This window comes from Zosterops lateralis, assembly GCF_965231275.1.
Source record: "Zosterops lateralis genome assembly, chromosome: 23".
NCBI classification, from domain to species: domain Eukaryota; kingdom Metazoa; phylum Chordata; class Aves; order Passeriformes; family Zosteropidae; genus Zosterops; species Zosterops lateralis.
Genome location: NC_139783.1, coordinates 594,837 through 663,928, shown reverse-complemented (window position 1 = coordinate 663,928; position 69,092 = coordinate 594,837). Strand labels below are relative to the sequence as shown.

General features: G+C 54.5%; 5 protein-coding genes across 5 annotated transcripts in view; 3 read left to right on the top strand and 2 right to left on the bottom strand.

Annotated features, from left to right (window-relative positions):
• The window catches only part of PPP1R37 (protein phosphatase 1 regulatory subunit 37), a gene marked incomplete at its 5' end in the record, with an annotated part of 27,531 nt that extends 25,168 nt beyond the window's left edge, over positions 1-2,363 (top strand). Inside the window, 2 exons of the mRNA XM_083877157.1 lie at positions 1-260; positions 2,130-2,363. The exon at positions 1-260 is cut by the window's left edge and continues 620 nt beyond it. Of these exons, the coding sequence (XP_083733283.1) occupies positions 1-260; positions 2,130-2,218 (349 nt within the window). The 3' untranslated portion in view covers positions 2,219-2,363. The remainder of the gene's footprint in view (positions 261-2,129) is intronic.
• A 6,618-nt stretch (positions 2,364-8,981) lies between these two features.
• Positions 8,982-12,425, bottom strand: NKPD1 (NTPase KAP family P-loop domain containing 1; the record flags this gene model as incomplete). Its single annotated transcript, XM_083877156.1, has 3 exons — positions 8,982-10,648; positions 11,810-11,941; positions 12,278-12,425. The coding sequence occupies 3 exons, from the start codon at positions 12,423-12,425 to the stop codon at positions 8,982-8,984; spliced, it is 1,947 nt and encodes a 648-aa protein (XP_083733282.1).
• An 8,063-nt stretch (positions 12,426-20,488) lies between these two features.
• On the top strand, positions 20,489-48,850 carry LTBP4 (latent transforming growth factor beta binding protein 4; the record flags this gene model as incomplete). The annotated part of the gene is made up of 26 exons (XM_083877155.1): positions 20,489-20,835; positions 22,914-23,149; positions 24,019-24,118; positions 24,886-24,933; positions 25,527-25,649; positions 26,893-27,060; positions 28,290-28,424; positions 29,974-30,096; positions 30,674-30,799; positions 32,518-32,590; positions 33,413-33,425; positions 33,527-33,569; positions 34,139-34,264; positions 34,339-34,464; positions 35,597-35,719; positions 36,219-36,350; positions 37,267-37,398; positions 37,881-38,006; positions 38,752-39,405; positions 39,898-39,966; positions 40,664-40,792; positions 42,928-43,074; positions 44,637-44,789; positions 45,814-46,170; positions 47,376-47,498; positions 48,684-48,850. Exons 2-26 carry the CDS (start codon positions 22,925-22,927, stop codon positions 48,848-48,850), a joined length of 3,741 nt encoding a protein of 1,246 aa, XP_083733281.1. The 5' UTR covers positions 20,489-20,835; positions 22,914-22,924.
• Positions 48,851-55,519: 6,669 nt separating this feature from the next.
• On the top strand, positions 55,520-61,160 carry YIF1B (Yip1 interacting factor homolog B, membrane trafficking protein). Its single transcript, XM_083877256.1, has 8 exons — positions 55,520-55,553; positions 55,631-55,866; positions 56,363-56,467; positions 57,250-57,328; positions 58,083-58,140; positions 58,696-58,851; positions 59,553-59,646; positions 60,908-61,160. Exons 1-8 carry the CDS (start codon positions 55,535-55,537, stop codon positions 61,061-61,063), a joined length of 903 nt encoding a protein of 300 aa, XP_083733382.1. The 5' UTR covers positions 55,520-55,534; the 3' UTR covers positions 61,064-61,160.
• Positions 61,161-64,966: 3,806 nt separating this feature from the next.
• LOC310918299 (leucine-rich repeat and fibronectin type III domain-containing protein 1-like protein) lies at positions 64,967-68,505 on the bottom strand (the record flags this gene model as incomplete). The annotated part of the gene is made up of 2 exons (XM_083877153.1): positions 64,967-65,441; positions 67,094-68,505. The coding sequence occupies 2 exons, from the start codon at positions 68,503-68,505 to the stop codon at positions 64,967-64,969; spliced, it is 1,887 nt and encodes a 628-aa protein (XP_083733279.1).
• Positions 68,506-69,092: the final 587 nt, after the last annotated feature.

Here is a 69,092-nt window from a genome sequence, read left to right as displayed (position 1 = left end):
TGGATCCGGGGCTGTTCCCCATGGATTTGGAGCAATTCCTGCTGGATCCAGCCCCGTTCCCGATGGATCCGGGGCTGTTCCCCATGGATTTGGAGCCCCAATCCCTGAACTGCCGGGCTCTGAGGGGATTCCTGCCCCCCAGGGGGGGATTTCCCGGGATCCCCCCCTGCCCAACGGGCTCAAGGCGGGTTTTGTTCGGGCGCTGCCGGAGCCGGGCCCGGAGGGCGACGGGAAACGGGGAAGCTGCGCCGCCGAGCACGGTGAGAGACGGGGAAATCTGCCCCAAAACAGGCCCTGAATCGGCCCAAAATCAGCCCCAGATCAGCCTGAAATCAGCCCAAAATAGGCCCTAAATCAGCCCCAAAATCAGCCCAAAATAGGCCCTAAATCAGCCCAAAATTGGCCCCAGATCAACCCAAAGTCAGCCCAAAATTGGCCCCAGGTCGGCCCAAAATAATCTTCAAATCAGCCCCAAAGTCAGCCCAAAATCAGCCCCCAAATCAGCCCAAAATAGGCCCTAAATCAGCCCCAAACTGGCCCAAAATAGGCCCTAAATCAGCCCCAAACTGGCCCAAAATTAGCCCCAAAATAGGCCCTAAATCGGCCCAAAATTGGCCCCAGATCAGGCCAAAATCAGCCCCAAATAATCCCTGAATTACAGAGGTGAGAGCCCCCCAAATAATCCCCAGATCAGCCCCAGATCAGCCCAAAATCGGCCCAAAGTCAGCCCCAAATCAGCCCAAAATCGGCCCCAAAATTAGCCCAAAGTGGTCCCCAAATTGTCCCAAAATTATCCCCAAATTCCAGAGGTGAGAGCCACAAAAAATACCCCAAATTGGCCCAAAATCAGCCCCAAATCAGCCTGAAATTGGCTCCCAAATCAGTCCCAGAATCAGCCCCAAATTGTCCTCAAATGATCCCCAAATTCCAGAGGTGAGAGCCACAAAAAATACCCAAATAATCCCCAAATTCCCCAAATTCCAGAGGAGGTTCCTGGCCTCGGGGACTTCCTGGGAGTTTGGGGATCCCAAATTCCCAAAATCCCAAATTGAGGTGGTTCCAAGCCCCAAGGTGAAATTCCTGGGATTTTCCTGGGGGAATTTCAATCCCAGGAAAAAGCTCCAGGTGCTCCTGGATCTTATTCCGACGGATCCGAGCTGGAAAACTGGGAAAAAGGGGCTGGGAGTGTGGCCAGAGGGTGGAAAACTGGGAATACAGCAGGAATTGGGGTAGAAAACCAGGAAAAGAGCTGGAATTGGGGTGGAAAACTGGGAAAAAAAGGATCTGGAAATGTGTCCAGGGGGTGGAAAACTGGGAATGCAGCTGGAATTGGGGTGAATAAATAAGAAGGGAGCAGGACTTGGGGTGGAAAACTGGGAATACAGCAGGAAAAACTGGGAACACGGGAGAAATTGGGGTGAAAAACTGGGAATACAGTGGGAATTTGGGTGGAAAACTGGGAAGAAAGCAGGAAAAAAGTGGGAAAAAAAGCCAGAAAAACTAGGGAAAAAAAAAGCAGAAAAAAACCTGGAAAAACAGCAGGTGGGGAATTTTTGGGGGATTTTTGGGAATTTTTGGGAATCCTGGACCATTCCTTTCTCCCTCCCTGCAGAGCTGAGCTGCTCCAGGAACGAGCAGGGGGTGGAAAACCGGGAAAAGGAGCTAAAATTGGGGTGGAAAACTGGGAAAAAAGCAGGAAAAACTGGGAAAAAATTGGGAAAAAGTGGGAAAAGCATCATTTGGGAATCCTGGACCATTCTGTGCTCCCTCCCTGCAGAGCTGAGCTGCTCCAGGAACGAGCAGGGGGTGGAAAACCGGGAAAAGGAGCTAAAATTGGGGTGGAAAACTGGGAAAAAAGCAGGAAAAACTGGGAAAAAATTGGGAAAAAGTGGGAAAAGCATCATTTGGGAATCCTGGACCATTCTGTGCTCCCTCCCTGCAGAGCTGAGCTGCTCCAGGAACGAGCAGGGGGGTGGAAAACTGGGAAAAGGAGCTGGAATTGGGCTGGAAAACTGGGAAAAAAACAGGAAAAACTGGGAAAAAAGCAGGAAAAAGTGGGAAAAGCATCAGTTGGGGAATATTTGGGAATTTTTGGGAATCCAGGACCATTCCTTTCCCCCTCCCCGCAGAGCTGAGCTGCTCCAGGAACGAGCAGGAGCTGCAGGAGCTGCTGCTGGAGGCCAGTCAGGACACGGGCCCCGAGCCCGGCCCGCTATGAGAACAGGTGAGACTGGATGGGAATAAAATACGGGAATAAAATACGGGAAAAAAATACGGGAAAATGTGGGAAAAAATACGGGAAAATACGGGAAAATGTGGGGAAAAAATCCGGGAAAATACAGGGAAAAAATCTGGGAAAATACAGGAATAAAATACGCGAAAATACAGGAAAATCTGGGAATAAAATCTGGGAAAATCCGAGAAAATGTGGGAAAAAGATCCAGGAAAATCTGGGAAAATGTGGGAAAAAAATCCAGGGAAAATGTGGGAAAATCCAGGAAAAAAATCCGGGAAAATGTGGAAAAAAATCCGGGAAAATTCAGGAATAAAATCCGGGAAAATATGGGAAAATCCAGGAAAATCTGGGGAAAAAAAAAAACTGGGAAAAAAAATCCAGGAAAATCCGGGAAAATGTGGGAAAAAAATATGGGAAAATACGGGAAAATGTGGGAAAAAAAATACAGGAAAATACGGGGAAATACAGGAAAAAAATCCAGGAAAATCTGGGGAAAAAAAATCTGGGAAAATACAGGAAGAAAATCCTGGAAAATGTGGGAAAAAAATCCGGAAAAATGTGGGAAAATCCAGGAAAAAAAATCCGGGAAAATGTGGGGAAAAAATACAGGAAAATCTGGGAAAAAAATACGGGAAAATATGGGAAAATCCAGGAAAAAAAAAATCCAGGAAAATCTGGGGAAAAAATACGGGAAAATACGGGAAAATACAGGAAGAAAATCCGGGAAAATGTGGGGAAAAAAATACAGGAAAATATGGGAAAATCCAGGAAAAAAATCCAGGAAAATCTGGGAAAAAAAAATACGGGAAAATTCGGGAAAAAAATCTGGGAAAATATGGGAAAATACGTGAATAAAATCCAGGAAAATCTGGGAAAATGTGGTAAAAAAAATCCCGGAAAATGTGGGAATAAAATGTGGGAATAAAATCTGGGAAAATCCTGGAAAAAAATCCAGGAAAATCCAGGAAAATATGGGAAAAAGATCCAGGAAAATTCGGGAAAAAATCCGTGAAAATCTGGGAGGAAAATCCGGGAAAAAAAAACCTGGGAAAACCCAGGAATAAAATATGGGAAAATCCTGGAATTAAATCTGGGAAAATCTGGGAAGAAAATCTGGGAAAATCCAGGAAAATGTGGGAAAAAAATCCGGGAAAATTCGGGAAGAAAATCCGGGAAAATTCGGGAAGAAAATCCAAGAAAATCTGGGAAAAAAATACGGGAAAATATGGGAAAATACAGGAAAAAAATCCAGGAAAATCTGGGGAAAAAAATACGGGAAAATACGGGAAAATACAGGAAGAAAATCCGGAAAAATGTGGGAAAAAAATCTGGGAAAATACAGGAATAAAATCCAGGAAAATCTGGGAAAATCCTGGGAAAAAATCCAGGAAAACCCGGGAATAAAATCCAGGAAAAAAACAGGAAAATGTGGGGAAAAAATCCGGGAAAAAAATCTGGGAAAATACGGGAAAAAAGTCCAGGAAAATCTGGGAAAAAAATCTGGGAAAATACAGGAAGAAAATCCCGGAAAAATGTGGGAAAAAAATCCAGGAAAATGTGGGAATAAAATCCGGGAAAATATGGGAAAATGTGGGAATAAAATCCAGGAAAAGCTGGGAATAAAATCCAGGAAAAGCTGAGAATAAAATCCGGGAAAATCTGGGAAAAAAATCCAGGAAAATCCGGGAATAAAATCCAGGAAAATCTGGGAATAAAATCCGGGAAAAAATCCAGGAAAACCCAGGAAAATCCGGGAAAATTCTGGAATAAGATCCAGGAAAATCTGGGAATAAAATCCAGGAAAATCTGGGAAATTCCAGGAATAAAATCCAGGAAAATCCAGGAATTCCAGCCTCGCTCTCTCCCCACAGGTCCTGGAAAATCTGGGAAGAAAATCCGGGAAGAAAATCCAGGAAAATCCAGGAAAATCCGGGAATAAAATCCAGGAAAATCCGGGAATTCCAGCCCCGCCTTCCCCACAAATCCTGGATGAGGAGAGAGAGGGGGAAAAAAAAAAAACCTCCAAAACTTTATTTTTTCCTCCTTTTTCTCTTCCCACTCCGCACAAGATTCCAAACCAAACTCGGGAATATTTTTTTTTTTTCTGGGACTTTTCTCGGACATAAAAAAAAAAAAGAGAAAAAAAAAGAAAAAAAAAAAAAAAACCGAATTTTTTTTTTTTTCACGATTTTTTTTTTTCCTTTTTTTCCCGAATTTTATTTTTTTTTCCCTTCTCCTCTCTCTGTGTTCGAGGGGTGGGGAAGGAGGGAGGGGCTGGATTATGACACTAAAAAAACCGGGAATTTTTTGGGAATTTGGGAATTCCCTCCTCAAAAAAAACCACAAAAAAAAAAAAAAAAAAAAAAAATCCGGGGATCCTCCTCCGCGCTTTATTTATTTTTAATTTCCTTCCCTTTTTTTTTTTTTTCTTGTTGGGGTTTTTTTTGGGTTTCCTTGGGAATTTTTTCCTCTTTTTTTTTTTCCCTTTTTTTTCCTCTTTTTTCCCCTTTTTTTCCTCTTTTTTTCCCCTTTTTTTCCTCTTTTTTTCCCCTTTTTTTCCTCTTTTTTTCCCCTTTTTTTCCCCTTTTTTCCCCTTTTTTTCCTCTTTTTTTCCCCTTTTTTTCCCTTTTTTTTCCTCTTTTTTTCCGCTTTTTTTCCCCTTTTTTTCTGTTTTTTTTCCCTGTTTTTTCCTCTTTTTTTCCCTCTATTTATCACCAGCCGCAGAATTCCCAGGAAAACGGGCAGAGGTGGAAAAAGGGGAAGAGGGAAAAGGGGCTGGAATTCCTCACTCATCCCAAAAAAATCCCAAAATTCCTTGAAATGAGGGAAAAAAAAAAATTATAAAAAAAAAAAATCCGGGATGAGCCGTGAATTCCTAAAATTCCCAAAATTCCCGAGGAATTCCCAAAGGGGGTTTGGGGGTCGCTTTTCTTTTCCTAAAGTGCAATAAATAAATAAATAAAATCTTTTCAGGGAGCTGCAGGGGGGGGGTGGGGTGGGAATATTCCTGATTTTCCAACCGGGAATTTTCGCTGGTGGATTTTATTTTTTTTTTTTTTTTTTCTTGGGAAAATTTGATTTTTTTGGGGCTTTTTTTTTTTTTTTTTTTTTCTTTTTTTTTTTTTTCTTTTTTTTTCTTTGTTTTTCTTATTTTTTTCTTCTTTTTTTCTTCTTTTTTTTTCTTTGTTTTTCTTCTTTTTTTCTTTGTTTTTCTTATTTTTTTCTTTTTTTCTTTTTTTTCTTTGTTTTTCTTTTTTTTTTCTTTTTTTTCTTTTTTTTTCTTTTTTTTCTTCTTTTTTTTGTCTTTTTTCTTCTTTTTTTCTTATTTTTTCTTTTTTTTTTCTTTTTTTTTCTTCTTTTTTTTTCTTCTTTTTCTTTTTCTTTTTTTTTTTTTAATTTTATTTTATTTTTTATTTTTAATTTTTTTTTTTCTCCCCCTTTCGTCTTCCCCATGATGGAATTTTTTTGTTAAAACGGCTGTTTTTTCTAATTAAAAGGAATTCTGCATATTCGTCACCCGCCCTCTTCTTGGAATTTCAGCCCAGAAATTCCAGGATTTTTGGGAAATTTATGGATTTGGGGGGGTGGGAAAGGGCTGAAAACCCAAAAAAAATAAAACCCAGAACAGGGAGGGGAGAAAATCCCAGAAATCCCAAAAAAAATTCCCAAACCACAGAGCAGGGGGTGGAATTTCATTTATTGGGGGATGATCCCGGGGGGTTTTCCCAGGAATTTTGGCCCGGGGGGGTTTGGGAATTACTGGAATTTTGGAGGAATTTTTTCCCCATTTTCCTTCCCAATTTTCCCTCCCAAAAAGACCCAAATTTTGGGATAAAATCCCAAAAAATATCTCGGGTGGGATTAAAATTCCCCTGGATTTGAGGAGCTTTGGGATCTTCCTGGTTCCTTCCAGCATCTCCCAGGAGAAAAATTCTGGGAATTAAATCCAGGAATTCCCTCTGGATCATCCCAAACCCTTCCAGTGACAAAATCTTGGGAATAAAATCCCAGAATTCCCCACATCAGACTCTTCCCAGCATCTCCCAGCAGCAAAATTTTGGGAATTAAATCCAGAAATTCCCTTTGGATCATCCCAAACCCTTCCAGCGTCTCCAAAATCCGGAATAAAACACTGAAATTCCCTCTGGATCATCCCAAACCCCTCCAGCATCTCCCAGTGACAAAAAACAGGATGAAAATCCTGGGAATAAACTCCAGGAATTCCCTTTGGATCATCCCAAACCCTTCCAGCATCTCCAAAATCCGGGAATAAAACACTGAAATTCCCTCTGGATCATCCCAGGCCCCTTCAGCATCTCCCAGTGATAAAAACTGGGGATAAAACCCAGGAATTCCCTCTGGATCATCCCAAACCCCTCCAAAGTGTCCAAAAAACAGGAATAAAACCCAAGAATTCCCTCTGGATCTTCCCAGGCCCCTCCCAGGGACAAAATTCTGGGAATAAAACCCAGGAATTCCCTCTGGATCATCCCAGGCCCCTCCAGCATCTCCCAGTGACAAAATCCCGGGAATAAAACCCTGGAATTCCCTCTGGATCTTTCCAGTCCCAAAATCCAGGGATAAAACCAAAGAATTCCCTCTGGATCTTCTCAAATATTTCCAAGGTGTCCAAAAAACAGGAATAAAACCCAGGAATTCCCTCTGGATCTTCCCAGGCCCCTCCCAGGGACAAAATTCTGGGAATAAAACCCAGGAATTCCCTCTGGATCATCCCAGGCCCCTCCAGCATCTCCCCGTGACAAAAACCGGGGATAAATCCAAAGAATTCCCTCTGGATCATTCCAGGCCCCTCCAAAATCTCCAAAAAACAGGAATAAAACCCAGGAATTCCCTCTGGATCATCCCAAACCCCTCCCAGGGCCAAAATCCAGGAATAAAATCCCCGGAATTCCCAATCCCCATTCCCAAAAATCCTCCAGGATCCCATTCCTGCCAGGAATCACCGAGGGCAGGGGCACTGCACCCCCCGGGACACCGAGATGGCCAAAATCCAGGAATAAAACCCCTCTGGATCATCCCAAACCACTCCCAGGTGTCCAAAAATCCTGGGAATAAACCCCAGGAATTCCCTCTGGATCTTCCCAGTCCCCTCCAGAGTCTCCTGGTGACAAAAACCGGGGATAAATCCAAGGAATTCCCTCTGGATCATTCCAGATCCCCCCAAAATCTCCAAAAAACAGGAATAAAACCCCTGGAATTCCCAATCCCCATTCCCAAAAATCCTCCAGGAGTTCCTGCTGCCCTCAGGGCTGTCAGATCCCAATTCCAATCCCAATCCTGGAGTCACCCGGGACAGGGGCACGGCCAAAATCCAGGAATAAAACCCAGGAATTCCCTCTGGATCTTCTCAAACCTCTCTAAGGTGTCCAAAAAACAGGAATAAAACCCAGGAATTCCTTTTAGATGTTCCCAGTCTCTCCAGGATCACAATTCTGAGATAAACCCCCTGGAATTGCCAATCCCCATTCCCAAAAATCCTCCAGGAGTTTTCCACTGCTCTCAGGGCTGTCAGATCCCAGTTCCGATCCCAATTCCAATCCCAAAATCACCGTGGGCAGGGGCACTGCACCCCCCGGGACACCGGCACCGCCAAAATCCAGGAATAAAACCCCTCTGGATCATCCCAAACCACTCCCAGATGTCCAAAAAATCCAGGAATAAACCCCAGGAATTCCCTCTGGATCTTCCCAGTCCCCTCCAGAGTCTCCCGGTGACAAAAACCAGAGATAAATCCAAAGAATTCCCTCTGGATCATTCCAGATCCCTCCAAAATCTGCAAAAAACAGGAATAAAACCCCCGGAATTCCCAGTCCCCGTTCCCAAAAATCCTCCAGGAGTTCCTGCTGCTCTTGGAGCTCTCAGATCCCAATCCTGATCCCAATCCTGGAGTCACCCGGGACAGGGGCACGGCCAAAATCCAGGAATAAAACCCAGGAATTCCCTCTGGATCTTCCCAAACCTCTCCAAGGTGTCCAAAAAACAGGAATAAACCCCAGGAATTCCTTTCAGATCTTCCCAAAGTGTCCAAAAAACCAAGAATAAAACCCAGGAATTCCCTCTGGAACTTCCCAAACCCCTCTCAGGACCAAAATCCAGGAATAAACCCCCTAGAATTCCCAATCCCCATTCCCAAAAATCCTCCAGGATCCCATTCCTGGCAGGAATCACCGTGGGCAGGGGCACTGCACCCCCCGGGACACCGGCACCGCCAAAATCCAGGAATAAAACCCCTCTGGATCATCCCAAACCACTCCCAGGTGTCCAAAAAATCCAGGAATAAACCCCAGGAATTCCCTCTGGATCATCCCAGTCCCCTCCAGAGTCTCCCGGTGACAAAAACCAGAGATAAATCCAAAGAATTCCCTCTGGATCATTCCAGATCCCTCCAAAATCTCCAAAATCCAGGAATAAAATCCAGGAATTCCCTCTGGATCTTCCCAAACCTCTCCCAGGTGTCCAAAAATCAGGAATAAAACCCAGGAATTCCCTGTGGATCATCCCAGGCCCCTCCCAGGGACAAAATCCAGGAATAAAACCCTTGGAATTCCCAATCCCCTTTCCCAAAAATCCTCCTGGAGTTCCTGCTGCTCTCAGGGTTGTCAGATCCCAATTCCAATCCCAAAATCACCGTGGGCAGGGGCACTGCACCCCCCGGGACACCGGCACCGCCAAAATCCAGGAATTCCCCAATCCCCATTCCCAAAAATCCTCCAGGATCCCGAAATCACCGTGGGCAGGGGCACTGCACCCCGCGGGACACCGGCACCGCCGCGGCCTTGCCGAGCCTGGCCATGGCCCGGAGCAGCCCCATCTGGTGCCGGATGGAATGATCCAAGTTCACCGTCACCCCCAACAATTCCCTGGCCTCGGTGGCTCCGAAGGGAAAATCCCGAGCCAGGAAGGCCTGGAAAAGCTCCGGATCCCCGTCCAGGCTCAACACCTTTCCCAACGCCTGCCTCAACGCGCTCAACTCTCCAACGTGCTCCTGGAAGATGCTCCAGAGGGGTTTGCCGGGGTTTCCCGGTGTCGTCGGCGTCGCCGCGCCGTGGCCGGAGTCCTCGAGGCACTGCAGCGTCCAGCTGAGGCGGCAGGGCCAGCGGTCGGCCAGCACCACCCAGGCGGCCGCGGCGCGGGGCGACACCGCCGGCCCGACGCCGGCCCCGCGGTGCAGCAGCAGCCGCAGCGTGATGGGGATGGTGTTGACGATGCGCCGCACGTTGGCGCCGTTCTCGGGGAGGTAACGGGATAAAACATCGGATCCGTCGTGGAGACACCGGAACGCCTCGTGGATCCACGTCACGGCCTCGGAATCCGCCTCTTTCCAACCGGGAAACGCCGGAGGTGGAACGGCGGCGCCGCCGCGACAACCGCAGCGCGTTTTGGCGACGTTGTCGGCGATGATGCGGTACATGAGGTCCTCCCGCGTTTGGATGGCGGCCTCGACGCTGCGCAGCCGCGAGCGGGAGCCCATCTCGGGGATGGAGAAGGGCAGCGTGACGGCGCGGTTCAGGTAGAGATAACCGTTATCAGCCAGGCCCTTCATGCAGCCCGTCTGCTCCAGGCACGGCACGATCACGCTGGGGTCCACGGCCAGCAGGAAGATAAACGGCGCGTTGGCGTCCGACAGCAGCGTGGCCATGGCGTTGAAGACTCCGGCCACTTTCTCGGGGTAGCAGAGGTCCAGGCTGGTGATCTCCATCACCACGCGCAGCCGCCGCCGCTCAAACACCTCCATGAAGGCCAAAAAATCCACCAGCACCTCCACCTCGCTGCGGATCTTGCTCATGAAGCCCAACTGCCCCGCGAAGCGATCGCTGTCCATCAGACGCTCGATCTTCTTCTTCTCGCTCACCAGGAAGTTCTTGAGGATGGACAGAGCCCCCAAGACCAGCGAGGAGCCCGAGAGCGAGGCCACGGCGCTGCCCACCACCTTGAGGGCGTGGTGGTCCTTGATGCCGGGCACCAGCAGAGCCACCAGCAGGATGGCGACGCCCACGCCCAGCACCAGCAGCAGCCCCCAGAGCCTCAGGCACGTCCCTTTCTTCAGGATCCACTCCCGCTGCGAGAAGCCGGAGGCGAAGCGCGGCCTCGACCCCATCACGTGGAAGACGCTCAAGGGCAGAGCCCCGAAGTGCTGCCGGATGTGGTGGCACAGGGTGGTCACCAAACCCGCCCACAGCTTGTCGCAGCCCGCGAACTCCCAGGCGCTGAAGCGGATGAAGATGAACTCCAGGTTCTTGCGCCGCAGGTGGCCCTCGGTGACCACGGGCTCGTAGAAGGCCAGGAGCCACAGGGCCACCAGCAGGCCCCAGCCGTGGGGGCTGCGAGGCTTCCGGTGGCCCCGCTGCAGCTCGGCCGCCTCGCGACGGGACATCTCCTCACGCATGAAGGCTGGAGGGGGACGAGGGGTTTGGAGTTTGGAGTTGAGATGGGTTGGGTTGGATGAGTTGAGTTGGGTTGGGTGGATGGATTGGATTGGGTTGGGTGGATTGGATTGGGTTGAGTTGGGTTGGATGAGTTGAGTTGTGTTGGGTTGGATGGGTTGAGTTGGGTTGGGTTGGATGGGTTGAGTTGGGTTGAGTTGGATGGGTTGAGTTGAGTTGGGTTGAGTCATGTTGGGTTGGATGGGTTGGGTTGGGTTGAGTTTAGTTGAGTTGAGTTGAGTTGGGTTGGGTTGGATGGGTTGGGTTGGATGAGTTGTAATGGATTGGATGGGTTGGGTTGAGTTGTGTTGGGTTGGATGGGTTGGGTTGAGTTGGGTTGAGTCATGTTGGGTTGGATGGGTTGGGTTGAGTTTAGTTGAGTTGAGTTGGGTTGGGTTAAGTTGGGTTGGATGGGTTGAGTTGGGTTGGCTTGGATGGGTTGAGTTGGGTTGAGTTGGATGGGTTGAGTTGAGTTGGGTTGAGTCATGTTGGGTTGGATGGGTTGGGTTGGGTTGAGTTTAGTTGAGTTGAGTTGAGTTGGGTTGGGTTGGATGGGTTGGGTTGAGTTTAGTTGAGTTGGGTTGGGTTGGGTTAAGTTGGGTTGGATGGGTTGAGTTGGGTTGGTTGGGTTGGATGGTTTGGGTTGGATGAGTTGGAATGGATTGGATGGGTTGGGTTGAGTTTAGTTGAGTTGGGTTGAGTTGGGTTGGGTGGGTTGAGTTGGGTTGGGTTGGGTTGGATAGGTTGGGTTGAGTTGGATTGGGTTGGGTTGGATGGGTTGGATGGGTTGGATGGGTTGAGTTGGGTTGGATTGGATGGGTTGAGTTGGGTTGAGTTGGGTTAAGTTGGGTTGAGTTGGGTTGGATGGGTTGAGTTGAATTGGGTTGGGTAGAGTTGGGTTGGGTTGGGTTGGATTGGTTGAGTTGAACTGGGTTGGGTTGGATGGGATTTGGGATGGAATTTCACATTTGGGATGGAATTTCACATTTGGGATGGGATTGCAAACAACACCAGTCACAAAAACCCCAAACCCCACCCCGCTCCTCCCTGGGACCACCTGCAAATACCCATCACAGCCAACCCCAAATCCCCCAAACCCCAAATCCCCAAACCCCAATCGCCGACGCACCGGTGACCTTGTCCAGCAGGGACTCGAGGCGGTGGCCGCAGGGCGCGTAGAACCCGACGGTGACGGGCGTGGCCGTGTGGCACAGCGTGCGCGACAGGCAGCGGCAGTACACGTCGTCCTCCGTCGGGGGATCTGGGGTTGGGGATTTGGGGTCAGGGTTTGGGATTTGGGGTTTGGGTTTGGGATTGGGGTTTGGGATCGGGGTTTGGGATCAGGGTTTGGGGTGGGGACAGGCAGCAGCAGTACACGTCGTCCTCCATCGGGGGATCTGGGGATTTGGGGTTTGGGGTCAGGGATTGGGATCAGGGATTTGGGGTTTGGGATCAAGGTTTGGGATTTGGGATCAGGGTTTGGGATCAGGATCAAGGTTTGGGATCAGGATTTGGGATCAGGATCAGGATTCGGGATCAGGATTAGGATCAGGATTTGGGATCAGGTTCAGGATGAGGATTTGAGATGAGGCCGTACCTCTCAGCTCCGGGGCCGCTCCCTCGCTGGGGGCTCCGTGGGCACAGGGCTGGGGGGACCCCCCCGGGCCCAGCCAGGCCTCGCTCTCCTCACAGACCCCCGGGGACCCCCCTGGGGACATCACCGGGGACATCACCGGGGACATCATCACCGGGGACAGCCCCGGCCCCGAGGAGCAGCAGGAACCCTGTGGGGACACCATGGGGACACTGTGGGGACATCAGAGGGACACCATGGGGACATCACTGGGGGACATCAGAAACAATGGGAACCCTACAGGGACAGGGACACCATGGGGACACCATGGGGACATCACCGGGGACATCATCACCAGGGACAGCCCCGGCCCCGAGGAGCAGCAGGAACCCTGTGGGGACACCATGGGGACACTGTGGGGACATCCCTGGGGACATCCCTGGGGCACATCAGAAATAATGGGAACCCTGTGGGGACAGGGACACCATGGGAACACCGTGGGGACATCCCTGGGGACACCACAGAGAGAGAGAGAACCCTGAGGGGACAGGGGACACCATGAGGACATCACAGGGACATCACAAACAACGGGAACCCTGCGGGGACAGGGGACACCATGGGGACACCGTGGAGATCCCAATCCCAGTCCAGTCCCAGTCCCACCCCAGTCCAATCCTGAGCAGCTCCAGTGGCTCCATCCCTGTCCCTGTCCCATCCCTGTCCCTGTGCTGTCCCTGTCCCATCCCCGTCCCTGTCCCCGTCCCTGTCCCTGTCCCCGTCCCTGTCCCATCCCTGTCCCTGTCCCCGTCCCTGTCCCATCCCTGTCCCATCCCTGTCCCTGTCCCTGTCCCCGTCCCTGTCCCATCCCTGTCCCTGTCCCCGTCCCTGTCCCATCCCTGTCCCATCCCTGTCCCTGTCCCTGTCCCTGTCCCTGTCCTTGTCCCTGTCCCCTGTCCCTGTCCCAGTCCCCTGTCCCTGTCCCTGTCCCTGTCCCTGTCCCTGTCCCTGTCCTTGTCCCTGTCCCCTGTCCCCTGTCCCTGTCCCCTGTCCCTGTCCCTGTCCCTGTCCCTGTCCCATCCCTGTCCCTGTCCCTGTCCCTGTCCCTGTCCCTGTCCCAGTCCCCTGTCCCTGTCCCTGTCCCTGTCCCAGTCCCCTGTCCCTGTCCCTGTCCCTGTCCCAGTCCCCTGTCCCTGTCCCTGTCCCTGTCCCTGTCCCTGTCCCTGTCCCAGTCCCCTGTCCCTGTCCCCTGTCCCTGTCCCCTGTCCCCTGTCCCTGTCCCCTGTCCCTGTCCCATCCCTGTCCCTGTCCCATCCTTGTCCCTGTCCCTGTCCCTGTCCCTGTCCCTGTCCCTGTCCCATCCTTGTCCCATCCCTGTCCCTGTCCCATCCCTGTCCCTGTCCCTGTCCCTGTCCCCTGTCCCTGTCCCATCCCTGTCCCTGTCCCATCCCTGTCCCTGTCCCTGTCCCATCCCTGTCCCTGTCCCTGTCCCTGTCCCTGTCCCTGTCCCATCCTTGTCCCATCCCTGTCCCTGTCCGTGTCCCATCCCTGGATTTATGACCCCACCCAAATCCCAATCCCAATCCCAATCCCAATCCCAAATCCCAATCCCAATCCCCCCCAGTCCTACCCGGGGCAGCTCCAGCGGCTCCATCCCTGTCCCGTCCCTGTCGCTGTCCCTGTCCCTGTCCCCTCCCCGTCCCCTCCCGGGATTTATGGCCGGGCCGGTGGCGGCCGGGGAGGGGCGGCCGGGGCAGAAATTCCGGCTGGGCCCGGCCTGAGTCAGGGCGCAGCAATTCCCGCCCGGATCCGGCCCGGGACAACGGGGACAAAGGGGACACACACGGGGGACACAGCGCGGGGGGACCTTGGGGACAGCGGGACCCCGGCCAGGACCGCGCCCACACCTTGGGGACAGCGCCAGCTCGGCCTCGGTGTGACAGAGCGGCGGTGGCGGCGGTGTCACCTCCCGGTGTCACCTCCCGGTGTCACATCGCGGTGTCACCTCCCGGTGTCACCTCCCGGTGTCACCTCCCGGTGTCACATCGCGGTGACATCGCTGTGGCAGCGCCGCTTCCGGTGGCCGCTGCCGGAGGAACCGGCTGGCCCGGGCACGGCGGGTGGCACTGGGGTGGCACTGGGGGGTGGCACCGCCCGGTGGCACCGGGGTGACAATGGGGTGACAATGGGGGGGTGGCCGCGACCCCCCCCAGCAGCGCCAGTGGGGAGTGGGGAGGGGATGGGGAGGTGGCAGTGGTGGCATCAGGGTCCCCAGTGTCACCAGTGTCACCAGTATGGGATGCCACCAGTGTCCCCAGTGTCACCAGTGTCATCAGTGTCATCAGTGTCCCAGTATGGGCTGGCATCAGTGTCCCCAGTGTCACCAGTGTCATCAGTGTCCCAGTATTGGCTGGCATCAGTGTCCCCAGTGTCATCAGGGTCCCCAAAGTCTCCAGTATGGGCTGGCATTGGTGGCACCAGTGACACCAGTGTCTCCAGTGTCACCAGGGTCCCCAGTGTCCCAGTATGGGCTGGCATTGGTGGCATCGGTGTCCCCAGTGTCCCCATTGTGGACTGTCATCAGTGGCACCAGTGTCACCAGTGTCATCAGAGTCCCCAGTATGTGCTGGCACTGGTGGCACCAGTGTCCCCAGTATGGGCTGGCACTGGTGGCACCAGGGTCCCAATGTCACCAGTGTCACCAGTATGGGCTGGCACCGGTGGCATCGGTGTCCCCAGTGTCCCCAGTATAGGTTGGCATTGGTGGCACCAGTGTCACCAGGGTCCCAGTGTGGGCTGGTACCGGTGGCATCAGTGTCACCAGGGTCCCCAGTGTCCCCAGTGTGGGCTGGCACAGGTGTCCCCAGTGTCCCCAGTATAGGTTGGCATTGGTGGCACCAGTGTCACCAGGGTCCCAGTGTGGGCTGGTACCGGTGGCATCAGTGTCACCAGGGTCCCCAGTGTCCCCAGTGTGGGCTGGCACAGGTGTCCCCAGTGTCACCAGTATAGGTTGGCATTGGTGGTACCCGTGTCACCAGTGTCCCAGTGTGGGCTGGCACCGGTGGCATCAGTGTCACCAGGGTCCCCAGTGTCCCCAGTATGGGCAGGCACTGGTGGCCCCAGTGTCCCCAAAGTCCCCAGTATGGGCTGGCACCGGTGGCATCGGTGTCACCAGTGTCACCAGTATGGATTGGCACCGGTGTCCCCAGTCTGGGCTGTCCCAGTATCCCCAGTGTCCCCAGTATCCCCAGTCCGGGCTCTCCCAGTGTCCCCAGTTCAGTGTCCCCAGCGCTGTCCCCGCTGTCCCCTCTGTCCCAGTATCCCCAGTTCGGGCTCTCCCAGCATCCCCAGTGTCCCCAGTTCAGTGTCCCCATTGTCCCCAGTGCTGTCCCAGTATCCCCAGTGTCCCCAGTTCAGTGTCCCCAGCGCTGTCCCCGCTGTCCCCTCTGTCCCCGGATCCTGCGGGGGCGGTGGCACCGCTGGCATTTCCTCACCGGCCCAGCGGGGCCCGGGCGGCACGTGTGGCACGGGACGGGTGACAGCGCTGTCCCCACCCCTGGCCTGGCCCTGTCCCCACCCCTGGCCGGTCATTGTCCCCACCACTGTCCCATCCCTGTTCCCCCCTGTCCCACCCCTGGCCTGGCCCTGTCCCCACCCCTGTCCCTCTCCTGTCCCCCCCTGTCCCCACCCCTGGCCGGTCCTTGTCCCACCCCTGTCCCACCCCTGGCCAGTCCTTGTCCCCACCACTGTCCCCCTCATGTCCCCCCTCCTGTCCCCCCCGTCCCAACCTCTGTCCCCATCCCTGTCCCACCTCTGTCCTCCCCTTGTCCCCACCCCTGTCCCCCCCTGTCCCATCATTGTCCCCCCCGTCCCCCCCCGTCCCCACCCCCGTCCCCCTCCTGTCCCATCATTGTCCCCACCTCTGTCTCCCCCATGTCCCCCCCATGTCCCCTCCCATGTCCCACCTCTGTCCCCATCCTTGTCCCACCCCTGTCCCATCCCTGTCCCACTATGTCCCCACTCCTGTCCCCCTCTGTCCCCACCCCTGTCCTACTCCTGTCCCACTCCTGTCCCTTGTCCCCCCCATTAAGTCCCGTTTCCCCTCCGTGTCGCCCCCCGGTCTGTCCCCCGTGTCCCCTTCATTGTCCCCTCCCCGTGTCCCCCCCTTTGTCCCCCTTGTCCTCCCATTCAGTCTCGTTTGTCCCCCCCTTGTCCCCTCCGGCCTGTCCCTCGTGTCCCCCCTTGTCCCCCTTGTCTCCCCCCATTCTGTCCCCCCCATGTCCCCCCCATGTCTCCCCCTTGTCCCCTCCTTGTCCCCCCCTTGTCCCCCCCGTGTCCCCTCCTTGTCCCCCCCTTGTCCCTTCATTGTCCCCTCCTTGTCCCCCCCCATCCCCCCCTTGTCCTCCCATGTCCCCTCCTTGTGTCCCCTCCTTGTCCCCTCCTTGTCCCCTCCTTATCCCCTCCTTATCCCCCCCTTGTCCCCCTCCTTGTCCCCTCCTTGTCCCTTCATTGTCCCCTCCTTATCCCCCCCTTATCCCCTCCCTGTCCCCTCCTTATCCCCCCCCTTGTCCCCCCCCATTGTCCCCCCTGTCCCCCCCTTGTCCCCTCCATTGTCCCCCCTGTCCCCCCCTTGTCCCCCCATGTCGGGGGTGTCTCTGGGGGTGTGTCCAGTGTGGGGGGTGGTCGCTGCCGGGGCCCCTCCCCGGCTGTTTCCCCTCCCCCTCCCCTCCCCGGGGCGTGTCCCCGGTGTCCCCTCGGTGTCCCCTCGGTGTCCCCGCGGTGTCCCCGCGGTGTCCCCCCCGCGGCGGTGGCGATGGGCCCCGCTCTGCTCCTGGCCGCGGTGCTGGCTCTGCCCTGGCCCTGCGACCCCCTGGCCCCTCCCGGGGGTCCCGGCCCCCCCCGCCTCCGCCTCCGCTTCTCCCCCCCCCCCGGGGGTCGCTGCGTGTCCGGGTGTCGCCCCCGAGGTGGCCCCGGGGGGGTGGCCCGGAGGGGAGGCGACAATAGTGACAATAATGATATTAATGACAATAATAATAATATTAATAATTATAATAATAATGTCACCGTGGTGGTGGAGAGCGGCCGGGACCCTCCCCCGGGCAGCGGCTTCAGACTCGGTCAGTCATGGGGAGGGGGCTTGGGGGGGCTTGGGGGGGTTTTGGGGGGATTTGGGGGTTTTGGGGGGGTTTTGGGGGGGTTTTGGGGCTTTTTGGGGCTTTTTGGGGTTTTTTTTGGGGAGGGGGGAATTGGAACTTTGGATTCACAAAGTTTTGGAATGGGGAAGTTCGAGATATGGGGCGGATTTAGGTTTTTTGGGGGGGATTTGGGTTTTTTGGGAGGGATTTGGGGATTTTAGGGGGGATTTGGGGATTTTGGGGGGTGATTTCGGGTTTTGGGAGGAGTTTTGGGGGTTTGGGGGATTTTTAGGGGTTTTTTTTGGGGAGGGGGGAATTGGAAGTTCGGATTCACAAAGTTTTGGAATGGGGAAGTTCGAGATATGGGGGGGATTTGGGGTTTTGGGGAGGATTTTGGGGGGGATTTTGGGGTTTTTTTGGGGCTTTTGGGTTTTTTTTTGGGGGGGGGGATTTGGGGTTTGGGGGAATTTGGGGAGGGGGTTTGAGGTTTGGTGTATTTGGGGAGGGGGAGAATCGGAACTTTGGATTCACAAAGTTTTGGAATGGGGAAGTTCGAGATATGGGGAAGATTTGGGATTTTTTGGGGTTTTTTGGGGAGGGGATTTGGGGTTTTGGGGGGAAATTTGGGATTTTGGGGAGGGGGATTTAGGGAAGGCTTGGAGGGGAGGGAGGGATCTGAAATTTTGGGATTTTGGGGAGGGGGTTTGGGGCTTTTTTTGGGAGGAGATTTGGGAATTTTGGGGGAGGGGGGGATCAGGATCCCAAAATTTTGGAATTTTTGGGGACTTTTGGGGTGCGGGGGGGATTTTGGGGTTCAGGATTTGGGATCTGGGGTGGGATTTGAGACACTTTGAGGTTCTGCACCTTTTATTATTTCGTGTTAAATTTTGGGGCTCCAGGGGGTGAATTTTGGGGTCCCCAACACCCCAAAACTCCCTTTACTGGGGTGATGGAAAAACTTTAAACCCCCCACAAATTTTGGGGTTGGCGCTCTCAGGGGGGAAAAAGGAGGAGACAAAAAATTCCCAGGACATTTTGTGCTCCACCCACACCCAAAAAATCCCAAAAAAATCCCATTTTTGGACTGATTTTCCCCAAAAAAATCCCATTTTTTGGCTGATTTTTCCCTAAAAAAACCCCTAAAATCCCAACAGTTTTTATTTAATTTTTACTGCGAGGGTTTTGGGTTTTTTAGGAGGCGGATTTCGGGCTCGGGGGGCGGTTTTTGGGGCCCCCCAGCCCCATCCCGGGGGAAGGGTGGGCCCCATCCCACCCACGCAGCTCCATGAGCTCATCGGGTCCCGCTGGAAAACGCCGGGAATTTACAACATAAACAGAGGGGCCCCGGCGGCCAGAGGGACACGGCGGCCCCGGGGGCCCCCAGACCCCAAAAACAACCCCCAAAAAATGGCCTGGGACCCCCAAAAATGTCCTGGGACCCCCCCAAAAATCTGGATCCCCACTCCAAATTTGGATCCCCCCTAAAAGTCAGAATATCCCCCAAAAATGTTCTGGATCTGCCCCAAAAACGGGGTTGGGACCCCCAAAAAATGTCCTGGGACCCCCAAAAAATGTCCTGGGACCCCCCAAAATGTTTGGGAGACCCCCCCAAATCTGGGTCCCCCTTAAATGTTGGGATCATCCCCTGAACCCCCCCAAAATATCCTGGATTGGTCCTAAAATCCGGGTTGGGACCCCCCAAAAATGTCTGGGAGACCCCCCAAATGCCTGGGAGATCCCCCAGATATTGTGGGACCACCCCTCAAATTTGGATCCCCTTCTAAATGTTGGGATGCCCCCTAAATGTCGGAATATCCCCCCAAAAATGTCCTGGATCTGCCCCAAAAACGGGGTTGGGACCCCCAAAAAATGTCCTGGGACCCCCCAAAATGTTTGGGAGACCCCCCCAAATCTGGGTCCCCCTTAAATGTTGGGATTCCTCCCCCTGGATCCCCCCCCAAAATGTCCTGGGACACCTAAAATGTTCTGGGTTTGACCCAAAAATGGGGTTGGGACCCCCAAAAAATGTCCTGGGACCCCCAAAAAATGTCTGGGAGATCCCCCAGATATTGTGGGACCACCCCCCAAATTTGGATCCCCCTCTAAATGTTGGGATCCCCCTTAAATGTCGGAATATCCCCCCAAAAAATGTCCTGGATCTGCCCCAAAAATGGGGTTGGGACCCTCAAAAAATGTCCTGGGACCCCCCAAAAAATATCTGGGAGAGCCCCAGATATCTTGGGACCACCCCCCAAAATCTGGATCCCTCCCAAATGTCGGGATCCCCCCCTGGACCCCCCCAAATTATCCTGGATTGGTCCTAAAATCCGGGTTGGGACCCCCAAAAATGTCCTGGGACCCCCAAAAAATATCTGGGAGAGCCCCAGATATCCTGGGACCACCCCCCAAATTTGGATCCCCCTCTAAATGTTGGGATCCCCCCCAAAAATGTCCTGGATCTGCCCCAAAAATGGGGTTGGGACCCCCAAAAATGTCCTGGGACCCCCCAAAAATGTCTGGGAGATCCCCAAATGTCCTGGGACCCCCCCCAAAAAAAATTCCTTAATCCCCCTCCCCAATTTGAGGGGTTTTTTGGGGGTTATTTTGGGCGGATTTTTTTGATTTTAGTTTTTTTGGGGGGGATTTTTTGTTGTTTTTTTTTTTTTTGGGGGGGGGTCCCTAATTTTGGGGTCTCCCCCCACAGTCCTGTGCCATAAGGGGGGGCACATCCAATTTTGGGGGGGTTATTTTAGGGGTTATTTTGGGATTATTTTGGGCAGATTTTTTTTATTTTTAGGATTTTTTTGGGGTGCACATCCCTAATTTTGGGGTGTCTCCCCCCCACAGTCCTGTGCCATAACTGATTTTGGGGGCGTTATTTTTGGGTTTTTTGGTGGGTTATTTTTGGGTTATTTTAGGGGATTTTTAGGGATTATTTTGGGCAGATTTTTTTTTATATTTTAGGATTTTTTGGGGGGGGCACATCCCTAATTTTGGGGTGTCTCCCCCCACAGTTCTTTGCCATAATGGGGGGGGGGGCACTGACTTTTGGGGGGTTATTTTGGGGTTATTTTGGGGGGTTTTGGGGCTTATTTTGGGCGGATTTTTTTTTTTTTTAGGGATTTTTTGGGGGGGGATTTTGGGGTTTTTGGGGGGGTTTTTTGGGGGCCACATCCCTAATTTTGGGGTGTCTCCCCCCTCCCACAGTCCTGTGCCCTCTGCTCTGCCGGAACGGGGGGCTCTGTGCCCACCCCCAGCGCTGCCTGTGCCCCCCCAAATTCACCGGGAAATTCTGTCACCTCCCGGCCACCAACGTCACCTCCCGCCAAAATCTGCGGGGGGACCCCCAAAATCTGCAAAGGGACCCCCAAAATCTGGAAGGAGGACCCCAAGCCTTGACCCGCTCTGTTTACACCCTGCCCTTGAGCAACCACCGTGAGGAGGAGGATGGTGAGACCCTTCCCCAAAAAAAAAAAATTGTTTATTTTGTCAGATTTACCCCCAAATTTTCCTTTTTTTTTTTTCCCCAATTTTGTCCCATTTCAATCCTCAATTTTCCCAATTTCTTCCCTAAATCTCCTTAATCCCAAATCCCATCCCAATTCCTCCCATTCCAGCCCCAAATCCCATCCTAAATCCGCCCGTTTCATCCCAAAAAATCTGCCCCAAAACCCCTCAATTTTACCCCAATTCCCACCCCACAAATTCCCCTTCAATTCCCTCGTCCCAAATCCCAAAATTCCCCCCAATTCCCCCCAAAATCTGCCCAAATTTCCTCAATTTCCCCCCCAATTCCCACCCCACAAATTCCCCATTTTCCTCCATCCCAAATCCCAAAATTCACCCAAATCCCCCCAAAAATCTCCTGTCCCAAATCCCCTCAATTTTCCCTCATTCCCACCCCACAAATTCCCCATTTTTCCCCATCCCAAATCCCCAAATTTCCCCATTTTTGGGGGGAAATTGGGGGGGATTTTGGGATTTGGGATGGGGGGAAAAGGGGGATTTGTGGGGTGGGAATTGGGGGGGATTTGGGGGATTGAAATTGGGGATTTTGGAGGGGATTTGGGATGGGGGAAAAAGGGGAATTTGTGGGGTGGGAATTGGGGGAAAATTGAGGGGGAATTTGGGGCAGATTTTTAGGGGGAATTGGGGGGGATTTTGGGATTTGGGATGGGGGGAAAAGGGGGAATTTGTGGGGTGGGAATTGGGGGAAATTGAGGGGGAATTTGGGGCAGATTTTTGGGGATGGAACGGGCGGATTTGGGGATGGGATTTGGGTTTGAGGGAATTTGGGGATGGAATGGGGGATTTGGAGATGGGATTTGGGATGGGGGAATTTTGGGATGGAAAGGGGGGAATTTAGGGGTAGAGCGGAGGATTTGGGATGGGATTTGGGATGATTTGGGGATGGAATGGAGGGAATTGGGATGGGATTTGGGATTGAGCAGATTTGGGGATGGAATGGGCAGATTTGGGATGGAACGGGGGGATTTGGGATGGGATTTGGGGCTGGAATGGGCTGATTTGGGATGGAAGAGACAGATCTGGGATGGGATTTGGGATAAATGGGTTTGGGGCTGGAACAAGAGGATTTGGGATGGGATTTGGGATGGGATTTTGGATTTGGGGATTTGGGGCTGGAACAGGAGGATTTGGGATGGGATTTGGGATGGGATTTGGGATGAGGGGATTTGGGATGGGATTTGGGATGAGGGGATTTGGGATGGGATTTGGGGCTGGAATGGGCTGATTTGGGATGGAACAGACAGATCTGGGATGGGATTTGGATAAATGGATTTGGGGCTGGAACAAGAGGATTTGGGATGGGATTTGGGGATGGAGTGGGCTGATTTGGGATGGAAAAGGTGGATTTGGGATGGGATTTGGGACAGGATTTGGGGCTGGAATGGGGCTGATTTGGGACAGAATTGGGATGGGATTTGGGACGGGGTTGATTTGGGATGGAACAGACAGATCTGGGATGGGATTTGGGATTCGGGGATTTGGGGATAAAATGGGTGGATTCAGGATGGGATTTCGGGCTGGAATGGTGGGATTTGGGATGGAATTTGGGATTGAGGGCATTTGAGACTGAAATGGGAAGATCTGGGATGGGATCTGGGGTGAGATTTGGGATGGGATTTGGGGCTGGAATGGGCTGATTTGGGATGGCACAGGCGGATCTGGGACGGGATTTGGGATTTGGGGATTTGGGGCTGGAATGGGCTGACTTGGGACAGAATTTGGGATTTGGGGATTTGGGGCTGGAATGGGCTGACTTGGGACAGAATTTGGGATTTGGGGATTTGGGGCTGGAATGGGCTGACTTGGGACAGAATTTGGGATTTGGGATTTGGGGCTGGAACTGCAATATCTGGGACGGGATTTGGGACAAGATTTGGGATAAATGGATTTGGGATAAATGGATTTGGGGACTGAACGGGACATCCCCAATCCACTATTTGGGATCAAGGGGGGGTCCCCAACCCCTCCCTGACCCCCAAACCCCCCAAACCCCCCCCCAGGCGCTCAGTCCATGGTGAAGGTGCTGGTCCGACACCCCCCCGAGGCCTCGGTGACCATCCACAGCGTGGAGCGCGTCCGGGGGGGGGCCGAGGGCACAGACCCCTCCCCAGAGACCCCCCAGAGACCCCCCCCCAAATTCCCGGTGCTGGCCCAGAGGGGACCCCCCCGCGGGGAACCCCCGGCCCAGGAGAATTCGGGGTTCGGGTTCTGCTTCAGGAGGATCAGGGAGGGGCAGGTGAGGGGGAAATGGGGGGAAAAATGGGAAAATTGGGGGAAAATGGGGAAAAAATGGGAAAATGGGGAAAAAAACCCGAAAATAAAAGGGGAAAAAAAGGGAATGGGGGGTGGGAAAATGGAGAAAAGGGGGAAAATGGGGGGAAATGGGGAAAAATGGGGGAAAATTGGGAAAAAATGGGAAAATGGGGAAAAAAAAACGAAAATAAAAGGGGAAAAAAAGGAATGGGGGGTGGGGAAATGGAGGAAAAGGGGGAAAAGGGGGGAAATGGGGAAAAAAAGCGGGAAATGGGGAAAAAGGGATTTTGGGGAAAAGGGGATTTGGGGAAAAAAGGGATTTGGGGGGAAAAGGGGGAAAAGGGGGGAAAAGGAATTTGGGGAGGAAATGGGGGAAAAGGTAAAAAGGGATTTGGGGGGAAAAAGGAAAAAGATAAAAAAGGGGGGGAAAGGGGAAAATAGGGGGAAAAAACTGGAAAAAAGGAATGGGGGGAATGGGGAAAAAGAGAAAAAAGGGGAAAAAGGGAATTGAGAGGGGGAAGGGGGAAAAAAGGGATTTGGGGGAAGGGGATTTGGGAGATAAAGGGGGAAAAGGGGATTTGCGGGGAAGGGGTTAAAGGGGGGATTTGGGAGGGGAAAGGGGGGAATTTTGGGCTGGCAAAAAGGAGGGAAAAGAACCTGGGATGGGGCAAAAAAGTGGGAATTTGGGGGCTGGGGGCATTCGGGGTTTTTTTACAGGAGAGTCCAACCTCATTTTCTTCCTTTTTTTTTCCTCCTTTTCCCACCCTTTCCCCCTCCCCATTTTTCCCCCCATTTTTCCCCCAATTCCCATTTTCCCCGATTTCCCCATTTCCTCCCCCCATTCCAGTGCAGCTCCCCCCTGCCCGGGCTCCGCACTCGGGACATTTGCTGCCGGGGGGCGCCGGGGTGGCCTGGGGGGTCCGGGACTGTCACCCCTGCCAGGGACACAACCGTAAGGGACATGGGGACATCGGGGGGGACACGGGGACATTGGGGACAGTGGGGACAGTGGGGACATTGGGGACAGTGGGGACATTGGGGACAGTGGGGGACACTGGGGACATTGAGGACATTGGGGACACCTGGGGACATTGGGGACACTGGGGACATTGGGGACAGTGGGGTCGATGGGGACATTGGGGACAGTGGGGACAGTGGGGACATTGGGGGACAGTGGGGACATTGGGGACAGTGGGGACAGTGGGGACATTGGGGACATTGGGGACAGTGGGGACATTGGGGACAGTGGGGACAGTGGGGACATTGGGGGGAATGGGGACACTGGGGACACTGGGGACATTGGGGACATTGGGGACAGTGGGGTCGATGGGGACATTGGGGACACTGGGGACAGTGGGGACATGGGGACATTGGGGACATTGGGGACATGGGGACAGTGGGGACAGTGGGGACATTGGGGACAGTGGGGACATTGGGGACAGTGGGGTCAATGGGGACAGTGGGGGGACATTGGGGACATTGGGGGGACATTGGGGACATGGGGACATTGGGGACAGTGGGGTCAATGGGGACAGTGGGGGACATTGGGGACATCATGGGGACATCATGGGGACATTGGGGACACTGGGGACACCGGGGCGGGAGGGTGACAAACATCGGGGAGTGACACCAGAGGGGACACGGGGACATCGTGGGGGGGGTGACAAAGGTGACAAAAAGGTGACAAAAGTGACAAAAAAGTGCCATCCCCCCCACCAGCAGAGCCGTGCCCGCAGGGATTCCAGCGCCAGAACGGGACCTGCGTGGGTGAGTGGGATTGGGGTCGGGATTTGTCCCCATGTCCCCAATGTCCCCAATGTCCCATTCCCCTATGTCCCCACTGTCCCCATGTCCCCAGTGTCCCCACTGTCCCCACTGTCCCCACTGTCCCCACTGTCCCCATGTCCCCAGTGTCCCCACTGTCCCCACTGTCCCCAATGTCCCCATGTCCCCAGTGTCCCCACTGTCCCCATTGTCCCCACTGTCCCCACTGTCCCCATGTCCCCAGTGTCCCCACTGTCCCCACTGTCCCCAATGTCCCCATTCCCCCACTGTCCCCAATGTCCCCAATGTCCCCACTGTCCCCACTGTCCCCACTGTCCCCAATGTCCCCACTGTCCCCACTGTCCCCAATGTCCCCAATGTCCCCAATGTCCCCACTGTCCCCACTGTCCCCATTCCCCCACTATTCCCCCACTGTCCCCAATGTCCCCAATGTCCCCACTGTCCCCACTGTCCCCAATGTCCCCATTGCCCCCAGTGTCCCCAATGTCCCCAATGTCCCCATTCCCCCACTGTCCCCACTGTCCCCACTGTCCCCAATGTCCCCAAATGTACCCACTGTCCCCAAATGTCCCCAGACATTGACGAGTGCCAGGAGGGGACCCTGTGCCAGAACGGGCTCTGCACCAACACCCGGGGGGGCTTCGCCTGCCTGTGCCCCCCTGGATTCCTGCTGGACTCGTCCCGGTCCAGCTGCATCTGTGAGTGGGGTTTGGGGGCATTGGGGGGATTTTGGGGTTTGGGATGAGATTTTGGGATTTGGGATGAACTGAGATGAGCTGGGCTGAACTGGGAGACCCCCAGTTGCTCACCAGGTGCACCCCCAGCCCCAAAATGTCTCAGAAAGACCCAAATCCACCTGGTCCTGGAGGGGAAATGATGGACTATGATAGGATAGGATGGACTGGGATGGACTGGGATGGACTGGGCCAAACTGGGCTGTACTGGTCCGAACTGGGAGCCCCCCAGTGACCCCCCAGCCCCTCCCCAGCCCAGCAGGTGCTGCCAGAGGCTCCAAATGCCCCCCAAATCCACCCAAACCCACCCGGTCCAGGAGGGGAAATGATGGACTATGATGGAATAAAATGGGATGGGCTGGGTTAGGATGGACTGGGCCGAACTGGGACAAACTGGGATGAACTGGGAGACCCCCAGTTGCTCACCAGGTGCGCCCCCAGCCCCAAAACCTCTCTCAAAGGCTTAGGTGGGACCCCAAATCCACCTGGTCCGATAGGAAATGAATTGGGATAGAACAGGATAAAATAGGATATAATGGGATGGGTTACACTGGGATGGACTGGGATGAACTGGGACAAACTGGGCTGTACTGGTCGGAACTGGGAGCCCCCCAGTGACCCCCCAGCCCCTCCCCAGCCCAGCAGGTGCTGCCAGAGGCTCGGGGGGACCCCAAATCCACCCAAACCCACCTGGTCCAGGAGGGGAAATGATGGACTATGATGGGATAGAATGGGACAGGATGGACTGGGATGAACTGGGATGGACTGGGACAAACTGGGCTGTACTGGTCGGAACTGGGAGCCCCCCAGTGACCCCCCGGCCCCCTCCCCAGCCCAGCAGGTGCTGCCAGAGGCTCCAAATGCCCCCCAAATCCACCTGGTCTAGGAAGGTTAAGACTGGACTATAATGGGATAGAATGAGATGAGTTACACTGGGATGGACTGGGCTGTACTGGGATGAACTGGGATGAACTGGGATGAACTGGGAGCCCCCCAGTGACCCCCCAGCCCCCTCCCCAGCCCAGCAGGTGCTGCCAGAGGCTCCAAATGTCCCCCAAATCCACCCAAATCCACCTGGTCCAATAAGGACAGAATTGGGACAGAATTGGGATATAATGGGATGGGTTACACTGGGCTGTACTGGGATGAACTGGGATGAACTGGGATGAACTGGGAGCCCCCCAGTGACCCCCCGACCCCTCCCCAGCCCAGCAGGTGCTGTCCGAGGCCCGCGGGCCGTGTTTCCGGCTGCTGCAGGAGGGAGGGGGCTGCGCGCTGCCCACCCTGCGGAACATCACCCGCCAGGTTTGCTGCTGCAGCCGCGTGGGCAAAGCCTGGGGGGGCTCCTGCCTGCTCTGCCCCCCCTTCGGATCCGGTGAGACCCCTCCCCAAATTCCGGGAGACCCCCCTAAAGCGGGGAGACACCCCTCAGAGCAAAGGGGAAAAAATCCGGGGGTTGGGGAGCCCAAAAAACCCGAAAATACAAAAAAAAAAAGGGTTTTATCTCCCTCAAATCCCGGAGACCCCCCCAAATCCCCCCCAAATTCCCCCCAAAATCCGTGAGACCCCTCCCCAAATCTGGGACACCCCCTCAAGTCCTGGAGACCCCCCTAAATCACCCCTAAATCGGGGAGACCCCCCCCCCAAAATCTGGGAGAACCCCCTTAAGGAGAGGGGAAAAAAAAGGGGGGTTGGGATGTCAAAAAAACACAAAAATACAAAAAAAAAAAAAAAAGGGGAGGATTTTACTCTCCTCTGGTGGGAGACCCCCTCCTCAAATCCGGGGAGACCCCTCCCCAAATCCTGAGACCCCCCACAAATCGGGGAGAGACCCCTTAAGGAGAGGGGAAAAAAATCCGGGGTTTGGGATGTCAAAAAAACCCCCCAAAAATACAAAAAAAAAAAGGGGAGGATTTTATTCCCCTCTGCTGGGAGACCCCCCCCCCCAAATCCGGTGAGACCCCTCCCCAAATTCTGAGGACCCCCCAAAATCTGGGAGACACCTTCAAAGAGAAGGGAAAAAAAAAAGGGGGTTTGGGATGTCAAAAAACCCCTGAAAATTAAAAAAAAAAAAAGGGGGAGTTTTACTCGCCTCTGGTGGGAGACCCCCCCCCCAAATCTGGGAGACCCCCTCCCCAAATTCCCCCCAAATTTGGGGGGTTTCAGGGATTTTTGGGGCTGTTTTTGGGGTATTTTGTGGCTGGTTTTGGGAATGATTTTGGGATATTTTGGGGCTGTTCTGGGGGCTGTTTTTGGGATATTTTGGGGCTGTTTTGGGGATATTTTAGGGCTGTTTTTGGGGATGATTTTGGGACATTTTGGGGCTGTTTTGGGGCTGTTTTGGGGATATTTTTTGGATATTTTAGGGCTGTTTTTGGGGGTGTTTTGGGGCTGTTTTTTGGGCTGTTTCTGGGATATTTTGGGGCTGGTTTTTGGGATATTTTTGAGATATTTTTGGGCTGGTTTTGGGATATTTTGGGGCTGTTTTTGGGGCTGTTTTGGGGATATTTTGGGGCTGTTTTTGGGGCTGTTTTTGGGATATTTTGGTGCTGTTTTTGGGCTGTTTTCCCGCCCCCAGCCCCAATTTTTCCCCTCCATCCCCAGAGGGGTTCCGGGAGATTTGCCCCGCCGGGCCCGGGTATCACTACTCGGCCTCCGACCTGCGGATCAACACCCAATTCCTGGGCCAGGACGGGCCGGGGGTCCCGCTGGGGCCGCCCCGAGCCCCCCCGACCTCCTGTGAGACCCCCAAAACCCCCTGAACATCCCCCTGAACCCCCCGAACCCACCCCAAAAAAATCCCAAAAAAAAAAAAAAAAAAAACCAAAAAATCCCAAAAAAACCCCCAAAAATCCCCAAAAAAACCCCCCAAAAAATCCCAATAAACCGCCCAAAAAAATCCCAAATCCCTGATGTCCATAAAGCCCCTAAAACCTTCCCTGAACAGCCCCAAAATCCCCCCAAATTCCCCTTAAATCCCTCTAAAATCCCTCCTAACCCCCCCAAATCCCTCCTAAAACCCCAAATCCCCCCAAATGCCCCCCAAACCCCTCAAAATATCCCTAAAAAAAACCCAAATTCCTCCTGACCCCCCAAATCCCCCCGACCCTCCTGTGAGACCCCAAAAAATCCCCTGAACATCCCCCAAAACCCACCCTGAACCCCCCAAAAAAATCCCCAAAAAAAACCCCAAAAAATCCCCCCCAAAAAACCCCAAAAAAATCCCAATTTTCTGATGTCCATAAGTCCCTTAAAACTCCTCAAAAGCCTCACTAAAAACACCCCAAAATTCCTCCTGATCCCTCTCGTGCCCCCCTGACCCTCCTGTGAGATCCCAAAAAATCCCCTGAATCCCCCCCCAAAAAATCCCAAATCCTTGATGTCCATAAAGCCCTTAAAACCCCTCCTAACCTCCCAAAACCCCCCCAAAATCCCCCCAAACCCCTCCTAACCCCCCCAAATCCCCCCAAACTCCTCCTAGATCCCCAAATCCCCCAAATCCCCCTCAAATCCCTCCTAACACCCCAAAATCTCCCCAAAATCCCTCCCAAACTTCCCTGGGACCCCCCAAATCCCCCCAAACTCCCCCAAATCCTCCAAAATCCCCCCAAAATCCCCCTCAAATCCCCTCCTTAAATCCCCCAAATCCCCCCCAATCCCCTCCTAACCCCCCAAAATCCCCCCAAACCCCCACAAATCCCCCCAAACTCCCCCCAAATCCCTCCTAATCCCCCCAAAACCCCCCAAATCCCCCCAAATCCCCTCCAATCCCCCCAAAATCCCCCCTAAAACCCCTCCTAACCCCCCCAAATCCCCCAAACCCCCACAAATCCCCCCAAACTCCCCCCAAATCCCTCCTAGTCCCCCCAAAACCCCCCAAAATCCCCATAAAACCCCTCCTTACTCCCCTAAATTCACCCAAAATCCCCCCAAACCTACCTGGGACCCCCCAAGTCCCCCCAAACTCCCCCAAATCCCCCCAATCCCCCCAAAATCCCCCCAACCCCCCCAAAATCTCCCAAAATCCCCCAAAATCCCCCCCAAAACCCCTCCTAAAACCCCCAAATCCCCTCAAAACCCCAAAATTCCCCCCAAAACCCCCCAAAATCCCCCCCAAGACCCCTCCTAAAACCCAAAAATCCCCCCAAAACCCCAAAATTCCCTCCAAAATCCCCCCTAAAACCCCCCCAAATCCCCTAAATTCACCCAAAACCCCCCAAATCCTCCCCAAATCCCCCCCAAATTTTCACCCCCTGTTCCCCCCACCCCATTTTTTCCCCTCCCCCAGCCCCGGAGCCCCCCGAATTGGGGACCCCCCGTCCCCCTCCCCCCGGGCCCGAGGTGATCGTGGTGCCCCGACCTGGAGCCGGGTTTGGGGGGGCCCTGCCCACCCTGCCCCCCCCTGAGCCAGGTGAGTCTGGGGGGTTTGGGGGGTCCTGGGGGGATTTGGGGGGTCCTAGGGAGGTTTGGAGGAGATTGGGGGGTCCTGGGGGGGATTTTAGGGGGTCTTGTGGGGGGTTGAGGGGATTTTGGGGGGGATTTGGGGGAGTTTGGGGGGATTTGGGGAGACCCAGGGACGTTTGGGGGGGATTTGGGGGGGTTTGGGGGGTCCTGGGGGGGGGATTTGGAGGAGTTTGGGGGGTCCCAGGGGGATTTCAGGGGGATTTGGGGGGTCCCAGGGAGGTTTGGGGGCATTTGGGGGGACCTGGGGGGATTTAGGGGGTCCTGGGGGGATTTGGGGGGGGGGTTGGGGGGATTTGGGGGAATTTTGGGGGCTCTGAGGTGGGGTCCTGGTCCATGTCCGTGTCCCCACTCCCAATTCCTGACCCCAAAACCCCCAAAAATCCCCCCAAAATCCCCTAAAAACCCCCCAAAATCCCCAAATTTCCCCCAAAATCCACAATGTCCTCATGCCTACCTGACCTCAAACCCCCAAAAATCCCAAAATTTTCCCAAAACCCCCCAATTTTCCCCCAAATTTCCCGCAGTGTCCCCGTGCCTGCGGGACCCCTCGGTGTGCGGCCCCGGGCGCTGCGTCCCCCGGGGGGGAGGGGGCTACACCTGCCTCTGCCGGGGGGGCTTCTGGCTCAGCCCCCAGGGAACCCACTGTGTGGGTGAGTGGGGGGTCCTGGGGGGATTTGGGGGGTCCTTGGGGGTCCTGGGGGGGATTTTGGGGGATCTAGGGGGTCGCGGGGGGGATTTGGGGGGTCCTGGAGGGTCCTGGGGGGGATTTGGGGGGTCCAGGGGGGGATTTGGGGGGGTTTGGGGGTTCCTGGGGGGGATTTGGGGGGATCTAGGGGGTCCCAGGGGGGATTTTGGGGGTCCTGGAGGGTCCTGGGGGCGATTTTGGGGGTCCTGGGGAGGATTTGGGGGGATTCGGGGGGTCCTGGGGCAGATTTGGGAGGGTTTGGGGGGTCCTGGGGAGGATTTGGGAGGGTTCGGGGGGTCCTGGGGGGTTTTGGGGGGATTTGGGGGGGATTTGAGGGAGTTAAAAGGGATTTTTGGGGAAATTTTGGGGGTTGTTTAAGGGGGTCTTTGGGGGGGCTTCTGGCTCAGCCCCCAGGGAACACACTGTGTGGGTGAGTGGGGGGGATTTGGGGGGATTTTGGGGGGGATTTGGGAAAGTTTTGGAGGAATTTGGGGGGATTTTGGGGGGATTTGAGCCCTGAGCCCACCTGTACCCCCTGTACCCACCTGTACCTACCTGTCCCTGTTACCTGAGCTCACCTGTGCCCACCTGAGCCCACCTGTGCTCACCTGTACCTGTTACCTGTGTTCACCTGAGCTCACCTGTACCCACCTGAGTTCACCTGTGCCCACCTGAGTTCACCTGTGCTCACCTGTACCTACCTGTCCCCTCACCTGTGCCCACCTAAGCTCACCTGTACCCACCTGAGTTCACCTGTACTCACCTGTACCTACCTGTACCTGTTACCTGTGTTCACCTAAGCTCACCTGTACCCACCTGAGTTCACCTGTGCCCACCTGTACCTACCTGTACCTGTTACCTGAGCTCACCTGTGCCCACCTGAGCTCACCTGTGCCCACCTGAGCCCACCTGTGCTCACCTGTACCTACCTGTCACTGTTACCTGAGCTCACCTGTGCCCACCTGTGCCCACCTGTGCCCACCTGTGCTCACCTGTACCTACCTGTACCTGTTACCTGAGCTCACCTGTGCCCACCTGAGCTCACCTGTGCCCACCTGAGCCCACCTGTGCCCACCTGTCCCCGCAGACATCGACGAGTGCCGCCAGGTGCCCCCTCCGTGCTCCCCCGGGCGCTGCGAGAACTCCCTGGGCAGCTTCAGGTGCATCTGCGGGCCTGGATTCACCTCCGAGGGCGGCCAGTGCCGAGGTCAGCGCACCTGGGACACCTGGGACACACCTGGGGACACCCTAAACCTCACCTGGACACACCTGGGAACAACTGGGGACACCTGGGCACACCTGGGGATACCTGGAGACACACCTGGGCACACCTGGGGATACCTGGGGATACCTGGGGACACCCTAAACCTCACCTGGGCACACCTGGGAACAACTGGGGACAACTGGGGACACTTGAGGACACCTGGGCACACCTGAGGATACCTGGGGACACCTGGGCACACCTGGGGATACCTGGGGACACACCTGGGGACACCTGGGCACACCTGGGGATACCTGGAGACACATCTGGGGACACCCCAAACCTCACCTGGGCACACCTGAGCACACCTGGGGATACCTGGGGACACCTTGGCACACCTGGGCACACCTGGGCTCACCTGGGGACACCCCAAACCTCACCTGTGCCCACCTGTGCTCACCTGTGCCCACCTGTCCTCGCAGACATCGACGAGTGCTCAGAGTCGCCCCCTCCCTGCGCCCACGGGCGCTGCCAGAACCGCCCCGGGGGCTTCGAGTGCGTCTGCCCGGGGGGGTACCGGGGGTCTGGGGGCGACCTGCCCTGCCAGGGTGAGACCGGGAGGGGATTGGGAGGGACTGGGGAGGACTGGGAGGGACTGGGAGGGGATTGGGATGGACTGAGAGGGGATTGGGGGGCACTGGGACAGACTGGGAGAGACTGGAAACGGGATAATGGGGAATGGGGGGCACTGGGAAGGGATTGGGGGGCACTGGGAGGGACTGGGAGGGGAATGGGGGACGCTGGGGGAGACTGGGAGGGAATGGGGGGGACTGGGAGGGGATTGGGAGAGACTGGGAGGGACTGGGAGGGGACTGGGGGGGACTGGGAGGGGACTGGGAGGGGATTGGGGGGCACTGGGAGGGACTGGGAATGGGATAATGGGAGCTGGGAGGGACTGGGTGGACTATGGGGGACTGGGGGGCACTGGGAGGGGAATGGGGGGCACTGGGAGGGACTGGGAATGGGATAAAGAGAACTGGGAGGGGACTGGGAGGGATTGGGAGAGGATTGGGGGGCACTGGGAGGGGAATGGGGGGAACTGGGAATGGGATAATGGGGACTGGGAGGGGACTGGGAGGGGATTGGGGGCACTGGGAGGGGACTGGGAGGGACTGGGAGGGGAACTGGGAATGGGATAACGGGTACTGGGAGTGACTGGGAGGATACTGGGAGGAACTGGGATGAACGGTGTCCCCCGGTGTCCCCTCAGACATCGACGAGTGCGAGAACCACCTGGCGTGTCCCGGCCAGGAGTGTGTGAACACACCTGGCTCCTTCCGCTGCCAGCCCTGCCCCGAGGGGTTCCACCTGCGCCAGGGCCGCTGTGCAGGTACGGGGCTCACCTGGGCTCACCTGGGCTCACCTGGGGTCACCTCGGTGTCACCTGTGTCCCCTCGGTGTCCCCACACCCCTGGCTCCTTCCGCTGCCAGCCCTGCCCCGAGGGGTTCCACCTGCGCCAGGGCCGCTGTGCAGGTACCTGGGGTCACCTGGGGTCACCTGGGCTCACCTGGGCTCACCTGGGGTCACCTCAGTGTCACCTCAGTGTCACCTGGGGTCACCTCAGTGTCCCCATACCCCTGCCCCAATGGCTTGCACCTGCGCCAGGGCCGCTGTGCAGGTACGGGGGTCACCTGGGGTCACCTGGGGTCACCTCAATGTCCCTGTGTCACCAGGGACCCCATAGATGAGGTGGGGTCACTGGGGTCATGAGGTCACTGCCCCACGGGGTCCTCATGATTTGGGGTCACCACGCCATGAGGTCACTTGGGGCCACCATGGCTTGGAGGACTTGGGGACATCAGATCTCCTATGGCCACCACCCCTCGATGTCCCCATGTCCCCCTGGTGTCCCCATGTCCCCCTGGTGTCCCCCATGTCCCCCCCAGACATTGACAAGTGCTTGGGGTCACCACACCATGGGGTCACCATGACTTGTGGTCACTCCGTTATGGCTCCTTCCACTTGGACACCCCATGTCCCCCTGGTGTCCCCATGTCCCCCTGGTGTCCCCATGTCCCCCTGGTGTCCCCATGTCCCCCCAGACATCGACGAGTGCTCGGGGGGCTCCCCCTGTGCCCCCCACGGCCGCTGCCTCAACACGGCGGGCTCGTTCCGCTGCGAGTGTCACCGCGGCTACCGCGCCACCGCCGACGCCACCGCCTGCCAGGGTGAGTGTGGACCCCCTTGGGGACACCCAGGAGGTGCCACCACCCCCCGGGTGACGTTTTTGGTGTCCCCACAGATGTCAATGAGTGCCTGGAGGGGGATTTCTGCTTCCCCCACGGCGAGTGCGTGAACACGGCCGGGTCCTTCCGCTGCCTGTGCGCCGACGGCTTCACCGCCACCGCTGATGGCACCGCCTGTGCTGGTGAGGGGACACGGGGACAGCCGGGGGACAGCTGGGGACAGTGTGGGGACAGTGCAGGGACAGCCAAGGGACATGGGGACAGCCAGGGGACAGTGTGGGGACAGGCTGGGGACAGTGTGGGACAGCCAAGGGACATGGGGACAGCCAGGGGACAGTGTGGGGACAGTGTGGGGACAGTGCAGGGACAGCCAAGGGACATGGGGACAGCCGGGGGACAGCTGGGGACAGTGTGGGGACAGTGCAGGGACAGCCAAGGGACATGGGGACAGCCAGGGGACAGTGTGGGGACAGTGTGGGGACAGTGCAGGGACAGCCAAGGGACATGGGGACAGCCAGGGGACAATGTGGGGACAGCCCGGGGACGGCCAGGGGACATGGGGACAGCCAAGGGACACATGGGGATAGCCAGGGGACAGCCAGGGGACAATGTAGGGACAGCCAGGGGACAGTGTAGGGACAGCCAAATCCCAAATCCTGATCTTGATGTCCCCAATCCCAAATCCCAATGTCCCCACTGTCCTCGATGTCCCCAGACGAGGACGAGTGCCAGCGCGGGGATGTCTGCGCCGGCGGGTGCCACACCCACCCCATATCCCATATCCCATACCCCATACATCATATCCCATACATCATATCCCATACCCCATATCCCATATCCCATACATCATATCCCATACCCCATATCCCATATCCCATATCCCACACCCCATATCCCATATCCCATACCTCATATCCCATATCCCATACCCCATACATCATATCCCATACCCCATACCCCATATCCCATATCCCATATCCCATATCCCATATCCCATATCCCATATCCCATATCCCATATCCCATATCCCATACCCCATATCCCATACCCCATACCCCATATCCCATACCCCAAATCCCATATCCCATATCCCATACCCCATACATCATATCCCATACCCCATATCCCAAATCCCATATCCCATATCCCATACCCCATACCCCATATCCCATATCCCATATCCCATATCCCATACCCCATATCCCATACCCCATATCCCATACCCCATACCCCATATCCCATACCCCATACCCCATACCCCAATCCCAATGTCCCCGCTGTCCCCAACGTCCCCGCTGTCCCCGCTGTCCCCAGACGAGGACGAGTGCCAGCGCGGGGACGTCTGTGTCGGCGGGCGCTGCCTCAACACCGAGGGCTCCTTCCAGTGCCGGTGCCCGGCCGGGTTCCGCACCGACGACGCCAAGGCCGAGTGCCGCGGTCAGGGACACGGCAGTGGGGGAATGGGCTGGGAATTTTGGGGTGGGAATGGGGGAATGGGGTGGGAATGTGGGGATATGTGGGAATTCGGAGATGTTGAGAATAGGGTGGGAATTTGGGGAATGGGGTGGGAATGTGGGAAATGTGAATATGGGGATATGGGGAATGGAGTGGGAATTTGGGGATGTGGGGAGTGGGGTGGGAATATGGGGATATGGCAGCAGGGGTGGGTGTGGGGGAATGGGGAGTGGGGTAGGAATGTGGAGAGTGGGTTGGGGTGGGATGGGGTCCATGGGATGGGATGGGATGGGATCCCTGGGATGGGATCCACGGGATGGGATGGGATCCATGGGATGGGAGTCCATGGGGTCCATGGGATCCCTGGGATGGGATGGGATGGGATCCATGGGATGGGATCCATGGGATCCCTGTGATGGGATCCCTGGGATGGGATATCCGGATCTCTGGAGCAGCTCTGAGTGTCTGACCGTTCCCGCAGACGTGGACGAGTGCCAGGAGTACGGGGCCGGGCTGTGCGGGGCCCAGCGCTGCCAGAACATCCCGGGCTCCTATCGCTGCGTGCCCGACTGCCAGCCGGGCTTCCGCCCCGGGGACGGCGGGGAGTGCGTCGGTGAGGGGATTGGGGTTTGGGGTTATGGGGTGTGGGATATGGGGTATGGGAATTGAGGATTGATCCCGAGTGTCAGACGGGGTTCCAGCCAGGGGACGGCGGGGAGTGCATTGGTGAGGGATTGGGGTTTGGGGTTTGGGGTTTGGGGTTTGGGATATGGGATTGGGGTTTGGGATATGGGATATGGGGTTTGGGGTTTGGGATTGATCCCCAGTGCCAGCCAGGGTTCCACCCCGGGGACGGCGGGGAGTGCGTCGGTGAGGGGATTGGGGTTTGGGATATGGGATATGGGATATGGGATATGGGGTATGGGATATGGGATATGGGGTTTGGGGTATGGGGTATGGGATATGGGATATGGGGTTTGGGATTGATCCCAAGTGTCAGCCGGGGTTCTGGCCCGGGGACGGCAGGGAGTGCACTGGTGAGGGATTAGGGAATTTGGGATTTGGGGATTTTGGGAGTGAGATACGGGGACTGGGATGGTGATGAGGAGATTGGGATGGAGATATTGGGAATATGGGGATGTGGAGGCTGGGATGGGGATTTAGGGACTGGGATGGGAATGGGGATATTGGGATTGGGATGGGAATGGGGATATGGGGATTGGGATGGGTATGGGGATATGGGGATATGGGGACTGAGGATATGGGGATATAGGGAAATGGGGCTGGGATGGGGACAGGGACTGGGATGGAGCTATTTCAAATATTGAGATATTGGGATTGAGATGGAAATGGGGATATGAGGAAACTGGGATGGGAATGGGGACTTGGGAGACCGGGATGGGAACGGGGACTGGGATGGGAATGGGGACACAGGAATTGGGACGGGCACAGGGACTGGGATAGTCTGGCTGGAGCCAGGGGTTCAGGATGTCCCCAAATGTCCCCATCCCGCTGTTCCCCGATCCCAGACGTGGACGAGTGCCAGGAGTACGGGGCCGGGCTGTGCGGGGCCCAGCGCTGCCAGAACATCCCGGGCTCCTATCGCTGCGTGCCCGACTGCCAGCCGGGCTTCCGCCCCGGGGACGGCGGGGAGTGCGTCGGTATGGGATTGGGGTTTGGGGTTTGGGATATGGGATTTGGGATATGGGATATGGGATATGGGGTATGGGTTATGGGGTGTGGGATATGGGGTATGGGGTATGGGGTATGGGGTATGGGGTATGGGGTATGGGATATGGGGTATGGGATGTTGGATATGGGGTATGGGGTATGGGGTATGGGATATGGGGTATGGGATATGGGGTATGGGATATGGGATATGGGATATGGGGTATGGGATATGGGGTATGGGATATGGGATATGGGATATGGGATATGGGGTATGAGATTGGGTGACACAGGGGCTGGGATGGTGACAGGGACTGGGATGGGAATGGGGACAGGGTGACACAGAGACTGGGATGGACACAGGGACTGGGATGGACACAGGGACTGGGATGGTGACACAAGGGGACAAAAGCCACCCCCGGGGATGGCTGAGACCCTGGGGCTGTCCCCAACCCCTGTTCCCTCCCGGTGCCAGACGTGGACGAGTGCTCCAACGGGACCCTGTGCGGGCCCCACGCCACCTGCCACAACCTGCCCGGCTCCTTCCAGTGCGCCTGTGACCCCGGCTACGAGACCGCCCGGCACGGCCACCACTGCGTGGGTACGGCCACCCCCCCTGGGGACACCCAAATCCCTGTCACAGTGTCCCCATTCCCATCCCATCCCTGTGACCCCGGCTACGAGACCGCCCGGCACGGCCACCACTGCGTGGGTACGGCCACCACCCCTGGGGACACCCAAACCCCTGTCACAGTGTCCCCATTCCCATCCCAACCCCTGTGACCCCGGCTACGAGACCGCCCGGCACGGCCACCACTGCGTGGGTACGGCCACCACCCCTGGGGACACCCTGTCACAGTGTCCCCTGTGTCCCCTGTGTCCCCATCCCATCCCAAATCCCAAATTCCCAAACCCCACAGATGTTGACGAGTGCCAGACCCTGTGCGGGGTTTGTGGGGCTGAGCCAGTCTCTGTGTCCCTGTCCCCAAAGCCCCAAAATTCCCAAAATCCCCAAAATCCCCAACCCCCCCAAAATCTCCAAATCCCCCAATCTCAAACCTTGAACCCCCAAATCTCCTGTTCCCAAATCCCCCAAAGTCTCCAACCCTAAATCCCCTAAATCCCACATTCCCAAATCCTCCAATCCCAAACCTTAAATCCCAAACCCCAAATCCTCAAACTCTCCAATCCCAAATCCCAAACCCCAAATCCTCAAACCCCAAACCCCAAATCCCCCAAATATCTTGTTCTCAAATCCCCCAATTTTCCAATCCCCCACCCCAAATCCCCCAAATTCCCAACCCCAAACCCCAAATCCCCTAAACCCCAAACCCCAAACCCCACAGACGTGGACGAGTGCCAGACCCTGCGTGGTGTTTGTGGGGCCGAGCGCTGCGAGAACGTCGAGGGCTCTTTCCTGTGCCTGTGCCCCGACTCCCGGCAGGAGTTCGACCCCGTCACGGGGCGCTGTGGGGCCCTGCCCACCCCACAGAGCCCCCCGAGACCCCAAATCCCCCAGATCATCCCTCAATCCCCCCGAATCGGCCACCAAACGCCTCAAATGGGCCACCAAACACCCCAAATCGGCCACCAAACACCCCAAATGGGTCCCCAAAACCCTCAAATTGCTCCTCAAAACCCTCAAATTGCTCAAACCCCCCAAATCCTGCCCCAAACCCCACAAATTGGCCCCCAAATCCCCCAAATTGTGCCCCAAACCCCACAAATTGGACCCCAAATCCCCCAAATCGTGCCCCAAAACCCACAAACTGTGCCCCAAACCCCACGAATTGCCCCCCAAACCCCCCAAATCGCCCCTCAAAACCCTCAAATCCCCCAAATTTCCCCCCAAACCCCGTCTGGGCTTGGGGTGGCTCCGTGTTTCAGTAGGGCCTGTGGGGTGCTGGCCCCAAATGTCACCCGGGAGCAGTGCTGCTGCACCCTTGGGTGGGCCTGGGGGTCCCAGTGCCCCGGGGAGCTCTGCCCCACACCTGGCACAGGTGAGGGACACCCCAAAAACCTTCTGAGGGGATTTGGGGTGGATTTTGGTTAATGGGGTGGGATTTGAGGTCGATTTAGGGAGGATTTGGGGGGGATTTGGGGGTCCCAGTGCCCCAGGGGGCTCTGCCCCACACCTGGCACAGGTGAGGGACACCCCAAAAACCTCTGGGGTGGATTTAGGGGGGTTTGGGGTGGATTTAGGGGGGATTTGAGGGAATTTAGGGGGGATTTGAGGGGAATTTAGGGGGGATTTGGGATGGGATTTGGGGTGAATTTAAGAGGGATTTGGGGAGTATTTGGGTGGATTTAGGGGGGATTTGGGGTGGGATTTGGGGAGGATTTTGGGGGGATTTTGGGGGAATTTAGGCAGGACTTGGGACCCCTGACTCTTCCAAAAAAAAAACAATTCAAGATTAGATTTGTGAACGAGGATTTTGGGGGTCCCAGGGAGAACTTTGGGGGTCCCTGACCCCACTTTCCCCCCCCCACAGAGGGTCACCTGTCCCTGTGTCCCCACGGGCCCGGCCGAGCCCCCCAGAGCCCCCAGGGACCCCCCACAGGTGAGTCTGGGACCCCCCAGGTGAGACCCCCACCCTTGGGGGGTCCCTTGGGGGGGTCCCTGAGCCCCTTTTTCCCTGGGGGGGGTCCTCGTGTCCCTTGGGGGGTCCCTGAGGGGGTCTCTGGTGTCCTCCCCTCCCCTGGGGGGGTCCCTGTGATTTTGGGGGGGGGGGGGTCCCTGTGACCCTTGGGGAGTCCTTGAGCCCCTTTTTCCATGGGGAGGGTCCCTTGGGGGGGGTCCTCGTATCCCTTGGGGGGGGTCCCTGAGGGGGTCTCTATGACTTTGGGGGTTCTCTATGACTTTGGGGAGGGGTCTCTGTAACTTTAGGGGATCTCTATGATTTTGAGGAGGGGTCTCTATGATTTTGGGGGTCCCTGTAACTTTGGGGGTTCCTTGTGACTTTGAGGGTCTCTATGATTTTGGAGAGGGGTCTCTATGACTTTGGGGGTCCCAGTGATTTTGGGGAGGGGTCTCTATGATTTTGGGGGTCTCTATGACTTTGGGGGTGTCTGTGATTTTGGGGAGGGGTCTCTATAATTTGGGGGTCCCCCCAGACGTGGACGAGTGCTCGCTGTTCACTCTGGTGGGGAGTTCCCTGTGGCTTTGGGGGTGTCTATGATTTTGGGGAGGGGTCTCTATGACTTTGGGGGTGTCTGTGATTTTGGGGAGGGGTCTCTATAATTTGGGGGTCCCCCCAGACGTGGACGAGTGCTCGCTGTTCGCCCCCGCGCTCTGCCGGGGGGGTCTCTGCGTTAACGCCGCCCCCGCCTTCAGCTGTTACTGCCCCAGCGGCTTCTACTTCGAGCAGGAGCACCTGCAGTGCGTGGGTGAGGCTCTGACCTGCCAGGACCTGCCGGGGGGTGTTTGGACCTGCCAGGACCTGCCTGGGGGGTGTTTGGACCTGCCAGGACCTGCCTGGGGGGTGTTTGTATCTGCCAGGACCTGCCTGGGGGGTGTTTGGACCTGCCAGGACCTGCCTGGGGGGTGTTTGTACCTGCCAGGACCTGCCTGGGGGTGTTTGGACCTGCCAGGACCTGTCTGAGTCTGTCTGTACCTGCCAGGACCTGCCTGGGGGGTGTTTGTACCTGCCAGGACCTGCCTGGGGGTGTTTGGACCTGCCAGGACCTGTCTGAGTCTGTCTGTACCTGCCAGGACCTGCCTGGGGGTGTCTGTACCTGCCAGGACCTGCCTGGGGGGTGTTTGTACCTGCCAGGACCTGTCTGTGTCTGTCTGTGTCTGCATCTCTCTGTACCTGCCAGGACCTGCCTGGGGGTGTCTGTACCTGCCAGGACCTGCCTGGGGGGTGTTTGTACCTGCCAGGACCTGCCTGGGGGGTGTTTGTACCTGCCAGGACCTGTCTGTACCTGTTTGCATCTGGCTGTACCTGCCAGGACCTGCCTGGGGGTGTCTGTCTGTACCTGCCAGGATCTCTCTGTACCTGCCAGGACCTGCCTGGGGGTGTTTGTACCTGCCAGGACCTGTCTGTGTCTGTAACCGTCTCTCTGTACCTGCCAGGACCTGCCTGGGGGTGTTTGGACCTGCCAGGACCTGCCTGGGGGTGTTTGCACCTGCCAGGACCTGTCTGTGTCTGTCTGTGTCTGCATCTCTCTGTACCTGCCAGGACCTGCCTGGGGGTGTTTGTACCTGCCAGGACCTGTCTGGGGGGTGTTTGTACCTGCCAGGACCTGCCTGGGGGGTGTTTGTACCTGCCAGGACCTGCCTGGGGGGTGTTTGTACCTGCCAGGACCTGCCTGGGGGGTGTTTGTACCTGCCAGGACCTGTCTGGGGGTGTTTGTACCTGCCAGGACCTGTCTGAGTCTGTCTGTACCTGCCAGGACCTGCCTGGGGGGTGTTTGGACCTGCCAGGACCTGCCTGGGGGTGTTTGGACCTGCCAGGACCTGTCTGGGGCTGTCTGTGCCTGCCAGGACCTGTCTGTGCCTGCCAGGACCTGTCTGGGGGGTGTTTGTACCTGCCAGGACCTGCCTGGGGGTGTTTGTACCTGCCAGGACCTGTCTGAGTCTCTCTGTACCTGCCAGGACCTGTCTGTGCCTGCCAGGACCTGTCTGGGGGGTGTTTGTACCTGCCAGGACCTGCCTGGGGGTGTTTGTACCTGCCAGGACCTGTCTGAGTCTCTCTGTACCTGCCAGGACCTGCCTGGGGGTGTTTGCACCTGCCAGGACCTGTCTGTGTCTGTCTGTACCTGCCAGGACCCGCGCCTGACCCCCCCTAAACTCCCCAAATCCCCCCCAAACCGCCCCAAATTCCCCTTAAACTGCCCCAAATCCCGCTCAAACCTCCCCAAATCCCCCCTAAACTCAGCCTAAACCTCCTCAAATCCCCCCAAACCTCCCCAAATCCCCCTTAAACTGCCCCAAATCCCCCTCAAATCCCCCTCAAACTGCCCCAAATCCCCCCAAATCACCCTAAACCCCCTTCAAACCGCCCCAAATCCCCTTCAAACGTCTTCAAATCCCCCCAAACTGCCTCAAATCCCCCCTAAATTCCCCCCAAACTCTCCCAATCCCCCCTTAAACTTCCTCAAATTCCCCTCAAACCTCCCCAAATCCCCCCTAAACTCAGCCTAAACCTCCTCAAATCCCCCCAAATCCCCCCAAAACCACCCCAAATCCCCCCCAAAATCGCTCCAAACCCGCCTTAAACCTCCCCAAATCCCCCTTAAACCTCCCCAAATCCCCCCAAAACTGTCTCAAATCCCCCAAATCCCCATTAAATCGCCCCCAATCCCCCCCAAAACCACCCCAAATCCCTCCTAACCCTCCCCAAAATCCTTTTTCTCTTCCTTTTCCCCCCAAAAATCCCCCCTTAAACTCAATTATACCCCCCAAACTCCACCCCTAAGACCCCAAATCCCCCCAAAACTGCCCCAAACCCCCTCAAACCACCCCAAATCCCCCCCAAACCCCCTAAATTTCCCCAAAATTCTCATTTTTTCCCCCCCAGACAATGACGAGTGCTCTGCGGCCGAGGCGGAGCCGTGCCTGGGGGGTCTCTGTGTGAACACGGTGGGCTCCTACCACTGCTCCTGTCCCCCTCCCCTCGTCCTCGACCCCTCCCAGCGCCGCTGCGTGGCCAACGACTCCGACCCCGGTGGGTTTTGGGGGGTCTGGGGGGTCCCCGATATTCTGGGGGGTGAGGGGACCCCGATTTTGGGGGGTTTGGGGGGGATTTTGGGGGGTATAATGCGGTTTTAGTGGGGTATAAAGGGGTTAGGAGGGGCTTTAGGGGAGGTTTAGGATGAATTTAGGGTGGGTTTTGGGGGGTCCTGGGGGTCCCCCATATCCTGGAGGGTGAGGGGACCCCGATTTTGGGGGGGGTTGGGGGGTTTAGAGGGGATTTTGGGGGAGTTAGAGGGGATTTTGGGGGTTTTAATGGGGTTTTAGGAGGCTTAGGAGGGGTTTAAGGGGGTTAAAGGATGTTTAGGGTGGGTTTTGGGGGGTCTGGGGGGTCCCCGATATTCTGGGGGGTGAGAGGACCCCGATTTTGGGGGGTTTAATGGGGAGTTTGGGGGGTATAATGTGGTTTTAGGGGGGTTTAATGGGGTTTTAATGGGGTTAGGAGGGGGTTTAAGGGGGTTAGAGGAGGTTTAGGAGGGGTTTTGGGGGGTCTGGGGGGTCCCCGATATCCTGGGGGGTGAGGGGATCCCGATTTGGGGGGGGGTTGGGGGGTTTAATGGGGATTTTGGGGGGTTTAATGGGGATTTTGGGGGATTTAATGGGGTTTTAGGGGTCTGTAAAAGGGTTAGGAGGGGGTTTAGGAGGAGTTTTGGGGGGTCTGGGGGGTCCCCCATATCCTGGGGGGTGAGGGGACCCCGGTTTTGGGGGGGTTTGGGGGGTTTAATGGGGTTTTAATGGGGTTGGGAGGGGGTTTAAGGGATTTAGGGGGGGTTTAGTTGGGGTTTGAGGGGGTTTAGGGAGGGTTGGGTGGGTTTTGGGGGGGTCCGGGGGGTCCCCGATATCCTGGGGGGTGAGGGGACCCCAATTTGGGGGGATTTTGGGGGGTTTAGAGGAGATTTTGGGGGGTATAATGAGGTTTTAGGACCCTCACCTGGAGTTTTGGGGTTACCTGGGTCTTCCATTAACGGGAATTTTTTAGGCCCCCCATAACTGGGATCAATTTTTGGGGTTCAGGACCCCCCAAATAAGACCCCTCCCCAATTTTTTTACCCCCCCAGAGTTGTCTTTGCCCACAGGTGGACCCTCACCTGGAATTTTGGGGTTACCTGGGTCTCCCATTAACGGGAATTTTTTAGGCCCCCCATTACAGGGATCAATTTTTGGGGTTCAGGACCCCCCAAATGAGACCCCTCCCCAAATTTCTGCCCCCCCAGAGCTGTCCCTGGCCGTGTGCTGGCAGGAGATGGGGCTCACCTGGAGTTTTGGGGTTACCTGGGTCTCCCATTAACGGGGATTTTTTAGGCCCCCCATAACTGGGATCAATTTTTGGGGTTCAGGACCCCCCAAATGAGACCCCTCCCCAAATTTTGTGCCCCCTCAGAGGGAACTTTGATGGAGGGTGGGTCCTCCATGAAGTTTTGGGGTTACCTGGGTCTCCCATTAATGGGGATTTTTTAGGCCCCCCCATTACAGGGATCAATTTTTGGGGTTCAGGACCCCCCAAATGAGACCCCTCCCCAAATTTTGCCCCCCCAGAGCTGTCCCTGGCCGTGTGCTGGCAGGAGGTGGGGCCGGACCTGGTGTGCGGGAGGCCCCGGCGGGCGGCCCCGGTGACCTACACCGAGTGCTGCTGCCTGTACGGGCAGGCCTGGGGCATGGACTGCGCCCTGTGCCCCGCCCCGCACTCCGGTGAGACCCCCGGGACCCCCCGGGACCCCCAAATTTATCCCCAAAATCAGGGGGTTATGGGGAAGGGACTGGGAGAAATGTGGGACTGGGACCAGTATGGGACTGGGAGCACTGGGGGGATGTGGGACCCCCGGCCTGGGGCATGGACTGTGCCCTGTGCCCCGCCCCGCACTCCGGTGAGACCCCCGGGACCCCCAAATCCAGCCCCAAAATCCCCAGGACCCCCCAAATCCATCCCCAAATCAGGGGGGTACAGGGAAGGGGCTGGGGCTGACACCAGTATGGGACTGGGAGCACTGGGAGGTGATGGGAGGGGGTTTAATGAGGACAGGGGGGTGCAGGACCCCCAGGAACCCCTTGGCTGAGACCCCCGGGACCCCCCGGGACCCCCAAATTTATCCCCAAAATCAGGGGTGTATGGGGAAGGGGCTGGGAGAAATGTGGGACTGGGACCAGCATCCAAACTGAGAGCACTGGGAGGTGATGGGAGGGGGTTTAATGGGGACAGGGGGGTGTAGGACCCCTGGGGATCCCCCAGCTGAGACCCCCAGGACCCCCAAATCCATCCCCAGGACCCCCAGTCCAATCCCAGAACCGAGGAAGGGGCAGGGACTGGGACCAGTATCCAAACTGGGAGCACTGGGAGGTGATGGGAGGGGGTTTAATGGGGACAGGGGAGTGCAGGACCCCCAAATCCATCCCCAGGACCCCCCAAATCAACCCCGAGACCCCCAATCCCTCCCCACATAGCCCCTAAAAAACCTAAAAAAAACCCCCAAACCCGCTCAAAACTCCCCCAAACCCCAAAATCCCCCCAAAATCCCTCAAAAAATTCCCCCCAAAAAGCCCCAAACTCCCCCCAAAACCCCCAAAATCCCCCCAAAAAACCTCAAAAAATCCCCCCAAAAATCCCAAAAAAATTCCCAAATTTTCCCCCCAAATCCCCCCAATTTTCACGCCCCCTCCCCAAATTCTGGGCTCTCACCCCCTCCTCTAATTTTATTTTTCTCTCCCCTCCCCCCAGACGATTTCGAGCTCCTCTGCAACGTCCTGCGCCCCCCCCACTTCGCCCCTCCCCCACCGCCCCTCCCCCACCTCTACGACCCCTCCCCAAATTTCCCCCAATTCGGGCCCCTCCCCCTTTACCCCCAACCCGAATATTTTGGGGGTCTCGGGCCCCCTTACGGCCCCTCCCCCCCTTTTCCTTACGGTGGGGGAGGGGCGGGGGAGCCCCTCTACGCCCCTCCCCCACCCCGGGGAGGGGGGGCGGATTTTGGGGACCCCCGGGGGGGGAGGGGACCCCGATTTGAGCCCCCCGAGGGACCCCCCTGGGAGCTGCAGCCACACGGGACCCCCGAGCACCAGGAGGAGGAGGAGGAAGGTGAGAGGAATTTTTGGGGGAATTTTTTGGGAATTTTGGGATTTTTTGGGGGTTTTTTTGGGATTTTTTGGGGGGAATTTTGGGAAATTTTGAGGCTTTTTGGGGGGAATTTTTGGGTTTTTTGGGGGGATTTGGGGGGATTTTTTGGGGGGATTTTTGGTTTTTTGGGGGGGTTTTTTTTTTGGGATGATTTTTTGGGAAATTTTGGGGGGATTTTTAATGGGGATTTTTGGGGGGGGGTTTGGGGGGGTTGGGGGAGTTTTGGGGGGATTTGAGATTTTTTGGGGGGTTTTGGGGGGAGTTTGGGGATTTTTATGGGATTTTTGGGGGGATTTCTGGGTGATTTGGTTTTTTGGGGGGGAAGTTTTGGTTTTTTGGGGTTTTTTTGGGATTTTTGGGATTTTGGAGGGGATTTTTTAGGGGATTTTTGGGGGAGTTTTTGGTTTTGGGAGATTTTTGGGGGAGTTTTGGTTTTTTTGGGGGGATTTGGGGTTTTTGGGGGGGAGTTTTGAGGTTTGGGGGATTTTTTTTATTTTTTGGAGGAGTTTTTTGGGGATTTTTGGGGAGTTTTTGGGTGTTTTTAGGGCTTTTCAAATGGAATTTTTTGGGGTTTTTTTTTCAGGCTTTTTTGGGTGGATTTGGGGGATTTTTTCGGGGTTGTCTGAAGCCCCCTCCCCACTTTAGGGGCACAGGATGAAAACGGTGATTTTGGGGCTTTTTGGGTTTTTTTTTTTCAGCTTTTTTGGGTGTTTTTGGGGTTTTTTGGGTGGGATTTTTTTGGGAGTGGTTTCATTTTTTGGGGGTGGCTTTGGGGTATTTTTTGGGTTATTTCTGAAGCCCCCTCCCCACTTTAAGGGCTCAGAATGAAAATGGTGATTTTGGGGCTTTTTTTCATGATTTTTGGTGGGATTTTTTGGGTGTTTTTGAGGGTTTTTTTTTTGGTGGAATTTTTTTCAGATTTTTTCCAGGATTTTGGGGTGGCTTTGGGGTATTTTTGGGGTTATTTCTGAAGCCCCCTCCCCACTTTAAGGGCTCAGAATGAAAACGGTGATTTTGGGCCTTTTTGGGGGGAAGATTTTGGAGTTTTTTTTCATGTTTTTGGGGTGTTTTTTGGTGGAATTTTTTCAGGTTTTTTCCCCAGGATTTTGGGGCGGTTTTGGGATTATTTTTTTGGGGTTATTTCTGACGCCCCCTCCCCTCCCCAGACCCCGAGGAGTGCGGGGTGCTGAGCGGCTGCACCCACGGGCGCTGCGTCCGCCTGGGCGACGCCTTCACCTGCGCCTGCGACCGCGGCTTCCGCCTGGACCCCGCGCGCCTGGACTGCCTGGGTGAGACCCCCCCCAAAATACCCCCAGACCCCTCCCCAAAATCCCTGAGATCCCCCAAAATCCCTGGGAAAAAATCCCCATCTTGAGAGGCCCAAAAATCCCCAAAAAATCCCCAAATTCTGGAAAAAATCCAAATATAGAGAGCTTTAAACCCCTGGAAAAAAACCCCAAAAAATCCCTGAGACCCCTCCCCAAAATCCCCAAGACCCCTCCCCAAAATCTTCCAAAAAAAACCCGGATCTTGAGACCCCTCCCCAAATTTCCCCTTTTAACTCCAAAATCTCTCCCTAAACCCCCAAATTTTCCTCCTAAAACCCCAAATTCTTCCTTTTTAACCCCAAATTTGTCCCCCCAGACGTGGACGAGTGTTTGGGGGTGGCCCCCCAGCCCCAATTCCCCAATTTCCCCCAAAATTACCCCCCAAAACTCCCAAATCTCCTTCTAAAAACCCCAAATTTCTCCCTAAAACCCCAAAATTTCCCATTTTAACCCCAAATTTCCCCCCCCAGACGTGGATGAGTGTCTGGGGGTGCCCCCCATCCCAAATTTCCCCACAAAATGCCCAAATTTCCCCCTAAAACCCCAAATTCTCCCCTTTTAACCCCAAATTCTCCCCTTTCAACCCCATATCTCCTCCCAAAACCCCAAATTTCCCCCTAAAATCCCCAAAATCTCCCTCTAAAACCCCAATTTTCCCCCTGAAACCCCCAAATTCTCCCTTTTTAACACAAAATTTCCCATTTTAACCCAAATTCCCCCCCCCCCCCAGATGTGGATGAGTGTCTGGGGGTGCCCCCCCAGCCCCAATTTCCCCCCAAAATGCCCAAATTTCCCCTAAAACCCCCCAAATTCTCCCATTTTAACCCCAAATTTGCCCCCCCAGACATGGATGAGTGTCTGGGGGTGCCCCCCCAGCCCCAATTTCCCCCCAAAATGCCCAAATTTCCCCTAAAACCCCCCAAATTCTCCCATTTTAACCCCAAATTTGCCCCCCCAGACGTGGATGAGTGTCTGGGGGTGCCCCCCCAGCCCCAATTTCCCCCCAAAATACTCCCCAAAATGCCCAAATTTCCCCCTAAAATCCCCAAATTCTCCCTTTTTAACCCTAAATTCTCCCATTTTAACCCAATTTTTCCTCCTAAAACCCCAAATTTTCCCATTTTAACCCCAAATTTTCCCCCCCAGACGTGGATGAGTGTCTGGGGGTGCCCCCCCCGTGCCGTCCCGGCCGCTGCCTCAACACCCCCGGCTCCTTCCGCTGCCTTTGCCCCCCCGGGACCCCCCCGGCACTGGACCCCCCCCCGCTGCCCCCCCCGGGCCTGAAGCCCCCTCCCCATATTTATTGTGTGTGATTTTTTTTTTTTTTTTTTTTTTTTTTTGTATATAAAAATATATATAAAATATATATATATATATAAAAATATAAAGGATTTTTTTGGGGGGTTCCTCTCATTCAGCCTTGTGGTTGTGACCCCCTCCTCTAAAAAAATAAGGGAGGGGGGGATTTGGGGACCCCTCCTCATATTTTTACTGAATAAAGGTTTTCTATAAAAAAAAGAATTGTTTGGTTTTTTTTTTTTTAATTTTCACCTTTTTTCGGGACCACCCACCAAAGGAATTGGGACTGCCCTGAAGGAGTTGGGACCCCCCCCCCCAAATTTGGACCCCTGACCACAATTGGAACCCCCCCAAGAACTGGGACATCCCCAAAATTGGGACCCTACCCCAAAAATTGGGACCCCAGCCCCAAAATTGGGACCCCCCACCACAATTTGAACCCCCACAAGAACTGGGACACCCCCAAAACTGGGACCTTCTGGCACTGAGACCCCTCCCCAAATTTGGAAAACCCCCCCAAACCCCACAGAACGAAGCCATTGACCCCCAACCACTTTTGGGGACCCTTTATTGTGGCGTGTCCCCTCCCAGTGTCCCCTCCCAGTGTCCCCTCCCAGTGTCCCCCCCATTGGTGCTACCCCCCCACGCGCCCCCCCCGGGCTGGTTTGTCCCCCCCCAACAACCCGGCCCCTTCCTCGTCGCCGTCGGCGCCGCCCGGTGCCGGTGCCGGTGTCGCCGTGCCGGGGACGCCGTGGAGCGCGGCCACCTGGTGGAAGGTCTGGGCCAGCAGCAGGACCCCCGTGACCCCCAGCAGCAGGTACACTGAGGGGGATGGAGGGATGGGTGTCAGGGGGTCCCAGAGGTGGTGGGGACACAATGGGACATGATGGGACACGACGGAACCCAACGGAACCCAATGGGACACAATGGAAGCCAACTGGACACAATGGAACCCAACGGAACCCAACGGAACCCAATGGAACCCAATTGAACCCAATGGAAGCCAATGGAACCCAATGGAAGCCAATGGAACCCAATGGAAGCCAATGGAAGCCAATGGAAGCCAATGGAACCCAATGGAAGCCAATGGAAGCCAATGGAACCCAACGGAACCCAATGGAACCCAACAGAACCCAATGGAACCCAACAGAACCCAATGGAACCCAACAGAACCCAATGGAACCCAACAGAACCCAATGGAAACCAATGGAACCCAACAGAACTCATTGAGAACCCACTGGAACACAATGGCGCCCAATGGAACCCAACGGAACCCAACAGAACCCAATGGGACACAATGGAACCCAACGAGCCATCAAAACTCCAACTCAACCCATTCAGAAACCAACAAAATTTCAAAAACTCAACCCATCCAAAACCCGAAAAATCCAACCCACCCAATCCAAAACCCCAAAAACCCAACCCAACCCATTCAGAACCCACCCAAAAACCCAACTCAACCCATCCATTACCCCCAAAACCCACCCCAACCTATCCACAACCCATCCAAACTCCAACCCAACCCTAAAACCCAACCCAACTCAACCCATCCAAACCCCACCCAAATCCCCAAAACCCAACTCAACCCATCCATTACCCAACTCAACCCATCCAAACCCCACCCAAATCCCCAAAACCCAACTCAATCCATCCATTACCCAACCCGACCCATCCAAACCCCGACCCCACCATCCCAAACCCCACCAAAACCCCAAAAACCCCTCCAACCCCCTTCCCCAAAACTCACCGGCCACCCCCACTTGGTAGAGCTGCCTCAGCGGCTGCCGCGCCTGCCGCGCCGGCACCAAATCACCGAAGCCCACGGTGCAGAGCGAGATGACGCAGAAATAAACGGCGTCCAGGTAGCTCCAGGTGGGCTCCAGCAGGTAGAAGGCGGCGGCCGGCAGCAGCACCAGCAGCGCCAAGGTGAGGCTCAGCAGGCCCAACAGGTGAGCGCGGGCGGCGCCGCGCCGGCCGTAGCCCCACCTGGCCTGCAGGTAGGCGCGGGGGCGGTGGGTCAGGGGTCCGGCCAGGTGCCGGGCGGTGGTCGCCAGGAGGAACATGGTGGCCGGAACGCCCAACGCGGCGTAGGCGGCGCAGAAGGTTTTGCCGGCGGGGGAGAGCGGGGTCACCGAGCCGTAGCCTTTGGGTGGGAGGCATGGGGAGGGTCAGGGGGGGATTCTTGATTTGGTATGGGGGGATTTTGGGGGTCTTGGGGTGGATTTGGGGGGTCTTGGGGTGGATTGGAGGGTCTGGGAAGTCAGAAGGTTTTGCCGGCGGGGGAGAGCGGGGTCACCGAGCCGTAGCCTTTGGGTGGGGGGCACACCAGGAGGGTCAGGGGGGATTCTTGATTTGGTATGGGGGGGTTTTGGGGGGTCTTGGGGGGTCTGGGAAGCCAAATGGGTTTTGGGGGGTTTTGGGGTGGATGGGGGTCTCGGGGGATCCTGGGGGTCTTGGGGATTTTGGGGGTTTTGGGGGCCTTGAGGGTCTTGGTGTCTTGGGGATTGGGGGGTCTTGGGGTGGATGGGGATCTTGGGGGACTTGGAGGTCTTGAGGGTCATGGGGGTCTTGGGGTGGCTGAAGGGTTCTGGGGGTCTTGGGGGTCTTGAAGGTCCAGGGGGTCTTGGGGTGGATTTAGGGGGGTCTGGGAAGTCAAATGGGTTTGGGGGGATCTTGGGGTGGATGGGGATCTTGGGGTCTTGAGGATCTTGGGGGGTCTTGGGGATCTTGGGGATTTTGGGGGGTCTTGGGGAGCCTTGAAGGTCCTGGGGGTCTTGGGGTGGATTTAGGGGGGTCTTGGAAGTCAGACGGGTCTTGGGGGTCTTGGGGTGGATGGGGATCTTGGGGTCTTGGGGGTCTTGTGGATCCTGGAAAACTTGGGGGTCTTGAGGGTCATGGGGGTCTTGGGGGTCCTGGAGATCATGGGGGTCTTGGGGGTCCTGGAAGTCCCAAATCTTGTGGGGGTGCCCTGGGGGTCCCAGAGGTGTCCTGGGGGTGCCCTGGGGGTCCTGGGGAGTGCCCTGGGGGTCCCGGGGGATCCCAGGGGGGTCTCGGGGGGGGTCCCGGGGGGGGTCCCGGGGGTCTCACCCACGGTGGTCAGGACGGTGACGATGAACAGGAGGGCGCTGGGCAGGTCCCACTCGCCGCCGTCGGGGGTCCCGGGGGTCGCGGGGGTCGCGGGGGTCCCCTCGAGCACCCACAGCCCCAGGACCCCCAAAAACACCAACCCCACGTAGGCGACCCCCAAAAGCAGCGCCCCCCGCCCCATGGCCCCCCACAAACCACCCCAGGACCCCCTCAGAGACCCCCGGGACCCCAAACCACCCCCGGGAACCCAAACCACCCCCAGGACCCCCTAAAGGATCCTCGAGATCCCCTCAGAGACCCCCGGGACCCCCTCAGAGACCCCCAGGACCCACTCAAAGACCCCCGGGATCCTCTCAGAGACCCCCTGGGACCCACTCAAAGAACCCCAGGACCCCCTCAGAGACCCCTCGCACCTCAAACCGTCCCCAGGACCCCCTAAAGGATCCCCGGGATCTCCTCAGAGACCCTCGGGACCCCCAAACCGCTCCCGGGACCCACTCAGAGACCCCCGGGACCCCCTCAGCGACCCCCAGGACCCCCTCAAAGAACCCCAGGACCCCCTCAGAGACCCTTCGGACCCCAAATCGTCCCCAGAACCCCCTAAAGGATCCTTGGGACCCTCTCGGAGACCCCCGGGACCCCCTCGGAGACCCCCGGGATCCTCTCAGAGACCCCCAGGACGCCCTCAAAGAACCCCAGGACCCTCTCAGAGACCCCCGGGACCCCCAAACCGCTCTCGAGACCCCCTCAGAGACCCCCGGGACCCCCTAAAGGATCCCCGGGACCCACTCAAAGACCCCCGGGACCCCAAACCACCCCTGGAACCTTCTCAGAGACCCCTGAGACCCCCAAACCACCCCCGGAACCTTCTCAGAGACCCCTGAGACCCCCTAAAGGTCCCCCGGGACCCTCTCAGAGACCCTCGGGACCCTCTAAAAGACCCCCGGGACCCCCGCCCTCCTCTCACCCGTGTCGGTCCCGCTCCAACCCCCTCCCGCCGCCTCCTCTGCTCATCCCAGTCCCTCCCAGTCCCTCCCAGTCCCTCCCAGTTCCCCCCCAGTTCCCTCCCAGTGGCGGCGGCTGCGGGGATGGGGCGGGACCAGGACTGGGAGAGACTGGGGGGGAACTGGGAGGAACTGGAAGAGACTGGGGGAAACTGGAAGGAACTGGGGGGGACTGGAGAGCACTGGGAAGGACTGGGAGGGACTGGGATGACCAGTAAGGGGTGCCCCGCTGGGATGGTTGATACTGGGCTAACTGGGGCAGCCCGTACTGGGATAACTGGGAAGGTTTGTACTGAGATAACTGATGTGAATTGGGGAAGCCCATACTGGGATAACTGGTCCATACTGGCTTAACTGGGAAGGTCCATATTGGGTTAACTGGTCCATACTGGTCCATACTGGTCCATTGGGTTAACTGGTGTGAACTGGGGAAGCCCATACTGGGTTAACTGGTTCATACTGGGTTAACTGGTGTGAACTGGTGTGACTGAGGTGGTCCATACTGGGTGAATTGGTTCATACTGGGTTAACTGGTGTGAACTGGTGTGACTGAGGTGGTCCATACTGGGTTAACTGGTGTGAACTGGTGTGACTGAGGTGGTCCATACTGGGTTAACTGGTGTGAACTGGCGTGACTGAGGTGGTCCATACTGGGTTAACTGGACCATACTGGGTAAACTGGTTCAGACTGGGTTAACTGGTGTGAACTGGCGTGACTGAGGCAGCCCACACTGGGTTAACTGGTGTGACCAGTGTCCGGCCCTGGTCTCTGTGTCCGCCTGTCTGTCCGGGGTCACGGGGCCGTCACGGGGCTCCCATGGGAGCGTCTCGAGGCCGGAGCTGCCCCAGGGCTGGAACGGCCAGACGGACACACAGACACATGGACAGGGGGAAGGGAGTCGCACCAGGGGCTGGGACAGCCTGGGGACAGTGGGGGGACATTGGGGGGACACCAGGGGGACACTGGGGGGACATTGTGGGGACATCACAGGGACGCCATGGGGACACTACAGGGACATCTTGGATTTGGGGACATTGTGGGGACATCGTGGAGACATTGAGGGGACATCCTGGGACTGGGGACACCAAGGGACACGAGGGGGACATTGTGGGGACACCGCAGGGACATCATGGGGACATTAGGGGACATTGGGGAACACTGGAGAGACACCATGGGGACATCGTGGGACATCACAGGGACATCATGGGGACATTGTGGGGACATCACAGGGACACCATGGGGACACTACGGGGACATCTTGGATTTGAGGACACCATGGGGACATTGGAGGGCATCGTGGGGACATCGTGGGGACACCAGGGGGACATCATGGGGACATTGGGGGGACATCAGGGGGATATCCTGGTCCTGGGGACACCAAGGGACACCATGGGGACATCGTGGGGACATCACAAGGACACCATGACAACATTGTGGGGACATCAGGGGGACATTGTGGGGACACTTCGGGGACATCTTGGATTTGGAGACACCAAGGGACACCATGGGGATAGCGTGGGGACATCATGGTGACAATCCCGGTCCTGGGGACACCAAGGGACATCACGGGGACATCTGGGATTTGGGGACATTGTGGGGACATTGTGGGGACACCACAGGGACATCATGAGGACATTGGGGGGACATTGGGGAACATTGGAGGGACTCCATGGGGACATCGTGGGGACATCCTGGTCGTGGGGACACCAAGGGACATTGGGGGGCATCGGGGGGACATTCCGGATTTGGGGACACCACAGAGGGACATTGTGGGGACATTGTGGGACATTGGGGGACATTGGGGGTCATCACAGGGACACCAGGGGGACACTACAGGGACATTCTGTGACACTCTGGTGACACTTTGGGGACACTTTGGGGACATTTGGGGACACTCTGGGGACACTCTGGGAACACTTTGGGGACATTTGGGGACACTTTGGGGACACTTTGGGGTCACTTTAGAGACATTTGGGGACACCCTGGGGACACTTTGGGGACACTCTGGGGACACTTTGGGGACACCCTGGGGACACTTTTAGGGACACTCTGGGGACACTTTGGGGACACCCTGGGGACACCTTGGGGACACTCTGGGGACACTTTGGGGACACCCAGAGGACCGTCTGGGGACACTTTGGGGACATTTGGGGACATCCCGGGCGGGCCCAAGCGTCCCCTCCGTTGCCATGGCAACCCCAGCGTGGCACCGCCGCCATCTTAACTCCGGGCACGACTCCCTTTCCCGCCAACCACTTCCGCCTTCTCAGCCAATCACAGCCCGCCGTCTATCCCACCTGACTCCCGGTAGCCGAACCCGGTAACGCCGCCGTTATGTACTCTACCGGAGCCCGTGAGGCCTCCGAGGCCTCAACAGCATTAGCGACACTTCTAGGGACGTTTTGGGGACGCTCCGAGGAGCCGTGAGGCCACTGGACTCGACGTTGCCATGGAAACTACAAGACGCCGCCGCCGCCATCTTAAGTCGTGGCGCGGCCGCCATCTTAACTCCGGGCACAACTTCCGCCCCCTCTCGACCAATCAGAAGCGCCCGTATACCCCACGTGACGCTCCTCGCAGGCGAACCCGGAAGTGCCGCCGCCGCCATGGAGCCCGCGGCTCCCCGTGAGTCCCGGCCGGGAATTTCGGCGATTTCGGGCTTTAAACTCGCCTTAAAATTAATTTTTATTTCTTTTATTTAGCTCCAAAGCGTCGCGGCCCCGCTCGCTTGGCCGATCCGAGGCCGCTGTTCGAGGATACGAGCGCGGGCGGGGGTTCCCCGGGCCGGGGGTTCGGGGCTCCTCCGCCGCCTTCGGCCTCGCCCGCCCCGGGCCCGGGCCCGGCCCCGTTCCCGCCCCCCGGAGCCTTCCTGGCACAGCCCGTGTCCAGCCTCGCCGCCGCCTACGGCAGCAGCCTCGCCTCGCATGTCGAGGACAATGTGAGGGGAAATAACCAGGGAAATAATGGGGGAAATAACGGGAAAAATTGAGGGGAAAATTGGGGAAAAATGGGGGAAATTGGGGAAAAAATCGGGAAAAATTGGGGGAAAATTTGAGGGAAAATTGGGAAAATTTGGGGGGAAATTGGGGGGAACTGGGGGAAAAATTAGGGGAAAATTGGGAAAAATTTGGGGGAAAATTGTAAAAAAATAGGGGAAAATTGGGGGAACGGGGGGGGGGGGAAATTGGGGGGGAAAATTGGGAAAAAATGGGGGAAAAATTGGGGGGAACTGGGGGGGAGAACTGGGGGGGGTAATTGGGAAAAAATTAGGGGAAATTTGGGAAAAATTGGGGAAAATTGGGGGGGGGGGAAACCGGGGAAAATTGGGAAAAAACTGGGAAAAATTGGGGGAAAAAAACCAGGAAAAAAATTGTGAAAAAATAAGGAAAAATGGGAAGAAATTTGGACTAATTTTGGATTTTCCCTGTGCCCAGCTGGGTCGTTGGGTGCCCGTGGGGAGACTGAAATATTATTTTGCCGTGGACACCGTTTATGTGGCCAAGAAACTGAGGCTGCTCATCTTCCCCTTCGGACACCAGGTACTGGGGGGACTGGGAGGGGACTGGGGGGGATTTAGGGGGACTGGGAGGGAACTGGGAGGGGTTTTAGGGGTACACTGGGGGGACTGGGATGGACTGGAAGGACTGGGAGGGGCTGGGATGGGACTGGGAGGGGATTTAGGGGGATTTAGAGGGACTGGGATGGACTGGGAGGGGTTTTGGGGGTACACTGAGGGGACTGGGAGGGACTGGGAGGGGATTGGAAGGGACTGGGAAGGACTAGGATGGACTGGAATGGAACTGGGATGGACTGGGAGGAGATTTAGGGGGGATTTAGAGGGACTGGGATGGACTGGGAAGGGTTTTTGGGGTATACTGGGTGCACTGGGAGGGGATTGGGATGGATTTAGAGGGACTGGGGGGATTTAGGGGGACTGGGGGGGCACTGAGAGTGACTGGGGACAAACTGGGATGGACTGGGAGGGGATTGGGAGGGACTGGGAGGGGATTGGAGGGGATTTAGGGGGACTGGGAGGGGACTGGGAGTGACTGGGGACAAACTGGGATGGACTGGGAGGGTTTTTTGGGGGTATTTTAGGATATTTTGAGGCGTTTTGGGGCTATTTTGGGGTGCTTTTGGTGTGGCTTTGGGCGCTTTGGGGATATTTTGTGGTGGTTTGGGGTTATTTTAGGGTTTTGTGGTATTTTGGGATATTTTGGGAGGGGTTTGGGGCATTTCGAGATGCTTTGGGGTATTTTGGTGTGGGTTTGGGATGTTTTTGGGGCTGTTTTTGGGGTCCCTGACCCCCCAAATCCCCCAGGACTGGCAGGTTCGGTACCAGCAGGACGCCCCCGTCGCCCCCCGCTTCGATGTCAACGCCCCCGACCTTTATATCCCGGGTAGGGACCCCAAAACTGCCCTGGGACCCCCAAAATCCATCTCGGGACCCCCAAAAACCCCCCCGGGACCCCCTAAAACCCCCCTGGGACCCCCAAAAACTGCCCTGGGACCCCCAAAATCCACCTCAGGACCCTCAAAAACCCCTCTGAGACCCCCAAAATCCATCTTGGGACCCCCAAAACCTCTATGGGACCCCCAAAACCCCTATGGGACCCCCAGAATCCATCTCAGGACCCCCAAAATACACCCCCAAAAACCCCCCTGGGACCCCCAAAAACCCCCTGGGACCCCCAAAATCCACTTCAGGACCTCCAAAATCCATCTCAGGACCCCCAAAATCCATCTTGGAACCCCAAAAATCCATCTCGGGACCCCCAAAATCCTTCTTGGGACCCCCAAAATCCCTCTGGGACTCAAAAAACTCCCCAAAATCCCCCCAAATTCCCCAAAACTCTCCAAAATTCAAAAAAAATTCCCCCAAAAATTTCCCAAAAAAACCCCTCCAAAAACTCCCCCAAACTCCCCAAATTCTCCCAAAATTTCCCCAAAATTCCCAAAACTCCCAAAAATTCCACCAAATCTCTCCAAAAACTCCCCGAAAACTCCCCAAAATTCCCCAAAAATTCTCCAAAACTCCCCGAAAACTCCCCAAAATCCCCCCGAAACTCCCCAAATTCCCCAAATTTTCCCCAAAACTCCCCAAATTTTACCAAAAATCCCCAATTTTCCCTAATTTCCCCCTTTTTTTCTCAGCCATGGCCTTCCTCACCTACATCCTCCTGGCCGGCCTCGCTCTGGGCACCCAAAACAGGTACAAAAAACCCCAAAAATTCACTTTTTCCTCCAAATCTTTCCCCTCAAACCTTCCCCCCTTTATCCTCGACCCAAAAATCCTAAAAATTTTGGGATAAAATTCCAAATTTTCCCCAAAATTCCCCCGAAAACTCCCCAATTTTTCCTCAAACTCCATAAAACCCCCAAAATTCCCAAAAATCCCCCAAAATCTCCCCAAAAAATCCCTCCAAAAATCCCCAGATTTCCCCAAATCCTCCCAAAACTTCCCCCAAAATTTCCTCCAAAAACTCCCCAAATTTCCCCTAAAAATTTCCTCCAAAATTCCTGAAATCCTCCCCCCAATTTCCCCCCCAAAATTCCTTCAACATCTCCCAGATTTCCCCAAAATCCCCAAATTTTCCTGATATTTCCCCCTAAACCCCAAAATTCCCAAATAAAATCCCCAAAACTCCCCAAAAAACCCACCCGAAATCCTAAAATTTTTGCCATAAAATCCTCAAATTTCCCCCCAAAACCCCCAAAATTCCCCAAAAACCCCCAAATTTTAATTTTTTTTTGCTAAAATCCCCAGATTTTCCCCGGACAGTTTGGGATTGGTGGCGAGTTCAGCCCTGGCCTGGTTGGTTTTGGAAGTTTTGAGTGTTTTGTTGAGTCTTTATTTGGTGACCGTGAGCACCGACCTCACCCCCATCGACCTCGTGGCCTTTTCTGGATATAAATACGTGGGGTAAATTAGAGATTTTAAATTTAATTAATTTTTTAAATTAATTTTTGGGGTTTTTGGGGGGATTTTTGGGGGTTTTTTAGGGAGTTTTGGGGGGATTTTGGGGAGTTTTTTGGGAGTTATGGGGACTTTTTGGGGAGTTTCCGGGATTTTTTGGGGATTTTGGGGGATTATTGGGGAATTTCGGAGATTTTTTTGGGGGAAAATTTGGAGAGATTTTGGGGGATTGGGGAGTTTTGGGGAGATTTTGGGAGAATTATTGGGGAGTTTATGGGAATTTTGGGGATTTTTTGGGATTTTGGGGAATTTTTGGGGAATTTTGGGGAGTTATTGGAGAATTTTTGAGGGATTTTGGGGAGTTATTGGGGAATTTGGGGAATTTTGGGGGTTTTTGGAGAATTTGGGGAGTTTTTGAGGAGTTTTGGGGGAGTTTATGGGAATTTTGGGGAGTTTCGGGGGGGGATTTTTTTAGGGAATTTTGAGGAATTTTTGGGGGATTTTTAAAGGGAATTTTGAGGATTTTTTAGAGAATTTTGAGGAATTTTTGGGGGGATTTTTAAAGGGAATTTTGAGGATTTTTTTGGCGATTTTAAAGGGAATTCTGAGGAATTTTTTGGGAATTTTTTGGCAATTTTGAGGAATCAAAAATTAGGGTAAAAAATATAAAAATTTGAGTATTTTTATTGTATTTTTTTCCCCTCCAGGATGATCGTGGGACTCGTGGCCGGGCTGGTCCTGGGCAGGGTCGGGTATTACGTGGCCCTGAGTTGGTGCTGTTTGAGTATTTTTGTCTTTATGGTGAGTTTTTTTGGGGTTTATTTTATTTTTTGGGAGTTTATTTTATTTTTTGGGGTTTATTTTATTTTTTGGGGGGTCTTTGGGGGTTTTTTGGGTTTTTTGGGGGTTTTTTTTGGGGGTTTTTTGGGGTTTATTTTATTTTTTGGGAGTTTATTTTATTTTGGGGGGTTTATTTTATTTTTGGGGTTTTTTTGGGGGGTCTTTGGGGGTTTTTTTGGGTTTTTTTGGGGTTTTTTTTGGGCTTATTTTATTTTTTGGGGTTTATTTTATTTTTTAGGTTTTTTTGGGGGGGTCTTTGGGGTTTTTTGGGGGTTTATTTTATTTTTTGGGGTTTATTTTATTTTTGGGGGGTTTTTTGGGGGGTCTTTGGGGTTTTTGTGGGGTTTTATTGGGGTTTTTTTTTGGGTTTTATTTTATTTTTTGGGAGTTTATTTTTTTGGGTTTATTTTTTGGGGTTTTTTGGGGAGGTCTTTGGGGTTTTTGGGGGGGGTTTTTTGGGTTTTTTTTGGGTTTATTTTATTTTTTGGGGTTTATTTTATTTTTGGGGTTTTTTTGGGGATTCCCCCAAATCCAAAAGCTGAGGGTGAAGCTGCTCTGGGAGGTCTCAACTCGAGGGGGTTTGGGGTGGATTTTGGGGCTTTTAAATGCAATTTTTATTGGAATTTTTGCATTTTAGGGTGTTTTAAGGACCTCAGGGTGTTTTAAATCCCAAATTTTTCTCAATTTTTCCCCTAATTTCCCCCAGATTTGGACCCTGAGGGTGAAGCTGCTCTGGGAGGTCCCGACCGAAGGGGTTTGGGGTGGATTTTGAGGCTTTTTAATGGGATCTTTATGGGAATTTTTGCATTTTAGGGATTTTTAAGGACCTCAGGGGTTGATCCAAACGTTTTAAATCCCAAATTTTCCCCCAATTCCCTCAGATTTGGACCCTGAGGCTGAAACTCCTCTGGGAGGTCCCGACCGAGGGGGTTTGGGGTGGGTTTTGGGGCTTTTTAATGCGATTTTTATTGGAATTTTTGCATTTTAGGGATTTTTAAGGACCTCAGGGGTTGATCCAAATGTTTTAAATCCCAAATTTTCCCCCAATCCCCCCAGATCCGGACGCTGAGGGTGAAGCTGCTCTGGGAGGTCCCGACTGAGGGGGTTTGGGGTGGATTTTGGAGCTTTTTAATGGGATTTTTATGGGAATTTTGGGGGTTTTTTTTGATTTTAAGGACCTCAGGATGTTTTAAACCCAAATTTTTTCCCTCAATCCCCGCAGATCCGGACGCTGAGGCTGAAGCTGCTGTCGGAGGCGGCGGCCGAGGGGGTTTTGGTGCGCGGGGCCAAGAACCAGCTGAGGATGTACCTGACCATGGCCATCGCTGCCGCCCAGCCCCTCTTCATGTACTGGCTCACCTTCCACCTGCTCAGGTGAGCAGGGAACACCTGGAGAAACCCCAAAATTCCCAGGAAAAAATCCCAAAATTCCCAGGAAAAAAATCCCAAAATTCCCAGGAAAAAATCCCAAAATTTTGGTGTTTTCCCCCAAAAAAATTCGCGTCATTTTTGGCAGTTTCGATAAACGGAATTGGAGGAAGTTTCGGTGTCTTTGTGTTGATTTTTGGGGAAATTTGAGGGTTTATCCCAATTTTTGGGGGTTTGGATGTTGGGGAGACCCCCCTGAACACCCTGAGACCCCAAAATTCCTGGGAAAAATCCCAAAATTCCCAGGAAAAAATCCCAAAATTTTTGTGTTTCCCCCAAAAAAATTCGCGTCGTTTTTGGCAGTTTCGATAAACGGAATTTGAGGAAGTTTCGGTGTCTTTGTGTTGATTTTTGGGGAAATTTGAGGGTTTATCCCAATTTTTGGGGGTTTGGATATTGAGGAGAGGCCTCTCAATTCCCAAATCCTAAAAAAAAAATCCCAAAATTCCAAAAATTTTCCCCAAAAAAATTCCCGTTGTTTTTGGTCGCTTCAATAAACGGAATTGGAGGAAGTTTTGGTGTCTTTGTGTTGATTTTTGGGAGGAATTTTGGGATAATTTGAGGATTTATCCCAAATTTTGGGGGGTTTGGATACTGGGGAGACCCCCCTGAACACCCTGAAAACCCAAATTCCCAGAAAAAAACTCCAAATTCCTCCCTAAAAATCCCACTGGGCTGCCAGGGGAAGATTTGGGGGTTTGTGCTCCCAAATTTTGGGGAATTTTTGGGAATTTTCAGCAACTCAAACCAATTTTTGGGGGTCCTGGGGGTCCCAAAATTCCACCTGGGATTCCAAAATTCCTCTTGATTCCCTGAAATTCCATCAGAGCTGCAGGAAAACCCTGGAATGGCCCATCCATGGATCCAAGGAACACAAAAAAAGCTTTTTTTCCCCCCATTTTTCCCTTTTTCCCCCCATTTTTCCCTTTTTTCCCCCTATTTTTTCTAATTTTTCCCGATTTTGTCCCTAAAATTCACCAGATTTTCTCCTCCAGGATCCCCAGAATTCCTCAAATCCCTTTTTTCCTCATTTTCCCCCATTTCTTCCATTTTTCCCTCAATTTTTCCCAATTTTCCTCATTTTTCCCTCATTTTTTCCCAATTTCCCCCATTTATTCCCCATTTTTCCTTCATTCTTCCCAATTTTTCCCATTCCCAGGTTTTTTTTAAGGTTCCCTTGGAATTTCCCACCCCAAACCCCCCAAATTCCCCCAAAAAACCCACTCGGAATTGCGAAATTAAGAATTTTTTTATAACAAATCCTCGGAGAGATGAAGAATTCCAGCTTTTTTTTTTTTTGGCTTTTTTTTTTTTTTTTTTTCCTTAAGGGAATCCCAAGATCCTGAGAGGATTCCCAGCTGGATTCAAAAATAAAAACAAAATAAAACAAAATTCCCGGGATTTTCTTCTTTTTTTTTTTTTTTTTTTCTTTTTTTGTTGTTATTTTGTTGATTTTTTTTTACCAAAAAAAGTCTCGGATCCGACGCCGGGAAAATAAAACAAAACAAAACAAAATAAAACCAGAAAAAACCACCCTCGAAAAACTAAAATAATAATTTTTTAAAAATCCCAAAAATTAAAAAGAAAAAAAATAATAATAAAAAAACCGAATATTAAAAAATTAAGAAAAGTTCCAAGAAAAATCTCCCCCCTCGAAAAAAATTCCCCAAAGCATCCCCCCAAATGAATAAATAAATAAAATATAAATAAATTTTAAATATATATATAAATAAAATAAAATAAATAAGTTTAATAAATAAATAGAAATAATTTTAATAATTAGAAAATATATAAATAAAGAAAATAAAATCCAATAAATGAAATTTAATGAAATAATTAAATAAAGAAAATAAAATTTAACGAAACAATTAAATTAAAAAAGAAAGAAAATTTTATAAAGTTATTAAATAAATACAATAAATAAATCATAAATAAAATTAATTCAATAAAATACATTAAATTAATTGAACAAATTAAATAAATTATATAAATAATAAATAAGTAATTTGTTAACAATTAAAAAAATAATCTTAAAAAAAAAATTTAAAATGTCCTGAAAAGTCCCCCCCAAAAAAATCCCCCCCAAAAAATCCCCCCCCCAAAAAAATGAAATAAAAATAAAATTTAGAATTAAAAATAAATAAAAATAAAAAATAAAAAATAAAAATAAATAAGAATAATAATAAGAATAAAAATAAAAATAAAATTCCCCTTTTGGGAGTCACAACCTCGAGGGGTGGAGGATCCGAAATTCCCAAAAAACAACAACAACAAAAATAAATAAATTCCCTAAAGAATGTCCGTGGACGAGGAGCTTAAAAAAATATCTTTGAAACCATCTGAGCTTAAAAATAGACCAAGAGAGTGAAGCTTAAAATCCCCCCCGGAGAGTCCCCGGAGCTCCGGGAGCTCCTGGAAGGTTCTGGAAGCCTCGGGATGGATCCAGACGGGGCCTGGGAGCGGCTCCGGAGGCTCCAGAAGGTTCTGGAGAAGTTCTGGAGGGTCTGGAGAAGTTCCAGAAGGTTCTGGACGGTTCTGGAAACCTTTTGATGGATCCAGAGGGGTCCTGGCAGCGTCTCCGGAGGTTCCAGAAGGTTCTGGGAGGTTCTGGAGAAGTTCTGGAGGGTCTGGAGGTTCTGGGATGGATCCAGAGGGGTCCTGGGTGAGGTTCTGGAGCAGTTCCAGAAGGTTCTGGATGGTTCTGGAAACCTTTGGATGGATCCAGAGAGGTCCTGGCAGCAGCTCTGGAGGTTCTGGATGGTTCTGGAGAAGTTCCAAAGGTTCTGGAGGGGTTGGAGTGGATCCAGAAGGGTCCTTGGAGCTGTTCTGGAGGTTCTGGATGGTTCTGGAAACCTTTGGATGGATCCAGAGGGGTCCCGGGAGAGACTCTGGAGGGTCTGGAGCAGTTCCAGAAGGTTCTTGAGGTTCTGGAAACCTTTGGATGGATCCAGAGGGGTCCTGACAGTGGCTCTGGAGGTTCTGGATGGTTCTGGAGCAGTTCCAGAGGTTCTGGAGGGGCTGGAGCAGCTCCAGGGATGTCAGGACAGCTCCAGATTTGTCCTTGGAGCAATTCTGGATCTCCTGGATCAAGCCCAGAGGAGTCCCTGAAGCCATTCCAGGAGCTCTTGGAGCAATCCCAGCACTTCCAGAGGTGTCCTTGGAGCAGTTCTGAAACTTCTGGAGTGATTTTGGAGCTCTTGGAGCAATTCTGGATCTCCTGGATCAATCCAAACACTTCCAGAGGAGTCCTTGGAACAATCCTGAAGCTCTTAAGAGAGATTTTGGAGCTCCTGGAGCAAATTCTGGATGTCCTGGATCAATCCCAACTATCCCAGAGGAGTCCTTGGAGCCATTTTGGGCCTCCTGGATCAATCTTGGATCTCGTGGATCAATCCAAGCACTTCCAGAGGAGTTACTGGAGCAATCCTGGATCTCCTAGAGCAATTCTGGATCTCCTGGATCAATCCAAACACTTCCAGAGTCATCCTTGGAGCCATTTTGGATCTCCTGGATCAATCCTGGCTCTCCAGCATCAATCCTGGATCTCCTGGATCAATCCTGGATCTCCTGGATCAATCCAAACACTTCCAGAGTCATCCTTGGAGCCATTTTGGGCCTCCTGGATCAATTCAAGCACTCCCAGAGTCATCCTTGGGGCCATTTTGGGCCTCCTGGATCAATCCTGGATCTCGTGAATCAATCCTGGATGTCCTGGATCAATTCTGGATCTCCTGGATCAACCCTGGCCCTCCTGGATCAGTCCTGGCCCTCCTGGACCAACCCAACCTCCTCCTGGTGGCCACCCCACAACCCCAAACCTCCGCGGGGTCTCCATCCCCTCCTGGGGGTCCCATCACGACCCCACCTCGGCCCCTTCCCCTTTTTCCCCCTCCCACTCCCCTCCCCTGCCTTTTCCCGCCCCTCCGGCGGAACCTTCCAGGTGCTGCCAACTCTCCCCCAGCTTGGAGGAGCTGGAGGTGCCGGCGGAGCCGCCGTTGGTCTGCGAGCACACGTGGGCCTTGCCCTTGGCCTTGGGCTGCTGGTGGTTGTGGATCTTGTACCTCATCAGGAGGATGAAGATGAAAACCAGCACCGAGGCCACGATGATGCCGCCGATGACGATGATCATGGTCCCCCCCAGGAACTGGGCCTGGAGGGAGCGGCAGGGCCGCGGCTCCGGCCGCGTGGAGAAGCGCGAGCAGCCCAGGGGCCGCGTGGCCGGCAGCGACGTCCGAGCGTCCGAGAACACGGCCAGGACGCACAGCTCGTACTCGCGGCCCGGGGCCAGGTCTGACAGGGAGAAGGAGGCGCTGGGGGCCGGGATCATCCTGCAACGGGAATGGGAATGGGGTTTGTAAGTGATTTCGGATTTTTTCCCATTTTTTTGGGACTTTTTTCCATTTTTTTCCAATTTTTTTTCGTCTCTTTTCCCATGTTTTTCGGCCTTTTTTTGACGCTTTTTGCCCCTTTTTTCCCTACTTTTCACACCCTTCTCTAGACCGACTACCCAGTTTTCCAGACCCTTTTCCAGCTCTTTTTCCTGTTTTTCAACCCTTATTCCATATTCTTTATCCCCTTTTCCAGCTCTTTTTCCATGTTTTTCAACCCTTTTCCCACGTTTTCCAGACCCATTTCCTTCTTTTCCAGACCCCTTCCCAACCCTTTTTCCATCTTTTCCAGCCCCTTTCCCACATTTCCCATCCCCTTTTCTGTGGTTTCCAGATCCTTTTCCATCCTCTTTTCCACATTTTCCATCCCCTTATCCACATTTTTCATTTCCAGCCCCTTTTCAATGTTTTCCATCCCTTTTTCCATGTTTTCCATCCCCTTTTCCTGCTCTCCACCCCTTTTCCATCCCCTTTTTAGTGTTTTCCATCTCTTTTCCCACATTTTCCGTCCCCTTTTTCCACATTTTTCAGATCCTTTTCCACCTGTTTTCCCACCCATTTTACCACATTTTACTCTTGCTTTACCACATTTTTCACCCATTTTCCCACTTTTTCCACTTATTTTCCCACGTTTTTCCCACATTTTCCACTTCTTTTCTCACATTTCCCACTTGTTTTACCACATTTTTCACCTGTTTTCCCACATTTCCCACCCGTTTTTCCACATTTTTCCCACATTTCCCACCTGTTTTCCCACCCCGTTTTCCCACATTTCCCATCCTCTTTTTCCACATTTTTCAGACCCTTTTCCATCCGTTTTTCCACATTTTCCACCTGTTTTCCCACATTTCCCTCCCATTTTTTCCACATTTTTCACCTGTTTTCCCACATTTTCCACCCATTTTTTCCACATTTTCCACTTGTTCTACCACATTTCTCACCTGTTTTCCCACCCATTTCCCCACATTTCCCATCCTCTTTTTCCATATTTTTCAGACCCTTTTCCATCTGTTTTCCCACATTTTCCACTTGTTTTATCACATTTTTCCCACATTTCCCACCTGTTTTCCCACCCGTTTTCCCACCCGTTTTCCCACATTTCCCGCTCATTTTTCCACGTTTTTTCCACATTTTCCACTTTTTCTACCACATTTTTCACACCTGTTTTCCCACATTTCACACCCATTTCACCACATTTCCCACTTCTTTTCCCACATTTTTCACCCGTTTTCCCACCCCGTTTTCCCACCCCTTTTCCCCCCATTTCCCACTCGTTCTACCACATTTTTCACCTGTTTTTCCCACATTTCCCACCCTCTTTTTCCACATTTTTCAGACCCTTTTCCATCTGTTTTCCCATATTTCCCACTTGTTTTATCACATCTTTCCCACATTTCCCACCCATTTTCCCACCCATTTTCCCACATTTTCCACCTGTTTTCCCACATCTCCCACCCCTTTTCCCACATTTCCTACCCGTTTTTCACATTCCCCACCCATTTTTCCACACTCCTCCCCTCCCCACCCTCTCCCTCCACTCCACCCACCTCCCAAAAATCATTAAATTATTCCCCCCTGGATAAACCAATCACCGATAGACGAGGATCTCGTCGGCGGAGCTGTTGTACTGGATCTGGTACATCCTCAGCCCCTGCAGCTCCTCCTGGGGCGGCCACCGCACCAGCGCCGACGTCGCCGTCACCTCGGCCACCACCACCCCCCCTCTGTCCCCCCTCTCCAGTTTGGACTCGTTGGAGAAACTGGATTTGGCCGAGATCAGGATGTCCGAGGGCTCCGGCCGGGCCGTGGCGGGTTTTTTCCCCTCCTCGTCCTCGCACTCGGTGCCGTTGGCGTCCGGAGTCACGCGGAACTCCACGGGCGCCGTCGACTCTCCGGCGGCGTTGGAGGCGATGCAGGTGAAGGTGCCTTGATCGCCCAAAGAGGCTTCCAAAATATCCAAAGTCCCGTTTTGGTAGGAAACCGTCCTGGTGGTGTTGGCCACCAATTTGCCGTCGGGCGCGATCCAGCGCACGTAGGGGTCGGGGTCGCCCACGGCTTTGCACTTGAGGGAGGCGCTTTGCCCCACGGCCGTCACCAGTTTGGGGGTCCTGTGGGTGATCATGGGGGGCTCGCAGACAAACTCCTCCTCCCGGATGCTCCAGAAATATTTCCCCATCAGCTCCGGGGGCGACGCGCAGGTCTCCAGGTCGTCCTCCCGCGTCAGGCGCCGCAGCCAAACCAACTCACAGTTGCAGTGGAGAGGGTTCCCACCAAAACTCAGCACCAGGGAGGTCAGGGGGGAACCTTTGGACTTGGCGTAGACGGGGATCCGCGAGAACAGCGGGTCCGGCGGGATCTTCTTCAGCTTGTTGGACGTCATGTCCAGCCTGGCCAGCTTGTGCAGGTTGGAGAAAATCCCCTCGGGCACAAACTCGATGAGATTGTGATCCAAACTCACCGTGTTGACGTTGGACAGCTTGGCCACGGTGCCCCACGGAACATCCACCAGATTATTGTAAGACAAATCCAAATCCTCGATGGTCTCCAGGAAATCGTCCAGGGAGCGCGGCGAGATGGAGCTGAGCTGGTTGTTGCTGAGGATGAGGTGCCGCAGGTTGACCAGGCCCTTGAAGTGCTCCTCGCCGATGGCCGTCAGGCGGTTGCTGTCCAGGTGGAGGGCGTGGAGGCCCCTGAGGTCGGAGAAGGCGTAAGGCATGATCTGGCTGATGGTGTTGCGCGACAGCGTCAGGTGGATCAGCTGCGTCATGTTGGCGAAGTCGCGGCGCCGCAGGACGGTGATGAAATTGTCCATCAGGCGCAGCTCGGCCGTGCGCCGGTCGATGCCGGGGGGCACGAAGAGCAGCCCCGTCTTGGTGCACAGGATGGTGAAGGACGGGGAGAGGTTCTGGCACGAGCAGCGCTTGGGGCACGGCGGGGGGTTCGTGCTGGTCGCGGCGGAGGAGGAGAAGACGAAGAAGAGGAGGAAGAGGAGGAGCTTTTCCATCGTCGGGGAAAACGGGAATCTGGGGGGGAGAAAATTGCAGAATTAGCAAAAAAAAAACCAAGAGAATTTGGGTAAATCGATTGAGTTTTGGGGTTAAAACCAAGTTTTAAACCAATGAGGTTGAGGAAATTCAGTTGAGATGGAAATCCCAAACCTGAGAAGGAGAAAACGGGAAAAATCGGTGAAAACATGGTGGAAATAGTGAAAAAATTGGGTGAATGGGTTGAGTTTTGGGGTGAAAACCAAGTTTAGGGTCGAGATTCCATCCCAAGAGGTTGAGGAAATTCAGCTGAGATGGAAACCCCAAACCTGAGAAGGAAAAACAGGAATCTGGGAGCGAAAACGGCAGAATTAGTGAGAAAAAATGGTAAAATTGGATGAATCAGTTGAGTTTTGGGGATAAAACCAAGTTTTAATCCCAAGAGATTGAGGAAATTCAGTTGAGATGGAAATCTCAAAGCTGAGAAGGAAAAAACAGAAATCTGTGGGTGAAAACGCCAGAATTAACGAGAAAAATTGATAAAATTGGGTGAATCCATTTGAGTTTTGGGGTGAAAACCAAGTTTAGGGTCAAGATTCCAGCCCAA

Excerpts from the sequence above, each read along its gene's own strand:
- YIF1B (XM_083877256.1), top strand. Across the intron at positions 55,867-56,362 it reads CCTCGCATGTCGAGGACAAT|CTGGGTCGTTGGGTGCCCGT; the intron begins GTGAGGGGAAAT and ends CCCTGTGCCCAG. Across the intron at positions 58,852-59,552 it reads TCTGGATATAAATACGTGGG|GATGATCGTGGGACTCGTGG; the intron begins GTAAATTAGAGA and ends TTTCCCCTCCAG.